The sequence below is a fragment of the Diplotaxodon limnothrissa genome, linkage group LG3 (genome assembly GCF_057381915.1).
Source record: "Diplotaxodon limnothrissa isolate DT_005_m linkage group LG3, D_limnothrissa_male_GT1.1, whole genome shotgun sequence".
Lineage (NCBI taxonomy): Eukaryota > Metazoa > Chordata > Actinopteri > Cichliformes > Cichlidae > Diplotaxodon > Diplotaxodon limnothrissa.
This window is the reverse complement of record NC_140598.1, coordinates 25,165,845-25,237,933: the sequence shown is the minus strand read 5'-3', so window position 1 is coordinate 25,237,933 and position 72,089 is coordinate 25,165,845. Positions and strand designations below refer to the sequence as shown.

Sequence of the window (72,089 nt, the reverse complement as noted above, 5' to 3'; positions counted from 1 at the left end):
ACTGTAAATAAACTGTTTCACTGTTACCAATGTGCAAAAACCTTCACTTCATTATCTGCTCTGTGCAAACATCAGCCTGATCATGCAGGACTGAAATCACTGGATCACAATGAATCTGAAGAGAGAGAAAGATCCTCTTCTGGTTTCAGGGTCAGACTTAAAAACTTTGAGATCAGGCTCCACAGAGTTCAGATGGAATCTCCTGTAAAGAGTGTCAGCTGATGTCACACTTGGATCTGATGAGGTAGCTCTGATTTCTGGACCTGCAGTGAATAATCCTGAATTATACATTTAGGAAGCTGCATGTATAGATATGTGTGGCAGGATGAATGTTATCCCTCGGTCCAACCCACTTTCAGCCTGGCACATTAGGGGGCGCTGGTATAAATAGTGGCCATTTGAGTGTCCCTGCGTCGCTTGCCTGTGATCTCCTTTTTGGTCACCTGACTTCCCTTTGGTGTGGTAGAGATCATTTGCGGGTTATTCTTCTGAAGCCTCCATCGCGGCTGGTCGTAGCTATAGAAGCCTCCTCTGAGCTATTCTGCTTACGTTCTTTGACACGGCTTACTTGGTACGTAATCAACTTTTGTTACGCTCTGTGCCTTCTATTGTTCTTTTATAGTAATTATTTATTATGCTTCGCAGGAAGTGTGGGCCTTAGTTTTGCGCCAAGCTACGCGAACTGAAGTGCTGCTGCTTTGCCTTGCTGTACTTTTACCGTCTGTTCCCGTTGCGAGATTTCTTTCCCTGCTGCTGTCAGCTTTTACAGTGGATGTCGGCGTGGACAACGGCCATATGCATGCCGGTTATCGGAGTCAGCTGCCGTGCATATTGATTGACTGTTAACTTTTCGTCGTGTGGACGGCAAATTGGAGCAGTACGGCGATTCCGTTTGCTCCAGATTTTAGAGTTTTATCCAGATTGTATGTTGTTTTATTGTTTTTGATTTGTAGTTTGGATTTTTGTTACACCACTGGTGGGAGGCCCTTTTTCTAGCTGTAGATCACCAGTGTGGTCCTGCAGTTGGGTTATCCCCCGGCGCTACACATTAGTTTGTTGTAATATATTAAAATTTTCTTTGTTTCTTTTATTCAGATGCGGAGTGCCGACGTGGAGGAGACTAGGGTGCCTTGGTGGTGGGATCCCTTGAGTGCACACACCTGCCTTGTTTAGTTTATTAGTGTGAGTGTGTGATCGTGTGCTGCACTTGTTTTTTGGGTGTGTTTTCTTTCTTTAGTTTGTGTGTGGCATCCCTGCCCCTCCACTGGTAAGCCTCAGCTCTGAATACCTTTTTAAGCATATTTGTACTTGAATATTTATGATTGTGCTTTTATATGGTGTTTTAAATAATTATTAATAAATTGTCAATTTGTTTCTCATTGAACCTCGTCTCTGGACTGAGTATAGCGAACCTAAGTGCCTTCCTGGTGATTTAGTGTTACTTTCAGTATTCTCTGGGTGAAATTCCCAGGGTGGCGTTGTCTTTTTAAAACTGCAAAGAGTATTTTCTTTATTTCTACCTCGTCCTGCCACATATGCATATGCAATTTCAATCCTTCATTCATATTTAATCTTTTGCTGTGGTAAAATCTTCTCTTAAATCATTTTCTCCCAAAACTACAAATATTTTCACAGCAGTTGCTCTTAAAGCCTCCAAAATGAACTAAATCTGTCCACCAGCTTTGAAAAAACACCTGCCGTGACGTTATGTCCAGAAAAAAAGAAACTCAAGCTAAACTGGTTTTGGGCTGTACTTCCATGTAATACCAGTTTGTACCAGAAGATGAACCAGTGAGGCTGTGTAACCTTTATTCAATTAGGCAAAGAACACAATCTTATTCACAGTGGCAGCAAAGAAATGTTGAAAGTTAAAAACAGCAGCACACATCAGAACCATTTTAAAGATCACAGGTGACTACTTTTACTTAATTCAAATTCTGTTAAACCTCTATTTTTTGCTCCTCCTTTCACTTTAGTGTATTTAGTCCTTGAAGTCCACATGTTGTTTTTTTAATGAATTTTGATCCACATGTTCTGCAGCTGTTTTCTTGTTGATTTGAAGTTTGTATTATGAAATCCTGATAATGTTAAAGTGTTAGTTATATTTGATGAAGTCTGTGTAGAGTTTATCTTATTAAACAGTTTGGTGTGAAAAATAAAGAAATGGTCTCAGAACAAGTAGTTTGACCCATTATTTCCGATTCAAACTAATTTAACTGTTTTCAGTGGTACATGTGGAGGTTTATCACAGGAGGCGACTTGGCTGTTCTCCACTCACACTGAAGAAGGATCCTGCAGCTAATTAAAAACTCTAAAATGATCTTGAAGGAAAATTTGTTTGATTTTTCTTAAAAACATGCTGTTGGCATGAAGCTTTGAGACAGTGTTTTTAAGAGTCATTGTGGTTAACATCTCACACATTCCAATAAAGCAGATGTTCCTGCATTGCAACAGCGGTTTGCAGTTGCAATGCAGGATCGTGCTGCGTCTCGTCTACAGGACTCTCATGGAGCACCACTTTGAAACTTTATGACTCTCTCTGCAAAATACAATATATAAAGACCAATGCTGGGCAATTAATTATATAGTTACTTCTTCAAAAAAGTTACTGAGTATTGCAAACAACAAAGATTTTTGCAGCTGTTTACCTAAAAATGCTGCTAAGGGATTTTTCTTAAACATTTCAAACTATTTACAGAACAATCAGGTGTTCTGCATCAAATCTGATGCCACACAAATTATTTGTGCCTCTCCAAAAAATAATTTCTGTCCACTATGAGATAAAGGAGAACATCAAAAGCCTGATACCTGCAGGCCTGACAACAGGAGATGTATCACTCCTGTAACATTTAGCAGCCGCCTCATTGTTCTGACACACACAACAAAACTATTGACTACACTACACACTAACTACACAAGATTTGCGCTAAACGTTGCAAATCTCTCACATCTCAAAACACTGCCGTCACGCCTAAATTTTCCTCTTCTTAACAACTTCTGTTTCTTAACAACCAAATGCCATGTTTTGATTGGTCGGCATGGTACATTTTTTGACCAATGGGAAAGGGTGGGGTGTTTTGGTTTTGTCTTTGCTCACAGGCGGAGAGTGTTTTATAACGTTTTCTTTATAAAATGCCGTTTTTACCATTTCTTCCCCCAGTAAATATAAACAACAATATTCTGGAAGAAAACCAAACACTGGAGGTTTTTTTTTAAACACAACTCTGTTTTTTATGTGGCCTATCAACACAATTTGAAAACTGGTATAAAGTCCACTCTTTTTACGTCACTTGTTCCATCTGTCCTGCTCACGTCTCCAATGGTTGTACATGTGTTCATTAACGTGGCTTCACTCCACATTAGCCACGCCACTTTGCTAGCTAAAACACCGGTGTCGGCACATAAGGACGCTGTCATAGCCTGTCAACGACGTTAATTAGCTGCGCATATACGAATTTGAATCACGTGATTGGCTGGACTATGGGATGAGGTGCCATTGTTCTAATCCCATACTGGAGCAGCCAGTCACTTACTGACTAACACTGCAAAACAGAATTGTTAACGTATTTACTTTAATTTCAATTCCGGTTAGAATTTAATTTTATGTGCAACACAGATTTTTTCTGCACAGACACCGTGCCAGCAGTGTGCAATTGAGCAGACGCGCAGTTTAGAGGGAACATTGGTGATGATTATCAGAAAGTGAACAAGGTCTCATGGTTTGATGCTTGTCCAATGCCTGAGTTGACCTGGACTGGTTAAGCACTGCTTGTCTTATTTTATGATGCTGGATTTAACCAACGCTTACTGGCAGATTCCCTTGTCTGCAGAGTCCAAAGACAAAAACGGCCTTCTCCACTCTGTATGGTTCGTACCAATTCGTCACACTTCCGTTTGGCTTATTTGAAGCCTCGGCCATTTTTCAGCACCTCATGGAGCGGTAGCTGCTTCCTCAAATTGCATATGCTGTTTTCTACCTGGATGATGTTGTTGTGGTACCCCTGTGAGGTACCACACAGTTAAACGGTTAAAGGAAACCTCAGAAGAACGGCAGCTAATTCCCTTTTTGCAGCATGCAGCCAACGAGGTATTTATTGATTTATCGTTGATGAGAGATTTTTTAGTTTTGTGATTATGCTTAGTTGTAGCTTCATTTAAAGGAAGAAGAGCTTGTGAATTGGAACCAACACAGGAAGAGAGATTGAAGCCATATGTGTAGAGGAATGCGGTGACATACGATACCATACCTCCTGTTTTAACAGACAAGCTGGCTCTCTCTCTCTCTCTCTCTCTCTCTCTCTCTCCTTTTATGGGAATGTCTGAATTTCTATACATACAAAGTTACCTCCTTTTTCAGCAGATAAGCGAAAGGTTTTGTCCTTTTAAGGAAAAATTATCAGTTCCATACATGCCACTCCTACTGCTGTGGAAACTTGCTTTAAGTTTAAAGGATGTTCTGAATGCCCTGGGCGGTTTTTCTGTGTCACATCGGTTGAGCAGTGACCGCCCATGTGCATGTAAAAAATAGATATCTGAGTTGTAAGTTTCTTTGCCTTCTAACAACTTTCTCCTCACAATCGTGTTTGTTGTACAGTGTTATTTTTAGTGCTGTGTCTTACGCCGAGTTTTATTTTGTTAATGCTGTATAGTTTTCACGGTAGCTTTGGAGAGAAGTCTTCAAATAAACCAGTGACAGAAAATCACTTGCGTCTGCCTGTGCTTCGAGGGAATTATACTCATGTAGCTATGATGATGTTTGCTAGTTCACCTTACATGCATTAATGTAATAACATGGTTAGCGTACTCAACGTGAATTACACACGAACAACATTAAGCTACTCACGCAGAGAAGAACGGCTGCTGCTGCCATCTTCGTCCGTCATCATTTCTGCTACAATGGCAGGGCTAGGGGCCAGGACTCTACTCTTCGTGTTTTTGGGGGATGTTGCTAATTCTGGGACCGATAACAGGCACCACACCTGCAGTAGATGTACACGGTGTGAGGTCTCAGCAAGCTATCAAATACGGCGCATTTCTCGGCTTTTAAAAAAACGCTATGAGGTGTTACCTCCTTTGACAGTATTGCAGTATCTGATTAAAGCACTTGTAGCAGGCTGCTGAGTTTGCATCTTTTGCTGTGAAGTATATAGCCGCTAAGACTGGTAGACCTAAATCTTCACCACCACGTCTTTATACATACAAGCGCAAAGGGGAGTGAGCGGGTCAGCGCTCAGGGCACAGAAACTAAGCTGGCCTCAAACACACCATTTATTTTCAGGATAAAACACAGTCAGAACCCCAAATACAAGCCAAAATCCCCGTATACAATAAAAGTAGTGTTGCAACCCGCTAAAAACCCTGCCGGCAGAAATAACTATACACCATTAAAACAAGGCTAAAACATGTTTTCCACATACTAAAACCACTCTCCCACAGTCCCATAATCCCACAGTCCAGCCACACATGGGCGAATGGTCCTTATATGAAAGAGACAGGAGAGGAACTTCTCTTCCAGTATGGTAAAACTCGTCAGCAACAGACCAGGGAGGGGGCTCCTATCGCAGACCTGTCTCCTCCTGACAGCGCGTCGCCGCACAGTCCCGTCCCACTCCACACCTGAACACGGCCTCCCTCGTCTCACCGTCAGATGCAGGCGGAGGGGCATCCCTGCCCTGTCGTGCATTGCAGCCATCGCCACCCACTGTTGCCGTTCCTGCCGTTAGGACTGGATCGCCGAACAACTCGCGGCGCCCCACAGTCAGGCAGCAGTTCGTTCCACACACGTGCGGGGTTGCACGCGTTCCTTTTTCGCCTCCTCACCCTTCGTGCGTCACTCCTCTCTCCTTTTGTCTCTGCGCTCACCATCCCCTTTAACAGGTCAACCTGGCGGCTGATAGGCCACCTTGGGGAACGCCCCCACCTCACAGGTGCCTACAATTATCTGTTTAGTCCACAGTGGGTTAAAGGAACATGGTACAACATTAACACAAATATAAATATGAGGATAAAACCATGCAGTATAAATATCAATAAACAAACATGCAATATAAATATCCCAATAAAATCATGCAAATAAAATCAACACTATGTACCAATAAACAGATTGATAAAACATAAAAACACAAATTTCCGCTGTGTGACAAGTACAGCCAGACTTTTGACCGCTTCGCCTTGGGCATTTTTAATCTGTAGCTCTGATCTAAAAGAACGTACGTACCTGGACCCGCCTACTATCCTCGGAAACGTAAAATGATTGGCTGGAATCTAAAGTGCATCACAGCTCAGGAAAAAAAAGCACCGAAATGTGCGCTGCTTTTCTGTCTGGTTACTACCGTTTATGTCAGAACCGGTGCCATCATGGCACCGGATACCGGTATCCATCCCTAGTCATATATTTACTGTTTTGCTGTTTCTAATGGCGACCAGGGGTTCCATTATCTGGTTGGTATTGTTAGTGATTAATTGTTGGATTGGGAATTTAAAATAGTGTAATAAAGAAAAAACACTTTAGTTCTTATGGAGTCTTTTATTGGGTTTATGTGACATACAACTAAAATGACAGCTTGTAAAGGTGAAGAGACAGTGGGACTGGCCATCCTACCTGTGTCACAGAAGAGCCAAGGTTAAAGCTGTCTACAGTTAATCATTTGTGAGTAACCTAAATAAGGTACTCACCTGTCCTGGTTGCTTCTTGCAGGATGTGGAGCATAAGAGTGAAAGCAGCTTAATCACCTGTTTAAGGGCTCTTGGAGCAGACCAGTGTGCCAGGTTAGGGAGTATGGATAAAGAGGGTTTTAATATATATAGTAATGGGTGAAGCTTATGTTATTGGTTTGTTTATAGTACGTGTTGGAAATATGTATATGTTTGTGATGTGCTTTAATGTTATTGCATGTTTGTGTGTGTGGAGGGTTATGTTTTCATTTTGATTAGTTAACCCCCATACTTGGGCTATTCCGGAAGAGTATAAAAGTGGTAAATGGCCTGCATTTGTATAGCGCTTTTCTAGTCCATAGGACCCCAAAGCGCTTTACACTACATTCAGTCATTCACCCATTCACACACTGGCGATGGCAAGCTACATTGTAGCCACAGCTGCCCTGGGGCGCACTGACAGAGGCGAGGCTGCCAGACACAGGCGCCACCGGGCCCTCTGACCACCACCAGTAGGCAAACATGGGGTTAGTATCTTGCCCAAGGATATTTGGCATGCAGCCAGGAGGCAGCCTGGGATCGAACCACCGACCTTCTGATTAGTGGCTGACCTGCTCTGCCACCTGAGCTACAGCCACCCCAAAAGGAAGCTATAGTTAGTGTTCTTGTGCTCCTATCATGTTCCTTCATTAATAAAGTGCCAATCCATGGATGTCTTTTACTCCAGTCTTGCGTCATACTATTGGACAGAACCTATGACCGTCGGCCACAACTGACACTGTTATTGAACTGTTTAGCCAGAAAGACACTGTAGAAGACAATGTGATGTGTTTATTGATATGAGTAAGGAAAGTAATTGTTATGAAAGAAGATGTTAGTTAGAGAAAATGAACCAGTAAAGAGAGTATATTTCACTGAGGATGTGAAATAAGTAAATGTAATTGATGTGAATGAGGAACCTGCTGAATTATATATTGAAAGCTCATGGTAGTGTTTATATAGCATTTGTTTGTGTGAAATAAATCAGACTCAGACACAATCTGGAGGAATACAGAGACACATGGTGTCTTCCTTACTCCGCTCTTCACCTGCTTTTACAGGTAACATATTTGTCATCATGGTCTTCATCATTGGGACCCGTAACAAATCTTGGGGGCTCGTTCAGGATTGTCGACACCTTGCAGTTGATACTGATCCAAAAATGACATCTGGGACCAGGACGGGAGCTGATGCGAGCTGAAAGTTGGAGCCGAGACTGATCCATGGTTGCTAAGACGGTGGGTCCAGTGGGCCTGGGTCAGCAAGAGGTCGACGCAGAGAAGGCTTCCCTGATGCAGAGAGAGTTCGTGGAGTGCTCAGGATATTAAGGCCTGGAACTTTTAAAGATATGTTAATCAATAAAGACGATTTGACTGTACTTGAACTGAAGGGGTTTCTCCATGCCCACCTGAGAGAGAAAAATAGTACAGAACTCTTTCAAGAATTAATGAGTGCCAGAAAAGATGAAAGTGAGACACCACAGCAGTTTCTCTACCGGGTGAAAGGGTTGAAGCAGTGGGTCCTCTTCATATGGGACCCAACCTAACCTTAACAGTAGCAAACCAAGTCTCCCCTCGCCAATCACATCAGAAGTAGTTAACCAGCAGCAGGGTGAGGCACTCGCTACGTCTGGTGTTATGGCACCCCACACTAAGTGTGGGGCAGTTGCTAAGCTAATCAGTAAGAAAGCTCTCATACATTGCAGTTTGAATGGCTTAGCAGTGAAAGCAGTACTTGACACATGTGCTCAAGTTTGCATCATAAGTAAACATTGGAAAGACTGATACTTGCCTGACTTAGTCATGCAACCTCTGTCTGAAATCATCAAGGAAATTGATGAGTTGAAAGTTTGCGCAGTCAACGGGGAAACCATATAATTTGATGGCTGGGTACCCATCATGATCAACTTACCGGGGGGTGAAGACCCCAGCCTCTCCGTCAGTATTCCGGTCCTCGTTAGTACCTTGCCTGTGGACAAACCATTGATCGGTTTCAATGTCTTGGAACAGATCATTGAGGAGCAACTAGAGCAGTTGATACCTACTCTTGTTACCTTGCTGTGTAATGCCATCTGTCTTCCCCCTGAGAATGGTGAGGTGGTCAGAAGCTTCATTCAGACAGTAGAGCCAAGCATTACACAAGGGTACTTGAGAACAGTTGAAAGGGATGTGATTATCCCTCCTGAACAGGTCACCTGGTTAAAGTGCCCCGTTCCATCAACCATGAATCCGCTTGATTGTTTTTAGTGCTGTTTGAGGATGATGAGGGCAACCAGGCCCTAAAGCGGTTCTATGTCTTGACAGGGTTAGTTGAAATACAGAATCCAGCTAACCCATACATCACCATTGCTCTAAGTAATGACACCAAACATGATATGACCTTGACAAGCAAGATGGCCCTGGGCACCTTACAGCCAGTTGAACGTATTGTGGAGGTTGAGGCCTCAAACGAGTGCCCACCTGCAATAACAGTTCGCAAGATAATGGTGGAGTCAGCTGGACCTCTCCCAATGTCGTGGTATCCGCCAGTGAATCTTGATCATTTGGAAGAGGAACAAAAAGAGATTGTCCAGAGAATGTTGTTTGATGAGTGCAGGGTCTTTGAGTGGGATGGGAACAATATTGGTTGTAATCCTGATCTGAAAATGGTGATAAACCTAAAGGATGACAAACCAGTGCAGAGAGCATATACCTCCTTTGCGCGGTCTTGTAGACGGGGATACAACATCCTCCCACGGATTCCTATCCTATTCCTGTCTAAACGGCCCATCTGTGTCTCCTAAAGGATGACATACCAGTGCAGAGAGCATATACCTCCTTTGTGCGGTCTTGTAGATGGGGATACAACTTCCTCCCATGGATTCCTATCCTATTCCTGTCTAAACGGCCCATCTGTGTCTCCTAAAGGATGACATACCAGTGCAGAGAGCATATACCTCCTTTGCGTGGTCTTGTAGATGGGGATACAACTTCCTCCCACGGATTCCTATCCTATTCCTGTCTAAACGGCCCATCTGTGTCTCTGTTCCTGTCCGTGATGTGGCCTCCCATGATTTACGCACCGTCTGTGTGGGCCTGGATCCTTGTGTCATCGATTCACAGAGAGTTGGGGAATGGCTTTCAACTCTCTGTGAATGGTACTCATGGCCATTGATCAGTGTGCTTTGGTCAGTGGGCGTTCTCAATGGTCATGAGAATTTGTATATTAATGATCAAGGAACTGACCTCCCAGATCATTGTTACTTCAGTGGGCTGTTTTCAGTCATTATGCAAATGTACTGTTTATAAGATTGGGGAATCCTGCAGTCAACTGAGACTGAAGAAGTCACATGGATGAGTGACAAAACGTTTCTCCCACTGAAAACGTTACATCCAGATGAACAGAATCAGCTTTTGGAGATTTACTTAACTGCTTGATTGAGCATGTATTAAGACACTTTAAAATTTAGTTTTTACTATTACTATTACTAGGATATTACCAGGATAAGCTCACAAAGCTTTCTGCTATACTTCAGTTTCTCATTAAAATAAATAAATAAAACTTTCAGATCTTGGTACATCACAAAAACAGACATAAAAAAGGCCATTCATTTGGTTTACATGTAAATATTTATTTAGCCGCAGCTATTTTATTTATCTGGAGATGCCCGGGGAAGAGGTTCATCACGTTTGTGGGAAAGTGGCTTTGTGGTTTCCCCTTGGGTATTACACATTTCTTAATTAACTCCACCTCCTCCCTCCAATCAAGGCTGCTCACCGGCCCTGACAGCCGGTAAATTCACAGCCTGGTACGCCGGTCCCGTCGTCTACACCACCATTACCATCTGTTCAATCGTCTGCAGCTGCAATGACGCCGGAGGGACCCGCTCTGCCCGAGCAGGAAGAATGCTTTATTGGCCATATGCAGGTTGCCCCGCAGAGGAATAGGACCCCCCCCGACTTACACACACAACAAAGACATCACATGGGAATACAGTCGGAGATCGGCAGCGTTACAGAGAAAACACTGAAAAAATTACACAACAATGGGTAAAGTACAAGAGGAAAAAAAGAGACCTCTTCTCACGCTGGGCACCTATGGGAGGACAGCATGAGAACAGGAATAAAAAAAAAAAAACTCCTCTGCACAGAGAGCACATTAATGTCCACATCACAACATTAGAGCACGTGACAAGCCACAGGGGTTGGATAGAGGGGTGGGGGGTAATCTGAAGGAACACAGCAGTCGTCCTACACAGCGCTACCATTTCAGCGCGGCACACAGACCCGCCGTCTTCCCCCACAGGAAACAAGCATCGAAGGCGTTTGGAAAGGGAGGGGGATGAGTGTGTGCTTATAAGTGTAAGTGTATGTGTGTGCGTGTCCAGAGTCCAGCTGAGACAGTGTCCTTCGCTCTATCAGGCTAAGTAAACAGTCTGCCAGCCAACCCAGGTGGCCTTGCGTGGGATGGGAAGAATAGTCATCACACAGTCGTTATCAGGGAGCTGTTTTGGTGGGCTCCAGCCTTGGGCCTGAGCAGCTGGCGCCGTGGTGTCCATATGTTGAATATTGTTGATTTCTCCTTTATGTGAGCAGCTCCGAATTTAGCACTCTGACACTGGTCTCTCGATCTCGCGTTGGAGAGCCGCGAGCCCCCCCATGATGGTATCAAACTTCTGTTCCGTGGTGTTGTCATTCTTTTGATTCTGAGACCCCACGACTGCAGCGATCCGTTCTGCGATGTGATCCAACTTTCGCTCAAGGGTGTCATTGTGAGCAGGCCCCTCTCTGATGTATCCCATCATACGCTCAATGGTGTTAGTTTGAGTCTTCACAGCAGCTGTAAGCATCTCCAAGGTGTTAACCATGCTGCGTTCGGTGTGAGAGGTCGCGCCTCGTCCCATCGCTTCAATTCCAGCGGTCAGCCTTGGGGGGGTTTGACCAGCTGGTTTCGCTCTCTTATTTCTCCGATAAGTCAGGGCCAAGCCAGCTCCGATCAGCAAGAACCCTGTTATCATGGTTCCGAATAGGTACAGTGGGGCAAAAAAGTATTTAGTCAGCCACCGATTGTGCAAGTTCCCCCACTTAAAATGATGACAGAGGTCAGTAATTTGCACCAGAGGTACACTTCAACTGTGAGAGACAGAATGTGAAAAAAAAATCCATGAATTCACATGGTAGGATTTGTAAAGAATTTATACGTAAATCAGGGTGGAAAATAAGTATTTGGTCACCTCAAACAAGGAAAATCTCTGGCTCTCACAGACCTGTAACGTCTTCTGTAAGAAGCTTTTCTGTCCCCCACTCGTTACCTGTATGAATGGCACCTGTTTGAACTCATCATCTGTATAAAAGACACCTGTCCACAGCCTCAAACAGTCAGACTCCAAACTCCGCCATGGCCAAGACCAAAGAGCTTTCGAAGGACACCAGGAAAAGTATTGTAGACCTGCACCAGACTGGGAAGAGTGAATCTACAATAGGCAAGCAGCTTGGTGTGAAAAAATCAACTGTGGGAGCAATCATCAGAAAATGGAAGACATACAAGACCACTGATAATCTCCCTCGATCTGGGGCTCCACGCAAGATCTCATCCCGTGGGGTCAAAATGATCATGAGAACGGTGAGCAAAGATCCCGGAACCACACGGGGGGACCTGGTGAATGACCTGCAGAGAGCTGGGACCAAAGTAACAAAGGTCACCATCAGTAACACACTACAACGGCAGGGAATCAAATCCCGCAGTGCCAGACATGTTCCACTGCTGAAGCCAGTGCATGTCCAGGCCCGTCTGAAGTTTGCCAGAGAGCACATGGATGATACAGCAGAGGATTGGGAGAATGTCATGTGGTCAGATGAAACCAAAGTAGAACTTTTTGGTATAAACTCAACTCGTCGTGTTTGGAGGAAGAAGAATACTGAGTTGCATCCCAAGAACACCATACCTACTGTGAAGCATGGGGGTGGAAACATCATGCTATGGGGCTGTTTTTGTGCCAAGGGGACGGGACGACTGATCCGTATTAAGGACAGAATGAATGGGGCCATGTATCGTGAGATTTTGAGCCAAAACCTCCTTCCATTAGTGAGAACGAGGCTGGGTCTTCCAACATGACAATGATCCAAAACACACCGCCCGGGCAACAAAGGAGTGGCTCCGTAAGAAGCATTTGAAAGTCCTGGAGTGGCCTAGCCAGTCTCCAGACCTCAACCCCATAGAAAATCTGTGGCGGGAGTTGAAAGTCCGTGTTGCTCGGCGACAGCCCCAAAACATCACTGCTCTCGAGAAGATCTGAATGGAGGAATGGGCCAAAATACCAGCTACTGTGTGTGCAAACCTGGTAAAGACCTATAGTAAACGTTTGACCTCTGTTATTACCAACAAAGGTTATGTTACAAAGTATTGAGTTGTATTTTTGTTATTGACCAAATACTTATTTTCCACCCTGGTTTACCAATAAATTCTTTACAAATCCTACCATGTGGATTCATGGATTTTTTTTTTCACATTCTGTCTCTCACATGAAGTGTACCTCTGGTGCAAATTATTGACCTCTGTCATCATTTTAGGTGGGGGAACTTGCACAATCGGTGGCTGACTAAATACTTTTTTGCCCCACTGTAGATATCTTCAGCGTCCTCGATCGACAGTCCCGCCAGGCACAAGATCCTCCAGGTCTGCCACCCATCCATCGTGTATTCGGCAGGGAATGTCCCTCCAGGGCATTCGGGCTCTCCCGAGCCCAGACATCTCGTTGAGAAAACGGTGTCAATAGCATTCAGAGACCAGTTGATCAAATCCATAATTCTCTTTTAGGTTTTAGAGAACGACAGTGAGAGACTGTTCGAGGGAAAAGTAATGCACACGAGACAAGACAAGGACACAAGAGGCTAAGCAGGGAAGATAAGGGGAAGGAGGAGAGGAGAAAAAGTGCGACCGCCTTCACCGAGAGCCAAGAGAAGTTGTTATATTCACTTATATGTGTGAATTCACAGGTGGAATAGGGGTTAAAGGTATCATCAGACTTGGGAAGTTGCTGCTTTCTACAAACAGGAAGTGAAATAGCACAACCAACAACTGTAATACTTGCATTAACAACAATAATAACAAAACAAACTACTACGACAATCAGTCAGACATATCCCTCCAGCAGATCCATCCATTTGGTTCCTCCTGGCTGACCTGAAGGTAAGAAACATATGTAGGGTGTCAGCTGTCAAGTAGGTGATGAGTGAAGTAAATAAGTAACTAAAACTTATTAATATAGCACTTTTTTTAGACAAGAATCTATTACAAAGTGCTTAACTTATTATTAAAAATACAGCACATAGAAACAACATAATACACAGGAACATCATCAAAAATATTTTTATAGTTGATCAGAAATTTACTGTAACTGTTTTGTCTGGGAGTGTTATCTACTGAAACTGAATTGTAACTGAATCTTGGCTCCATCCAAACATCCCCAATGCCTAGGTGGAGTTACCAAGCTGGACATTACACCATCAGGATCACACCAAATACTCCTGTAAGGAAAGGTGCGACCAGAGCAGAAAGCAACCAGGGTGTCCATATCATTGTTGGGGACTTTAATAAGGCATGTGTGAAAATTGTACTCCCCAATTTCCACCAATATGTTACATGTCCTACCAGAGGGGTAAGGACACTGAACCATGTGAAGATATCAAGCAGGCCTACAGACTGACACCCCTCCATGACCTAGGACAATCTGACAGAATCTCTCTGCTCCTCATCCCTGCCTACATCCCCCTCAGGAAAAAAAAAAAAGCCCCTCCAAGCACCCTGGTCATGGCTACAGACCTATAGCCGTCACAGGAAAAGATACGCGAGGATGGTCTTCATGGACTACATCTCAGCGTTCAACACCATAATCCCAGACATTTTTACCACCAAACTGGACCACCTTAAACCTGATCCTGATTTAAATATTTCCTCATCAACTGGCCCCAAACAGTCCATGAGTCCAGCAGCCACATCTCTGTCAATCTCACCTGGGCCCACAACACCAACATGTTGGTAAAGAAGGCCCAGCAGCAACTGCATTTCCTCCTTGTCCTGAGAAAGAATAACCCAGACCGGAAGCTGCTGCGAGTCTTTTACTGTGCTTCAGTGGAGAGCGTACTCTCCTACTCTATTAGGTACGCAGGGGCCACAACTGAGAACAGAAAGGCTGCACAGAGGGTAATTAACCCCACAAAAGAAAAACATTGGCTGCCCTCTGCCACCCATGGAGGCCATTGCCATGTCCTCCATTCTCAGGAAAACCACTGTCATCATGGATGACCCCTTGCACCCCACCCACCACCTGTGTGACCCGTGCCCTCTGGTCGGTACCTAAGGTCAGTCACTTTCCACACCTCCAGAGTCCGAAACATTTTCTTCTGATTCAGACTCTAAACAAGTACTGTCCCTGCTGGTGACTTCTTGTGACAATTGGATAAACCTAGAATCTCAGCTCACAATGACTTGATGTCATCTTCTGTAGGCCTTCATTTTAATGTAGCTAATCACATGCAAAGATAGGGTCTAGGACTATGATCACAACATTGTGTGAAAGAAAGACGGAGGGCGGAAACTGTGAAGACAGCAACTGTGGTGGTACAGGCCAGGTACACGGAGCGACACAGAGACAATGATCTGGAATTAATTGCAGGTACATTGGGAAAAGTGATAGAAAAGATCAAAAATGGATCAGGAAATTGAATTTCTAAAATGTTAATATTTGTCAGAGCAAAATCAAAAAATTCATCTAAGTGCTGCTCATATCTACCTGTAGCTGGAGGAGAGGTGACATTCACTGGCCCTGAAAGAGTGTCCTGTTTTGAGTCAGGTATCTCTGCTGCACCATCCACTGTGTTAAATAAACAATGGCCTGCTGCAAATCATATCAAAAGAACAACAATTATTACAAAACAAATGTCCCCTGACAAACAAAAAAGTGTTGATGAGGAGGATTTTTTTTGTCTAGGCTTTAAACCACATGTCTGTTCTTCTGAGCACTAATATACACACAAGAAATAGGCTTTTATGAAAACACTAAATCAAACACTGCTAACAGTGGGAATAAAGGAATTATTTTACTGCATTAATAATATAACTTTATCATTAAATTGCATTAAACTGTTTATCACAGCTACTGGCATCAGATTAACATTTTTATTGCATGTGCAGCCATAATCATTGTATACACACATTTGCATATTGTGCTTAGTGATCGGCAGATGAAGCTTCATGAAGCACTGAAGCGTTTCATCCAATTGGTTCATCCCAGCGCAAAGCTTCTTAAAGCTTCATTTGCTCTAGTAGGACATCTACTGGACATAAAAATATTAGTTGGCACGAATTTGAAGAATGTGGCCTTTTGCACACAGCCTGTAAATCTCAACAACAAAAGGAGTGTGTAAAACATCTATATTGTAGTGATGGCAGTACACTGTATATTTATACTGGCAGTATGGAAAATGATTTTTTGGAAATGCTTAAAATGGAAATGATCATTTACTGTGAGGTGAGGTGTGGTTGGGGTGTGGACAGTAGTTGTGCTTTTGTAACGTTGAGGTATGGACAGCTACACACTGAGGCTTTGAGCCTCAGTCCTGCCTGTTCACATTTTATTCTGTAAAAACTAAATTTTCACTGCTTTTATAACCTTTAGTGGGGAGATCGTAGCTAGGATTTAATGATTTAACAAATCTTTTGAATCCTTTGTCCTCCACAATGCTAAATGGCTGGGAGTCCTCAATCACCATGCTAACCAGGTCTTCATCTATTTGAGATTGTTCTCCTGAGGAAAGACAATAAAGATAAAGCACAAATATAAATATCACACACGTAACTTATAACAGCTGTATAATATTGTTATATCATTTAGTAACATTACTGCATGCTATATTATCATGGCATTTGATGGCTCACCTGGTCTTGCTCCACAATCGGTGTTCCCCTTATTCTCATGCAAAGCTCTGTAGTGCCTAAACATGGATGAGGTGTTGTTGTTATATCCCAGCTCCCTGGCACATAGCAAACACTTCACCTTGTACAAAAGTACAGACAGCTTAACATAAATTGTATTGCACCATCAGTATTATGAAAATACATCTTCTGTAGAAATTTACATACCTTGTTGGGAGGAATAAGATCAAAATGTTCCCACACAGGGGAGGACATCCTCCTCTTCTTAGCTGGCTCCATTCTCTCCTGACTTTCTCTCCTCACTCTCATAAACCTCCAAACTGTCTCCAAACTCTCACTAACCGCAACTCTCCATCAAACACCTACATTTTGAATGAAGTCTGAGGGGTTTATATCGCTGTCATATCTCGCGGCAAAGTTCGAACCACTTCATGAACCAGTCACGTGGTACAGCCGGGCAGCGAGGCTTTGGACGTCATCATTTTCAGCTCCTCCCATTAATGAAGCAAGCCTCGATACGCGCATCGCGGAAACGCCCCCTCCATTACTCGACACAAGCTTCGAAGCCTCGATACAGAACGTCACATCAGTAGTTGTGCTCATAAGAGTTGATTCTCAGTCTATTGAAGGTTTCAAGCTTTGTGAAGCGCGATGTCTTCACAATCTATTGTGTAAGGTGATTTGGAGCAATGGAAGGTTAAAACAGCATTCACGCTTACAATTGAGTTGAATTGAGTTGTTTGGAGAAGATCTATGCTGATAAGTTGCATTGTACATCTTCCCACACGTGTACTCAATAAATCATCATTTGACTGAACTCTTCTGGGCCAGTGTTGGTTTGTTCCTTGCCTCAATATTTCGAATCGGGACACTACCAATACAGATCATTCACAGCTAGGCTAAAATAGAAGGATCTCAGTGATCGTGAAAACAGAGCTATTTAGGAGCAATAAGGCAGCGCAGCTAAAAGAGCCGAAGATCTCAAACACACTGAACACTCCTCACTCACTTGGAGAACCAACTTTCAGATTGATGAGCTTCAAAGGTTTTCCAGCTCTCTTGATGACATGACACTCGTATGTTCCAGCATCATCTTGTCTCACATTCTTCAGAATCAAAGACACGTCTCCATCAACTATCTGTCTGTCCTTCAGATCCACCTGGTTCTCAAAAGATGGATGCTGGTAATCTGGAACAAGTCATCCATGCTGATATAAAAGGACAAGTTCTTCATCTTCCAGGTCAGTTCTGCTCCACTCTACAACTATGACGATGTGGGCTTGAGCTTGACATGTCAGAGTGACGTCCTGTCCAGACTCAGCTGTGATGATTTTGTGATCTGAAAAAGAGGAAACAACACAGCGCAGCGAGGTTAAAGGTCAAAGTAACACTGTTCACTTCTACAGCAGTCAATCAGAGTGATGATGAGACAGCACTAAACTGTACTTACACACAGAGAATTTTCAATAATATCACTTATCACAAAATTAATGTGTGCAGGCTCATGTTGCCTGCACACACACAGACAAACGGAATGAATATGAAATAATCCTACTCAATTTCTTTGTCTTTATCTATCATTGAAATGGCATTTATCTCCTGACAGGTAAAACTCACCTGCAGAGGTAAACATGCAGAGGCTGAATAACAACAAAGCTAAGCAGAGTGATGCAGTCACAGCAGACATTTCCTCTAGCACAGATGGTCTTAGTTTGTTCTAAATGTCTGTATTTTCAGTGAATAACAGAACGTGAGTTTAAACCTGATTGCATCAGATTAAATTTAACGTTTACATAAAATTCAGTTTCCATAGAAATGATTCCAGGTTCAGATACTAATGCTGGATAATAATCACTAAGGCTTTTGAAATCTGTGAGTGAACTGGGTCCTCAGCAGTTCTGTGTGATTAGTAAGTATGTGTCTCTCAGCTTTCTAGTCCAACTGGTCCTGTAATGATTTTTGCTGCGTGCGCATGTGTGTGTGTGTGTGTGTTTGTCTGAAACCATTTTTTTTCCTCTCTCTGTTCTTGTTTTTGCATGATCTGTTTGGTTGAGAAGTGATTTCAAAGTTTCATGTGAGAGATAAAATAGCTGCGGTTAAATTAAGCTGTCTAAAACTGTCAAGGTTCAGCCCAGAGAGAAGAGCAGTTTTATTTAAAACAAGTTCCTCACACCAAGGGGTTTCAGAGGGGAATATTTCTGAAGCTGACACTGGACTCAGCGCTCACAGAGAGAGAGGAGAAAATAATTAGGCTACGTTCACACTGCAGGTCTTAATGCTTAATTCTGATTTTTTGATCAAATCTGATTTTTTTGTCTGCTTGTTCACACTATAAATAAAATGCGACAGCAAACGCGCTCTAGTGTGAACCCTCAAAGCGGCCCGCATGCGCAAAAGAAGACGTCACACACAACACACTCTGTTTAGACCCAGAGCAAACAATATTTTGTCTTGATGCATTCTCAATCATCCAGCAAAGTAAATCTCCAAAAGTTGAATCTGTTCATCTGGACGTAGCGTTTTGTGGGAGAAACGTTTCGTCACTCATCCAAGTGACTTCTTCAGTCTCAGCTGACTGCAGGTTTCCCCAAATCTTATAAACAGTACATTTGCATAATGACTGAAACCAGCCCACTGAATCAACAATGGGCTGGGAGGTCAGTTCCTTGATCATAATTATGCAAAGCTCTCATGACCATTGATCAACAACCACTAACCAAAACCCACTGATCGAAGACCACCATCATTTCCATCAGTAATGGGGAACATCTAAAAGCTGACGTGTACCGTAAACCTACGCATACGGATCAGTATCTAAGGTTTGACTCTCATCATCCACTGGAGCACAAACTGGATGTCATCAGGATCAGGACGCTACAATACAGAGCGAAAACCATCCCCACTGACACAGCGGCCAGGGAGGCAGAAGAACAGCACATCAAGAAGGCCCTGAGTTGGCTCAGGGCCAACAGGAGATGTTGGCTGTCCGATTGGCCTCCCTGCTGCTGCGGAGCCTGGGACGGTCTGCTTGCCTCCACCCCGGGGGGAAGTGTAACATCTCTTGGGTCTGGGTTCTGTTTCCCCCTCTGGGGGCGAGGGTACCTGGACCCGGGGTGTAGAGTATGTTTGGGGAGTGTGATTGTGTGTACATGTCCATTTATGTCAGTCCTTACGTTGGGTGAGTGCTGAGTGTTTATATATGTGTGCATGAGGGTGGGAACGCATGTTTGTGTCTATGTGTGCCTGTTTGTCTGTGTCTATATGTCAGGTTAGACTCCACCTCTCTGGGAACTCCCAGGCCCTCCAAGGTCTATCTCCCCTCACCACACTCCCTGCCGGTGACTGGTCGGTGCATTGGTGGTTCTTGGTGTTCGGGGCTGGGCGCTCAGGTATGTACCGGCTCACTCCCGGTGGCTACCTGGCGGGGCCTGGCACCTGTTGCTCGGTCAGGCCTCCTCCGGGGTGCGGGGGGCCCTCGGGCCTCCGGCCTCTGGGCCTGCGGCTCAGTTCACTCTGGCACAGCTGGCTGCTGGCAGAGCCGGCGGGCACGCCGGTGCAGCCACCTCTAGCTTCTGCTCGGTGGCTACTGGGTAACGCCTCGTCTGGGGATCCTCAGCCCTTCCCATGAGGGTGGCACGGATGCCCCTCCGGTGGTCCTCCTTGGGCTCTCGTGCTCTGGGGCCTCTGGATGTCTGGGGCCTGGATCTCCTCCATGCCTGCTTCATGCCCTGGCGGACGGGGCTATGGTTCGCTACATCCTCTTGCAGACTGTTATAACCTCAGGATAAAAATGCTCGGAAACTCAAGTGCCAGTTTTAGGACGTTTACTGACCACTTTTAGAAACAACCACAGCTAGTCGCACACATACAGGAAACTGTCCCACACATAACATTCCGGCAGGGAGAACCCTGAAAAACCTCTGAAGGTTCCGGGGTGCAACGCCCCCAAACATACATTAACAACAACACTGTCTATAACACTCCCCCCCCCCCCCCCCCCCCTCCCTTAAGCAAAAATCCACAACATAGCAATTATGCATAAGTACGAAAAGAGAGGGAGAATTCAACACCACATTATTTTAACAATTCAGTCTATCAGGGGGCTTGTGCTGCCTCTTTGACCTTCTCAGTCCTTCTGCTGGGTTCTCCAGGCTAGGAGCCTGCTGAGCTCCTGTGGCCGGGTTCGGCTCAGGTGACTTAGATTGCTCCACCAGCCCTTCTGGTGATACTGAAGAACCAATCCCGATCTCAGGGGCTGCTGACACGACTTCCCCTTCAGGTGAACCACTCTGAGGCCCCACAATGTCCACAGCCCTGTCTCCACCATGTGCGTGCAAACCACTCTGAGCCCTCTTCTCAGCTCCATCCGTGCGGGCTCTCACATGATCCTTGTGCCTGCGAACTTGTCTGCCATCCAACAACTCCACCACAAAAGATACTGGCCCTGAACTGTGGTGAATGACACCAGGCAGCCACCGTGAGCCACCCGTGAAGTTTTTGATATACACACAGTCTCCCTGCTTAAAAACACAGCCTCTGGCATGTAGATCATGTCTCACCTTCTGCCCACCTTGTGACTGGGTGACTCTGGCTCCCACATCTGGGCGAAGAAGGTCCAGATGAGATCTGGGCTTCCTCCCCATCAGCAACTCCGCTGGGGACAAGCTTGTGGTTGTATGAGGCGTGATGCGATACTGAAACAGGAAACGGCAGAGCCTCTTTTCTATGGAAAGACCTGGCATTTTTTTTAGACCGTCTTTCCGTGTCTCCACGGCGCGCTCCGCTAAGCCATTAGAGGCAGGGTGGTAGGGTGCTGTGCGGATATGTCGGATCCCATTTCTCTCCATAAATTCTTGGAAGAGCCCACTTGTGAATGTGGGCCCATTGTCCGTGACCACTGCCTCAGGTAATCCATGTGTTGCAAAGATTCTCCGGAGTGTGTCTGTGACGACTGGGGCTGTGATGGTCGGCATTATGTGGGCATCCAGCCATTTTCAATGCGCATCCACCAACACCAGGAACATGTGGCCCAAAAAGGGGCCGGCAAAATCTAGATGAAGCCTGGACCATGGATGGCCAGGCCACTCCCATGGGTGGAGTGGGGCAGGTGGCGGCATTTTTTGGTTTGACTGACATTGAGAACAGGCTTTTACCTTGTCTTCCAAGGCACTGTCCATTCCACCACACGAATGACCTTGCCAGACTTTTCATTCGAGAAATCCCTGGATGAGCCTCATGCAACACTTCAATGATCTGTGACCGACCTGGAGGCGGAACAATGACTCGGGAACCCCACAGGATGCAGCCATCTTGAACACTGAGCTCCTGCTGACGCTTGGCATACGGTTTGAGCTGATCCTGCTCCACTGTTGCTGGCCAGCCCTGCAACAGCCACTGTTTAACCTGAGATAACTCTGGATCCCGTTCAGTCCATGCTTTGATGTTTTTAGCACAGACCGGAGAGTTCGCCAACCTGTCCAGCAAAAACACAATTTCTGGGGGCAAGTTCGACTGGTCGGGGACCTCCGGGAGGGGGAGGCGGCTGAAAGCATCTGCATTCGCATTTTCAGGTCCCGCCTTATAAACAATGCGATACTGGTATGCCGACAGTGTTAATGCCCAGCGCTGAACCCGGGCTGAAGCCATCGGTGGGATGCCTTTTGTTTCACTAAAGAGACTCAGGAGGGGCTTATGGTCTGTAACAACAGTAAATGGGCGGCCATACAGGTACTGATGAAATCGTTTCACAGCAAAAACTATTGCTAAGCCTTCCTTCTCAAGCTGTGAATAGCCCTTTTCTGCTGCTGTGAGCGTGCGTGACGCATATCCGACCGGTTTCTCTTCCCCCTCTTCCATGCGATGGGAAAGAACAGCTCCTATGCCATACGGGGAGGCATCACAGGACAGGACCACCTCCTTCTCCGGATCAAAATGCACCAGGAGCGATGCCGATTGTAACAGTTATTTTACCCGTCTGAAGGCCTTCTCCTGTGCTTGGGACCACCTCCACTGACTGTCTTTGTGCAGTAGCCCATACAGGGGAGCAAGCATGCTGGAGAGGTCAGGCAAAAACTTCCCATAATAGTTCACTAAGCCCAAGAATGATCTTAGTTCAGCTACATTCTTTGGACTCGGGGCTTCTTTTACTGCCCTCACTTTCTCTTCCAGTGGGGACAGGCCCTGTGCAGAGATGCGATGACCCAGGTATGTCACGCTAGGGGCTTCGAAAACACACTTACTGCGCTTCAAACGCAACCCAGCTTCTGAGAGCTTCTTCAACACCTGCTCAAGGTTACGCAGATGCTCCTCTTCTGTTTTACCTGTAACTAAAATGTCATCCAAGTAAACAGCAACACCAGGAATGTTTTGCAGAAGATTGTCCATGGTGCGCTGAAAGATAGCTGGACTGGATGCAACGCCAAACACCAGGCGGTTGTACTTGAACAGCCCCTTGTGTGTGTTTATTGTCACATAATTTTTTGATTCCTCATCCAGCAGCAACTGCTGGTAAGCATGACTCATATCCAACTTTGTGAATGTCCGACCACCCGCCAGTGTGGCAAACAGGTCATCCGCTCGAGGCAGAGGGTAGGCGTCGAGCTGAGAGGCTTGGTTCACTGTCAGTTTGTAATCACCGCATATACGCACCCCTCTGTCCTCTTTCAACACTGGTACAATCGGGGCTGCCCAGTCCGAGAACTCTATTGGCTCAATGACCCCTATCTGTTGTAGTCTCTCCAACTCTGCTTCCACCTTGGCCTTCATGGCGTATGGTACAGTGCATGGTTTGAAAAAGCGTGGCCGGGCAAAAGGATCCACACACAGCTTCACAGTGGTGCCCCGGAGAGTGCCCAATTCATTCTTGAACACATCTGCATACTTTCCCAGTAACTCTACTATTACCTTTACATACCTGATTTCCCACCAGTTCAGGCGGATTTTCTGCAGAAGGTCACGACCCAGCAGACTAGGCCCCTCCCCTTTCATCACCAGTAGTGTTGCTGCCGCTTCTTGACCCTGATATGCTGCATGCACCTCTATAGCACCAAGCAGGGGAATGCATTCACCCGTGTACTGTCTCAGGCTTATCTCAGTCGCTTGGAGAGCTGGTGCCCCGCCCGAGTGCCACAAGCTGTGGTAGGTGGCTTGGCTGATCACCGAAGCTGAAGCCCCTGTGTCCACCTCCATTTGTAGCTCCTTCCCATTCCCATTTACAGTTTGTGTTTTGTCTTCCATTCCTTCTTTGATTTCTCCTTAGTGCCCCTGCATTTCTTGGCTAAGTGCCCCTTTTTCTTGCAGTTATGGCAGGTACTGTCTTTGAAAACACAGTCCTTGGCAAAGTGTGCTCCCCCACACTGGTAACACTCCAAAAGCTCCCTCGGTTTGCCCCTCACACTCCGAGATACATGATGCACCTCGGTTGAGTGCATATTGTTGTTAGCTTTCCGAATGTCTTTAGTGTTATTAGCTGCCGTTTCTATTGCCTGAGCAATTTCCAAAGCTTTCTTAAAGTCCAGTGTGGGCTCCCCCAACAACCGACGCTGCATGCCATCATCATTTATACCACACACCAACCTGTCGCGGAGCATGTCATCCAGCACGCTTCCAAACTCACAGTGCTCTGATAGCTGTCTCAGCTCCGTCACATACGCCGCCACCGAAACTCCCGGCTTGCGTGAATGAGTGTGGAGTTTGAACCGCTGAACAATCACGGAGGGTTTTGGGCAGTGATGATTTTGCACCAACGTCACCAGTTCTTTGAAACTGAAGTCCCCGGGTTTCCGAGGCGTCGTCAGGTTACGTATCAACTTGTAGGTCCTCGCTCCACACGCACTGAGAAGAACTGACCTTTTTTTTTCCTTCGTCCGAAATGTCGTTTGCCAAGAAAAAGTGTTCCAGCCTCTCGACATATTCAATCCAGTCGCCGTCTCCCTCGGCGAACTCCGTGAGCGATCCGATCGTCGCCATAGTTGTGAAGCGGTAGTCCGACTGCAAAATCCGTAGCAAAAACTCAAAACTGTCCACGTTCGGCTTTTATCCTCGTCGCCAAAAAGGTGTTATAACCTCAGGATAAAAATGCTCGGAAACTCAAGTGCCAGTTTTAGGACGTTTACTGCCCACTTTTAGAAACAACCACAGCTAGTCGCACACATACAGGAAACTGTCCCACACATAACATTCTGGCAGCGAGAACCCTGAAAAACCTCTGAAGGTTCCGGGGTGCAACGCCCCAAACATACATTAACAACAACACTGTCTATAACACAGACCATTACATGTGGAAACCATTTGAATACAAGCGCGCTGATCCACACAGGTATGCACACGGATGTTCACTGCTCGTAGACTTAAATTACACCTTTCTTGGCTGCTACTTCAAAGCACATTGTGCGCTGCCTGTCTTGCGTGCTGCACAACAACATTGAATATTTAGTATTTACTGCTGTTTACACTTAGCTAGATTAATGCGATGGTGTTGTGTTTAGTATGTTGCTTTGGGTTTTTTTGCTTGTTTTCTATTCTTTCTCTCTCAACAGGTGATCCAGGAGATTTTATTTTATTTATTTATTTTTTTTCCCCTTTCTCACTGTCCCTCTCCCTTTCTGTTTTTCTTTTCCTTCCTCTTTCTTTCTCCCTTTCCTATCCCTCACTCATGTCTGTCCCATCTGTAACAACTGAAAATAAAATAAAATAAATAATAAAAACAAAGGGCGATCAAATGGATCAATACGGCAATGCCACGATGATCCATTTGGCAAAATAAATCCATTGGGTATCCTTGTTGGTCTTCAGACAACAATTCTGATGGCTAAAGAACCAAATGGGACAGGCAAAAAAAAAAAAAAAAGAAGGCCCTGAGTAAATGTGGTTATCCCAGCTGGACTTTTGTCAAACCTGGGAATGCACCTAGAGAAAGCCCCAGCCGATCCAGGAGAGAAGGACAACCGTTGCCCAAACGAAAACCTGTAGTGATGCCATATGTGTCAGGAGTATCGGAGCAGTTACATGCACGTAAAAATACATGCACGTAAAAATGCTGTACCCATTAAAGAAGCAATTGTGTGTCAAACAAAGCCCATGAAAAGGGTTTAAATTGGATGTTTAAATTTAAGTGCATCATAGTTTAAAAATGTATTTAACACTGAAAAATAAGAAAAAACGTTTTATGTTATGGTCATAACTGTAATATAAACAAATGAATAACAATTTTATTGTCTGTTTGTTTCTTAAAGTAATCAAACCCATATCACAAAGCAGCCACTAGAGGGAGCTCTAGGGCAGTTTACAAGCATAATAACCAGTTTAACTTCTAAAAGGCAGAACAAAATGAATAACAATTTTATTGTTTGTCATTGAAACCACATTGTGTTTTATTTTACTTTGTACAGTAAAACAGTTCTATTAAGCATAAAACTCAACAAAGAACTCAGATAAAGCACCCTTTATCACTATTTATACATTTTAATACTGTCATGGTCCCTGTGCCTCACCAGCTGATCCTGTATTAGACAACATGTGTTTTGTTGTTTTTTGCTCTCTCCTCTCTCTCTCTCACCTGCCGCTCCCGCCCCTGGCCCATTTGTGTTTTGTCTATAATTTTCTATAATTTTCATCCATTCGTAGTGTGATGGTGGGTCTATTTGTACCATTTTCTTGTATTTGCTTTTTTACAGTCTGCTAGCATAATTTTCAATATGTATTTATCTTCTTTCAACAGGTTTCACATAATGATACCAAGATATAATAGTGTACAAGACTTGGATACATAACACAGAATTTTACCTATAACTAAGTGAACATCTTCCCCAAATTTTGCAGTCTTAGGACAGAACCAGAACATATGTGAATGATTCACATTTACATCTCCACAGCTTCTCCAACATGGCTGTGTTAATGAAGTGTGTTTGTTCCTAATTTTGGGTGTTAAAAAAGTCTAATTACATTTTTCCAACAATGTAGTCTCCAGCCACATGATGACGTCGTTGACTGATGTGTTTTCCAGATTTGTGACCATTCCTCATCAGATAAATTCACTCCTAACTCTCTCTGACTGCCACTTCAGTTTTACATACGCTGTTGTAATCCCTCTTACCTTCATTATATGCCTGTAAATTGTAGCGATTATTCTGAATTTTTTGTGTTGTAGGTTTCAGTTATGGTTTTAATTATTGAATTTTTGTTTAGATTTACACTATGTTTTATTTCTTTATTGAAAAAATCCCTAATCTGCAAATATCTATGGTGATCTTGATTACTTAGTGTTAAGAAATATACTCTAAAACACTTCTTCAGTAAAGACTCAGAGAAGAGAAACACACAGAACTTCTTGCTAGCAAGGGAAGTCTCCGGACTGAGAGACTCGCGCCTGAAAAACTGCCCCGGTCTTTATTTATATGCTTCAGTGAACGTTTGTTCCTTGCATTGGAATGTGGAGGTGTGTGTGTGTGTGTGTGTGTGTGTGTGTGTGTGTGTGTGTGTGTGTGTGTGTGTGTGTGTGTGTGGGGTCAGAGTGTGGCCCCATAAACGACTTTCCTTAACCTGCTGGTCTGGAAAATCCAACAGTTCATTTATATGTAAAAAAGCACTTAGACTAAAACTGACATAGCTACGTTAATCCTACCGTAAAACAATAAAACAAGGTACGACCTCTTCCCAGGCTCCCAGGATGTAGGTGGTGTGGATGTGGGGGTGAACGCTAGGACACCTTGAAATGTTACAGAGTAGTTCACGAGGTGCCAAAGAAACACAAAAGCAGTATATCAGAATGAATATATCATTTGAATTTATACAGTTTAATTCATTCTGGTGTTAGCAATTAAATTTTATGTGTCTAGCACTAAATCACAAAAGCAGTCGCCTCAAGACACTTTATGTTGTTGGGTAAAATTCCAACAATAATGCAAAGAAACCCAACAATTTATTAATGACCCCATATGAGGAAGCATTTAGTCAAAGTCAGAAGCAAAAACTCCATTTGGAAAGGTAGAAACCTCCGGCAGAACCAGGCTCAGGGAGGGACAGCCATCTACTGTGACTGGTTGAGGTTGATGGGAAGGAGGCAGGACAACACACACTGTGGAAGAGAGCAAGAGATACATACTAACTAATGATTAAATGCAGAGAGGTGTATAAACACAGAGCGAGTGAATAAGAAAAACTACATATATCGTGGGAGATCGTCCCTCTTCTGTGGAACCAGCTTCCAGTTTGGATTCAGGACACAGACACGATCTCTACTTTCAAGATTAGGCTTAAAACTTTTCTATTTGAATATACCAGGCACTGCATCTACAAGGACAACACTCCCTTCCACTCTTTACTTGAAGCAGCTAAAGGTGAGTTATTTTTTTCTCATTTAGTCCAAAGTTCAAGAAGGCAGATCTGTAGTAAGTCATCTGCCTCTTTTCACAGGTGTTTGGTTTCTTTCTGTTCTTTACATCACTACCACTTTCCCATGCTGTCACTCTCAATACTTTTGTAGTTACTCTAGTTCAGTCATCTTCTTGCCTGCCCTTCAAACTTCATGCAACCCACATCCTCCCCATCTAACACGGTTTATTTTGAGGAGATAAACAGTCTGTGTGTAACTCTCCAATTGTTTAGTTTGTCTAATAGTAAAACCATAAACACTGTAGAATCACTGGTGGCTGGTCTTACATGCACACAGAAATGAAAATGAAATGAAACATGTTGCAAATTTTTCTTTTATTTCTGAGATCTGACACACACACAAATTTACCACGTATGAGACAAACAAAGACCAACAACAAGGAAAAATGATCCTTTAATACAGAACATGAGCAGGGACCAGGACAAACCACAAATAAACCAATCACTGCTTTAAGACTGAGCCAGAAGCTCCTCTGAGATTTTAAGGGCGGTTCACCTCACAAACTTTATAGTGTAAGACATCACTGTGTTCACTTTGGTTATTAACCAGTTTGTGGCCTGAAACTGAAAATAAACACCAATCCACTTGATTTTATTTCAATTGGGAAATACATTTGTAGAATGCATGCTAATGTTCAAAATAAAATAAACACAAAGATTAGAAGAAAACATTGATTATAATTACAGAGCTTCTGTTAAAAAAAAATCAATATCATGGTCCACACTGAGATTTCTCAGTCCATCTGACTTAAATACTCTATACGTGGACTTAACTGAACTCACTGCTCTCAACTATTAATTTAAATTTGTAATCTGACGAGACACAGTCTGTGAACATGGATTCAAAAATTCATGTTAAACTATATTTTGTCAAATTTGTCAAAATTTTAAAGTAATTTCACATTCAAATACATCATCTCCAACAAAATGTCGACTGTGACAGACAATCAGAAAAATCAGAATATCAGACAGCTATACCCTCAGCATCCACACAGTCAGACCATGAAACCTATAAATCGTGTCTTTAGCTCATTAATCCACTATGTCCACTGACTGCCATCTTTGTCCTTTTCCCGACTGATTAGAAATCATGGGACTCATAAAAATGACCAATAGTATGTATTACACGAAAAGCAAGCTAACAGCTAACTGAGTTCAGTTTTGGTACAAACGTATGTTTGGTATCTATTGTGATAATAAAAAAGTCAAATAGTGTCATTTAGCTGGTTCAGGTATGAAGCCTGGAGTTTGTCTCATCCCCAAATCATTAAATATGGTAAATGGACTTTAATTGCTTTTCTACTCGAGCATAAAGCGCTGATATTACACAGATATTTATTCAAGGCTGCATAGAAAGACTTTTATTAACATCAGGTGTAGCCTCTGCACAAGGTTGGAGCCTAATTACTGCCTTTAACTCTGATAAAACCGAATCTGATGTTCCAACAGTGTTCAGGCAGAGAATTATTACCTGCAATGCTCCAGTTTGACCTCATGGTGGCAGTGCTGTCTCACTGTTATAATGGCTACACTCAGACTACAGGAGATAACAAGAGGGCTCTACTACTGATGTTTCATGATGTCTTTATGGCATCATGCTGACGTCAGCCTCATGACATCATCAGGTTTTATAGATCATGTGCTGATGTCAGCAGTGTTAATATGTAAATCTAGTGCAATATATTCATCTTTATGTCTGTGAAGGTTCTCAGTCATCCAGGTCATCGTAGTCAAAGGAGCTTGCAAAGAAAAGTGTCTGGACTTCTTTAAGTTACTTGAAGACGTTTCACCTCTCATCCGAGAAGCTTCTTCAGTTCTAAGGTCAAATGGTGGAGAGTCCCAGATATCCTAAATGGGTGTTCTTAAAGTCAGCAAAGAGGCACAGAAAAGAAGACCAGACACCAGCGAGGGAGGATAAGAAGGACAGACGCAACAACATTGTCATCCCCTATGTAGCCGGTGTATCAGAAAAACTCAGGAGAATTTTCTCCAAGCATGACATCCCGGTGCATTTCAGACCCAGCAACACGCTCAGACAAAAACTGGTTCACCCGAAAGATAAAACGCCAAAACACAGACTTAACAATGTGGTGTATGCTGTACAGTGCAGCGAGGAATGCCCAGACCTCTACATTGGAGAGACCAAACAGCCACTTCACAAGCGCATGGCACAACACAGAAGAGCCACCTCCACAGGACAAGACTCAGCAGTCCATCTGCATCTTAAGGATAAAGGACACTCTTTCGAGGATGCCCATGTTCACATTTTGGACAGAGAGGACAGATGGTTTGAAAGAGGAGTGAAAGAAGCCATCTACGTCCACTGTGAGCGACCATCTTTGAACAGAGGCGGGGGTTTACGACACCAACTCTCTGCCATCTATAATCCAGTTTTGAGATCCCTTCCCAGACGCCTTAACGCCCACTCACATCCTGGGCCATCTGATCTCAGGAATTCGCATGATAAGGTGGGGCCAGGTTTCACAATGAACTCACCCGAAACTCTGGCTGATTGGGACCCACACCCAATTTCACACCTTGTCTCAGGCGATTAGAGGATCATCAGGGGGTCCTTTTGTCCCTCTGTGTTCACTCCCACTAGGCTTATATCTGGGACTCTCCACCATTTGACCTTAGAACTGAAGAAGCTTCTCGGATGAGAGGTGAAACGTCTTCAAGTAACTTAAAGAAGTCCAGACGCTTTTCTTTGCAAGCTCCTTTGACTATATTCATCTTTGTGTCAGTGTGAAGTCACATAATGTTGCACTGAAAAAATAATATTTTAAAAAGCTCAAACAAAGAGTGTTCATGTCCTCCAATGACTAATATATTGTTTTAATGTTTGGAGATGCAAACTAAAGCTTTGTCCTCACGTGACCCTGACCTTTGTCCTTTGTATTTATTATCTTTACCCACATGATTGGAGCAGAACTGGAAATCTTTGGCTTTTATAACCTGTAAAACTTCAGATTTTAAGATGTTTTCATGCAGTGTGTGATTTTGTGACACTTTATGGCATCATTGTGACGTCGTATTGAAAAAATAAACTGTGTTGTTCCGCTCTCTTCATGTCCTTTAAATCAGACAACATGACAGTGGTTGTGTGTTTGTTGTCACGGCAGCAGCAGCCATCTGTGACACCAGCACACAAAAGCAACACAACAGCAGGTTCAAACACTCAAAGAGCTGCGTTACATTTGAATGTGTGACTAGTTGCTGAGCTGTTTGATGTTATGTGTCAGAGTTCAGCTTCACATGTTTGAAATAATAACACATATCTGGGAGCAATAATGACAGAATAAGGAAACAGGACAGACGATGACGACCTTCTTCTGTTGGACATGTGCACATCACTTATATGCATTGATCCAGTGCTGCTTCACAAGTACACACACACAACAACCAGTGCAAGAGCACAACTACATGAACTAGTTATGATCTATGTAGAAAAGTATAAAGCAGATAAAGTACATAATATATGACACAGTGATGCTATCAAACAACAACACACAAACAACAACACAAAGAGTCCAGATGAGCAAAGTCACTGCTCAGTGTGACCAGGATCGTCTGAGCTCCGTCCTAAACCTGAACAGCTGTTCACCAGAATCCTGCTGATTGCTGCTCAAAGCTGCTTTCAGAGAAAGTGGAGCTGTGATCAGTGTCAGTGTGTTACTTTATTACAAAACACTAAAATGTTACTTTGTGTCTCTGAGGGTTTCTGTCACATGTGTGTTCTCACAGCAGATTATTGAGTCGGCCTCAGATCTTCTTGAATCTGTAAAAACTGGAATCACAGAGCAGCTGACTGGTGTCCTCTAAATGTTTCACCTACAGCATTCAGTTAAAGAGGAAAAACTCTGATCTGTGCTGACATCACTTCCTGGTTCAGACTGAAGGAGAGGATGAGGAGTTCACTCTAACACTTAAACACTGAGATGGTGTCACATGTTCGTATGGTGCACACAGCAGTGGGACAGCACTTTGTAACATGTGATGTGACTTTGATAAAGATGAAACATTCTTATTATTATTGTGACTTTGAGACATTGATGTCACATGTTTTACTCTCTCCACACTCAAAGACCTTCAGAGTGTCTGATTTAAACATCTTCAGGCTCTGACCTCAGAGGAGGGACCAGAAGGAAACTGTCAGATCATCAGTGTGATCATTATTGTCTAAACTTCATTAAGCAAACCTGAATAAACATGTGTGTGTTCATAAAAGCCTTAAAATGTGTTCCACACAGACCTCAGAGCCATGTGTGAACAATCCTCAATGTCTGTGAGTTTGTGGTTTGGAATTTCCTTCTCGCTACTTTCAGCCACATTTACAAAAACAGTCCTCCTGTTCTGACTGTTAATAATCAGAGAGAAAGTGCTGAACTCCTGCTGACAGACTTTATCTGACACGATATAAAGGAGATGGAGAAAAAAAAATCAAAATTAAGTCATGAACCCCAAAAACACATAGAAACTTAAAGAACTTAGGAGCAACTAAAGGCATAAAATACCAGGAATGTGCATCAGGAATAAGAAAATAAAGACCCATAAACACTAAGAAATAACAGAAAGCAAAATATGAATAAAGAATTAAAAAACTAAAAATAATCCAATCTACAAAGGCAGGAGTTTCCTGGAACACTTAGTGTAAGTATCAGTTCTGAGGAAGGGAAATGCTGCTGGAATGTTCTATGATGTTTATCTGCGGATGGGTGGAACCTTAATTAAGGTCTTTAGGTAAATTTAGGGGATTTTCTTTTTCTAGCTGTTGTGGTGACTGATAGACAGCTGTGATGATTTGGAAGTTTTTGTTTTGCAGTTTGACCACAGAGTACTGTGCAAAAGACTTGAACCACCCCTAACTTCTTTGTCTCCTTAGAATGGAAACAAAGACTTTTTTCACATATGAAATCTTAAGAAACAGGAGCAGCTTTCTGAAGCTTCTCTTTGGACACTGGCTGATTTTTCACTCATTTTCAGTCTTTGTAGCTCACAGACTATTTTGTTTATGTAAGACTAATAATGACTCTTTCAAGCAAAAAATCATTTCTAAAAAATGTCAAAGATAACAAAACTTGAAAGACAGAATAGATTTTTACTGAAATGATTCCTAAACAGCTTTCAGCTGAAAACAAAAACAATCAAGACGTCTATTAAGTTGCTTAAAGGCATTTCAGAAACAGTTTTGTCTGTAAAAGAGAGCATTCAACAGGTATATATGTAACTCTTTATTAACACTTACATAATGATAATATAATTGTCTTTAAAAATATATTTTTTTATTAAAAATATTTATATATATAAAAAAATCTTTTTTAAAGTGTTTATAAAGGCACAGTGGACACATGAACCAAGCAAAAAAACCCAAAAACAAACCCAGTGTTTAACCCTTGGATGCACAACCTACCAGTACCTACACTCTTCCACGAGTGGGGTCAAAAATGACCGCAAATAGAAACAATGCATTTTGCTATAAACTCGGTTGTTATTCTTCAAAATCTTTAAAACGAAGAGTTGTAATATTTTCATATTTGAGGTATTCCTCATAAAACATGTTTGTGACATGAGGCCCGTTTCATTTTTATTTATTTTTTCATTAATTTTAAGAAATTGGAGTTTTTGTATCACTTGTATCACTTTTGTATGCTTGCTCGGCCTATACTGCAGAAGGTGGGTTTTCCTTCTGAAAGGCACAAGTTATTCATCCACTGTAACACAATCACTGAGGATGAATTTCTGCCTGTAGTTGACCAGGAACAGGCCCCATATGTAGCAGAAAGCTGCCATGTGGTTTGTTTTCAGTCGGTAGGCTCTGGTCCTCTTGTCATCAAAGTGCAAGAAACGGTCAGTATCTTTAAATCTTTGAATTGACATAGTGGCCTTTAACAATGCGTTATGCAGAGGACTCCCCAAAAACACACCGACTGGTACATCCCAGTTCTTCTCAGTTCCTGCAAGAATGGTCAATCAAATGAACGCCAGGAGCTTATGTTTGATTATATTTTTCCACTCTTTTCCCCTGGCTGTGGCTACTCTTTGTGCCTCCATGTTTGTGCATGTCAGCACCTCTTCTGTTTTATTAGAATTATATTCTATCATTTGTATTGCCCTACAAATGATCCAGGATGGATGGGCTCTTCATCCCATCCGTCCTGGATCATTTGTAGGGCAAGGTCCACAGGGATCCTAGCTGGCCTCATAGCAGCCATGTTACTTTAGATATAAAAAAATATATATATCAGAAAGGACAATGTCTGAAATGCACAGGAAACTATAAACAGGGCTGCACATAAATGGTCCGCAGGTGCACAATAAAAATAAAAGACGCGTACCAGATAAGAAGTTGGAATGCTCGTTTGCGTACATTAGACGTTCTGGAGGAGGACAGACATTTGTTCAGAACTCTTAAAGATGTTGAAGAAGCAAGCTGTGTAAGCAATTACTTTGGTGTTCCTCCACCGCAAAAGAAGCACATATTCTCTGAATTTCTGGGAATACTTTTATTTGACAGTGAATGTGCACCTGCAGTCTACTTATGTGCAGCCCTGACTATAAATCATGTATGTTACTGTGTAAAAATTAATTCTTGATCCATCAGAAGTGTAAGTGGGTCAGTCAGAGTTGCTAAGAATGAAAGTTTCATAGAAGATTCCACAGGAATTGCTTGGTGTCATTTTTGACCCCAGTTGTGGAAGAGTGGGGTAGTGATACAAAACCTGTATTTTTTTTAAATTAATGAAAAAATAAATAAAAATAGAAATTGCCTCATGTTACAAACATATTTTATGAGGAATACCTGGAATATGAATATATTACAACTTTGCATTTTAAAGATTTGAAGAAAAACAACCCGTGGGGTAATCTAAGGGTTAAAGAAGGCCACAGGGTGAAGACGCCAAAGTTGAGTAGCAACGTCTTCCAACATTTTGGAGGTAAAGTTCGGTTTTTAAGGCACAAACCCTCTTACTTTGGTACAAAATCAAAATCAGGAGTGGAGCACTTCATTAATATAGGTGGGGGCCTCACTCCAAAAGGCCACAGTAACAAGAACAACAACTTTAAACACGGTCACAGCAGAAGCTTTAATGGTGAACATGATGATACTCAGAGACGTTTGACCTCTATAGCAGTCTGCTGGATGTTCAGGAGAGTTCATCTATGTCCTCACATCATCTAACTCACAGTTTAGTTGTGGAGATTGAAGATGAAGCTCAACATCATCACTTTCTTTCTCTCTTTGATCGTCTGTCTTCTTTATCGATAACAATGACTCATTCAAACAGCAGCAGGAATGATAATAGCTTCTTTGTTTTTTAGTTGTTTTTTATGTATATACAACAAGCAATAAGAAGCACAAGAATAATAACCAAAACAACTAACAGAACTATCCAGGCAGGATGTCCTCCTGATGGACCTGCAGGTGAGAAACAGGTATCAGCTGTCAGGTAGGTGATGAGTGAAGAACAGAACAGAATCCATTTCCTCTTTTAGTTAAATAGATCAGGTTATTAAAAATACGTTCTATTATTTATAAAGTAAGAAAATGTTCATATAGGTGGATTTTTGTGTGCTTTTTCATTCAAGAACAGGAAACATGTGGTCTGACCAAAATAGCAGCCAACATCTTGTTTTTGAAAATGGCTGCCACGAAAAATAGAAAAACAATCATAAAACTAGAAAACACAATTTAACATGCCTGTGAGAGGTTATTCAGGGTCAGATGTCATGTTGGTGCTTTGTTTGTATTGTTGTGCAGCCCAAATGAAAAGCTTGATTTTATTATTATTCTACAGTCTCTGTATACTGAATTTGGATCCACACTCTCACCCCTTCACGCCGTATAACATCAAAAACGTTACAGAAATGATTTGTGCACAACAACAACAATGGGACCTCTCTCTCTCATGTGGACATTTTTCTGACACACTTTGAAGCTGATGGACGTTTTGTGTCTGCACTCAGTACGTTTTCACCAGCTATGGCACCGGCAGGATTCACTTTCACAGACTCACAACCACCAGCTTCACCCCTCCCCTTCCCCTCCAGCAGTTACACATGTTATATTAAGATTTATATCTAGTTGGTATTGGTATGGCGAGTAACCTTCAGTGAACGTCATAAATCACACAGCAATAGTACATTCATGTAATTGTAAAAAGCATAATGATATATTAAGTAATCTAAAGTATTCAGAAGACGCTACTCTGAGTAACGTTACGGAATACATTACAAAATACATTTTGGGGCATGTATTCTGTAATCTGTAGTGAAATACATTTTAAAAGTAACCTTCCAAACACTGGTCATACAACAAACAAACATCAACAACCAGGATGCAGCTTCACCTCTGATCACATACACACTCAGCTCTACTCACTCACATGAAGTACCAACACGAAGGTAGGTGATGCTGATGGACTTCCACGAGTCTGTTTCTTCCATTAAGACACGACACTCGTATGTTCCAGTGTCATTATTCGTCACATCCTTCAGAATCAAAGACACGTCTCCATCCTTCATCTGTCTGTCCTGCAGATCCACCCGGTTCTTAAAAGATGGATGCTGGTACTCTGGATCAAACTGACCATTGTGGTACATAAGCACATATTTATCTTCCAGGTCAGCTCTGCTCCAGTGTACAGATGTGATGTTGTTGTTTGGAGCTCGACATGTCAGAGTGACGCTCTTCTGTACAGACTCAGCTGGGATGATTTTCCTGTCTGAAAGAGAAACAACACAGAGCAGAGAGGTTAAAGGTCAAAGTACAATTATGATCAGAATGACTGACTTTAAATATTTTTGTTTATTTCCTTTGACATTTGAGTATTTAGTCATGTTGGATTTAATGAACCTCTGAACATCCAGCATCTATTTAAATGTTTTAAAGTGATTGAACATGTTCTGTTGTCTCTTTCTCTTTAATATCTCTCACACTCCTGTCACACTGGTGTGTGTGACTGCAGCAGCATCTGCACATGTGCAGCTTTCGGCTGCTCCTCCTACACTCAGCTTCAGTCCAACCTGATGTGACTCTAACTCTATTCCAGCCATGTGATTGGTTCAGATGCTATTTTCATTGTTATTGAACTTTCATGTTACCTGTCAAAACAAGGAGGTATTAAATTTTTGAGTACATTTTACTTTGAGTCACTACATTTTTTAACAAATATGTGTACTTTCTACTTCTTTACATTTTCAGACAGACTGGTTACTTTGTCTTTGTCTATAGTTCATACTGTGAGATTAATGTGGGCCGGAAACCATGCACCACTTTCTGTATGTTCAGCATCTTGCTAGCACTACAGAAAATAAGGAATCATGAAGGCAGTGAGGTTATTTTAAGTAGCAGGTAATTCAAAATGAAAAGTTTCTATCAGCTCAACAAACATCATCAGTTTGTCTCACAATTGTGTTGCTAGCTAAAGGCCCAGCTGCTGTATTTCATAGGGAGTAAAAAGAAAGAGAGCTAACTTCTCTCAGCAATAGAGAAAGATAAGAAAGAAAGGAGAGGAGAGGAAAAAGAGAGCTTAGATTTAAAGATAATGACTCCTTAGTGGAATCTGATAAACTGCAAATATAAACATTGCATGTAAGGTCCCAAAAGATTGATTCTGTTCATCTGGATGTAAATTTTTCAGTAGGAGAAACATTTCATCACTCAACCAAGTGACTGCAGGTTTCCCCAACCTTATAAAGAGAACATTTGCACAATAACTGAATCTAGCCCACTGAATGAACAATAGGCTGTGAGGTCAATTCCTTGATCATTAATTAAGGACATTGCCAAGACAAAAACCCACTGATAAATGACCATGCGTATCATTCACAGAGAGTTGGGGGATGGCTACAATCACAGTCCCTCTCCTCGATTCAGAGATGGTCTTTCCCTTTTCACGTAAATGGCCTCCTTGACTTCCTGCTCAAACCAGCGTTCCTCCCTGTCCAGGATGTGTACATCCTCATCATTGAAAGAGTGTCCACTGGCCTGTAGGTGTAAATAGACTGCAGAGTCCTGGCCTGATGAGGTAGCTCTTGTGTGTTGTGGCATCTGCTTTGCCAGAGGTTGTTTGGTTTCCCCGATGTATAAATCCGGGCAATCATCCTGGCACTTAAGAGCATACGTACACTACGTTACTCTGTTTGGTTCAGAGGACCCGATCCTTGGGGAAGACAAATTTTTTATGTAGCGTGATTTGGGGTTTAAAAGCCACAGAGACCCGTTGTTTGGAAAAAAATGTGTGTCAACTGTTCTGATACTCTTGACACGTTTGGGATCACTACAGGTTTTCGCTACAGGTTTTAGTCAGCAGTTGTCCTTCTCCCCTGGAGCTTTCTTTAGGTGCCTTCCCAGTTTTGACAAATGTCGAGCTTGGATAACAACATTTACTGAGCGCTTACAGTAGATTTATGGTACACATGAGCTTTTAGATGTCCTCCATTACTCACAGTCTTAGAAGGCTAACCTGCCACTATTCTCATATCCTCCCAGCTGAATTTGATGTGTCGGCCCACCAAGTTAATGTGATCCGTGAATTGTTTTCAAGTAAAGTCAAGTCATCTTTACTTATATAGCACATTTAAAGGACATCAAGTGTCGTTGAAAGTGCTGAACAGAGACATAATAGTGGTTGTTATGTCCCTACGATGAAGATCTAGGGGTGTGTGTGGGGACTGGTAACAAATGGGTCCAGAACAGAATGAAAGGAGAACAGCCAGAGGTGTTTAGTAAATAAAATCGTTTTAATAATCGTTTTTATTATAGAGAACCTTGCATACTTCCTACAACTAAGAAGCACATGCTCAACCGTCTCCATAGCATTGCACCACCACACAACCCATAAAGACTACCATTTAAAAAGCAGTGGCCTGTTCGTATTCTACTGATAATAACCAGAAGTTCTTACTTTCTGTCCAAACTATACTTTTCCTTTGACAGTGGTATCTGTACATCTATATCGACTTGCTTCCTTCCTGACTCTTGGTGGCACTTGGTGTTCACTCGCTCTGTGGTAGAGTATCACTTCCTGTTTCTGCTCAAACACAGTGGTGTTTCTGAGTAGCTTATCTGCTTAGCAGATACTATTACTTTTCTTTTTTTTTTTTTTTATTTATTTATTTATTTTTTTTACTTTTATTTTTTCATAGTATAATCTTCACGTGCTTCATCCGAAGCACACTTTCTGTGTACTCACTAACTAATTTATAGCCAAAGTATTCACCCACTGTCTCTGTACTGTTTCGCTAGCTTAGCTTAGCTCGTAGCCGACTCGTTAGCACCATGGCTACTTCACCTGTCCCTACTGCACTTTCCTGCTCATTGTGTCAGATGTTTAGCTACTCCTCGGCCTCCTTTAGTAGTAATGGTATCCGTAACAAATGTAGCATATTTGTAGCTCTGGAGGCCAGGATTACTAAATTGGAGACTCGGCTTCGGACCCTTCATTCACCTGTAGCTAGCCAGGCCCCTGTAGCTGGTGCAGCCGAAGATAGCATAGGCCCCGCTAGCTTTTCCCCGGCAGACCCCAAGCAGCTGGGGAAAGAGGGCGGCTGGGTGACGGTGAGGAGGAAGCATAGTCCTAAACAGAAGCCCCAGGTACACCACCAACCTGTTCATGTGTCTAACTGTTTTTCCCCACTCGGCAACACACCCGCCGGGGGTCAAACTCTGGTAATTGGTGATTCTGTTCTGAGACATGTGAAGCTAGAGACAATGGCAATCATAGTCAATTGTCTTCCAGGGGCCAGAGCAGCCGACATTGAGGGAAATTTAAAACTGCTGGCTAAGGGTAAACGTAAATTCAGTAAAACCATAATTCACGTTGGCAATCCAATGGTTACGCCAATCAGAGGTCACTAAAATCAATATTGAATCGGTGTGCAACTTTGCCAAAACAATGTCGGACTCTGTAGTTTTCTCTGGTCCCCTCCCCAATCAGACCAGGAGTGACATGTTTAACCGCATGTTCTCCTTAAATTGCTGGCTGTCTGAGTGGTGTCCCAGAAACGATGTGGGCTTCATAGATAATTGGCGAACCTTCTGGAGGAAACCTGGTCTTGTTAGGAGAGACGGCATCCATCCCACTTTGGATGGAGCAGCTCTCATTTCTAGAAATATGGACAAATTTATTAAACCCCCCAAAATATGACTATCCAGAGTTGGGACCAGGAAGCAGAGTTGCAGTCTTACACGCCTCTCTGCAGCTTCTCTCCTTCTGCTACCCCCCAAAAAAACCCATCTCCATTGAGACTGTGTCAGCTCCCTAACAGACAAAAAACAAACTAAAAACCAGCAATAAACAACTTAAACATAAACAATTACAAAGAAATGTAATGGGGAAGGCTTTAGGACCCAGGGGACCCAATGGAGGGTATAAAAGAGGAAGTAGCAGCAGGTGCTCTTTATTTCCACTGACGAGCGGCTGTGAACAATGTTTGTGTGAGTAGGTGAAGAGCCTGAGAAGTTTTAATTGTCTGCTACACAAACAGTTGTTTTAAACCTCTACATCAGAGGTTCGAGGTACAGGCTGTCTCTCTTTTAGTGCTTTTTTAAATGTCAAATATATTAAGTTAACATACCTCCAGCAGACAGCTGTGTTTGCTGCACACCTGGCTTGTCTTGGCTAATCTTTTAAAATCACTACTAAAAGCATAAAATGCAATAAACATCAAATACATTTCAACAAATTTAAAAATTTTTGTCTGGGTTGGGTTTTGAAATGGGACGGTCTAGCCTTCGTCGCGCTGCTCAGGTTGCCTAGCACTCATGATACGTTTCATACAACACTGTTTGACAGAAATGAAAAAAATGTTTTTTGGTCATTAATTTTTGTTATGACATCACTTTGATTAGTTGAGTATCTGAGGCTGAGACCACGGGACTGTAAAACATGGTAGTTGGGCTTCTTTTCTATACTGAACAGTCATGTCAAGATTAGTTAGTAAATAACAATTAGCTAATGTTGTTCATGAGAATAAAATCATCTTACTCTGGTAATGTAAATATAATATGGCCAACATTATAGTTATTGTCAGATTATTATGATATATTACAGCAGTGAGCTTGAACTCTGTGTCAAAGATTCAAGTTACAGTCATTTATAGTTCCTATCACATTGAATCTTCACTGAAAGACAAGTATCTTTGACAGTGTATATATAGATGTATTATATATAAGAGACAAATATTGTTCTTTCAGTATGTTAGCATAACATTACATTTGGCTCAAAGATTAGATATGTATAAAACAAAATGTACGAGCTGTGATAACTGTTTCTGATAAAATGAAGAGTAGACTGATATATTAAATATTCCTTTATTGGGTGAGAAAATCAGACCATGTCATAACTGCTTTAAGTCATACAGAATAGATATCAGAGCCTTAATCAGGCGGACTTCTGCTAAATGGGTCAAACTGGGCAGAAAGTATACAAACACATAACATCCTTATAGAATATGATGTAACGCTATAGATCAACTTACCTCAGAATATATAAAGCATAAAAACAATTACAGCAATATGATGCAACAAACACAGCAGTACTACTAATCCAAAATACTCAAAGCTTCATAGAACTGAAACAAACATTTATTTTTAGCTCCATTCTGCTGCTGATACATACTTTAGGTTTCTGAATATTAAACTTGTTGCTGCCTTTCACACCCTAGGCCATGTGACCTCAGGAAATCACATGATAGGGTGGGGCTAGGTTTCACAATGAGTTCACCCGAAACCCTGGCTGATTGTGACCCACACCCGTTTTCACACCTTGGCTCATGTGATTAGGTAGAGTTTCATTAGGGGGTACTTTTGTCCCTCTCAGGGGGACACTCCCACAGGGCTTAAATGTGGGAATCTCCACCATTTGACCTTAGAACTGAAGAAGCTTCTCGGATGAGAGGTGAAATGTCGTCAAGCAAGTTAAAGAAGTCCAGACGCTTTTCTTTACAAGCTCCTTAGACTACGATGACCTGGATGACTGAGAACCTTCACAGACCTACTCTGTATGTTCGTATGGGTCTAACCCTTTAAGTCCTTTGATTTTTTCCTCGTACTTTATTTTGCCTTTTCATTAACTCTGTCTTTGTACGGACGTGCCGAGTTCTCCGTCGTTTTGTACATAACTGTTTTTGGGGCAAATAAAATGCAAGTAGGGATTCAAAACGCAGAATTAATGATTAGCAGTGCTGGAAATGCTAGTGCTTCATGCAGTGTTTTGATTTTGTTGCCACTTGTACCCACAATGCAATGCACGAAAGTCACGTGGTCTGTCAATCTCTATATGGTGGACTGTTAAAGAAGAAGCCATATACAGGGGTGAGGGGAGGTGACCCTTTTGTGATCACCAGGAAGCCATACACACACATACACACACACGTGCTCGCACATGCATGCACACACACATACACTGTTTTTAACTTTTATGACACCATAGGGGTTTTTCAATGGGAGGTTGTGTCATTTCAATAAAAGGACTGCAAGCAAGGGCTGAAGTTGGAGTTTGCAATGGGTGATCGTGGCTCACGAGTTGGCAGTTCATCTATAATCAGAAGGTTGCCGGTTTAAGCCCCGGCTTGGACAGTCTCGGTCGTTGTTTCCTTGGGCAAGACACTTCACCCGTTGCCTACTGGTGGTGGTCAGAGGGCCTGGTGGCGCCAGTGTCCGACAGCCTCGCCTCTGTCAGTGTGCCCCAGGGCAGCTGTGGCTACAATGTAGCTGCCATCACCATTGTGTGAATGGGTTAATTAATGTAGTGTAAACCAATTTCGAGTCATTAAGGACTAAGTAAAGCGCTTTACAAATACAGGCCATTTACCATTTGCTCCTCGGGTGAGGAGCCTCCAGGACCCTGGTCCAGCGGTCTTCCCTTGCAAGTGAAAAACCAATTGATCTCTCTTTGTCGTTCTTTGTTAACGGTGATAAGTCTCCGAACCAGCAAGGCCTGTGAGCGCAGATGTAACAACACCAATGTTTCTGCTTGTAGTACTGTAAAATAGGTGGAATGAAGACACAGTTCCAAAAGCAAACACATTTGGTTGGTGCTGAGAGTGGTCCTGTTGCTAGGGTTGGGGTCATCCTGTAATTTCTTACGAACTACCTTGAATGCAGTAACTGGGATGCAAGTGAAGAGAGATGTAACATCAAATGAGACCATTGTTTCATCTGCCTCTGACAGTTGTGCAGTTGCACATCTGGCTACAACTAACAACTTAAATTCAGTTGACCAATTCAACAAAGAGCAGCAGGTCAGATGCTCACACAGTAATCTAAGAAAATGCACTGAAGCTCATATTAGAAATTATTGTGAGTTGTGATTCTTTTCCCTGTGCTGAGACATAACACAGATCTCAGGGCACCAGCAGGATTCACTTTCACAGACTCACAACCACCAGCTTCACCCCTCCCCTCCCCCTCCAGCTGTAGGCTTTAACATTGAGTTTCCCCACACATGTTTACAGACGAGTTAGAGAGCAAGAGAAGAAGAGACGGATTCATAAATGTCTTTGTTTCTGCTCTAACCAAACAATGCTGCTCTACAACTCTAGACTACCAGCCACAAAGACAACAGCTGGAGAAACATCTGTCTACTTCTGACATCCACCAGCTCATCCATACAACAAACAAACATCAACAACCAGGGGCCCGTTCTTCGTACGTCGCTTACTACATCCAAGATCAAATGACACATCCAAGATCAAATCATCGCGCTAACCGTGAGCTCGCTAATCCGGTTCCCCGAACACACCTGCTGTTGACGATTACTACAGCTGGACGCAGTAATGTGACATCACTGGGTGTAGTAAAAGGGGCTACGCATCGATAGTAGAAACATTGATCGGCAACCCTCTGATTGGTCGGCGAAAATGTCGAAGGAGTGCGCTCGGCTCGGTATTTTTCGGCAGCAGAGCAAGAACTCCTGAGTGAGGGATTTCAGGAGTTTCAGAGTTTAATCAGAACGCAAGGGAACACTGCAAAGGCTGCAAAAGCAAGGAGCGAGGGCTGGCAGAAAGTTGCTGACAAATCAAACTCGTAAGTAATTTAATAATAATAATAATAATATATTGGATTTATATAGCGCTTTTCAAGGCACCCAAAGCGCTTTACAATGCCACTATTCATTCACTCTCACATTCACACACTGGTGGAGGCAGCTACGGTTGTAGCCACAGCTGCCCTGGGGCAGACTGACAGAAGCGAGGCTGCCATATCGCGCCATCGGCCCCTCTGGCCAACACCAGTAGGCGGTAGGGTAGATTTATTATATTACACTATATTATCCAATATTATATTACATTACATTATATTATAATATGTTATATTTTATCCTCTTTCACATTAGAGCCACGACAGGACCCACTAGAACATGGGAACAGGTAAAAGTGAAATATAAGAATATCCTACAGAATGGTAATATTTATCACTTATATTGCTTTTAGTCTCTTGGAAAGAGACCCTGGAATAATCTGTTTGTTTATAACAGCAACCAAGAAAAGGGCAGAGGAAAAAAAGACAGGTGGTGGTCCTGCACCCCCTCGTCAACAAGTTGGTTAAGTGAATAATACCCTCACGGGAAAATCGATATCTCTCTATGAGCACACTGTCGCGCTGAGCTAAAGGATCCTGTCTGTCCCGCAATATACGCTGAATTCTGAGGACTCTCCTTATCAATCTTGCACCTTCCGCAATGGGTGGCTCGCGTATACGGACAGGACATGGCTGCGACAGGCTTCCCAAATCCACCTTCGCTTTTATAGCCGTGGTCTCTCATCTTGATTACACGAAGTAATTTACAATTGCTACTCTGAAATATGAATTAAATCTGTAATAATCACATACATGTAATAGAATGTTAATAGTACATTTCCCTTTTTTAGGAAATGACCTGTGTGAAATCAATAAATGGATCAGGTGCTGCATTGTCTTTAGTTACATTGATGTTATTTATTTATGGTGAAACAGTGGTGGAATATCGCTGTTGCTTTCGTATAAATGAAGCGGACATACCTGCGTGGCCGCGATCTAATCCTGTTTACATAAAGTAAACCTGCTCCCGAGCAGGTTTACGCTTACGGCTCTGTTGCTATGACAGCAAGTCCCGGATGAGCTTCGGGGAACCGACTGATCCAGGATCACGCGAAATCGTCAACAATCTAATCCGGCTAACCTACTTAGCGAGGTACGAAGAACGGGCCCCAGGAAGCAGCTTCACCTCTGATCACACACACACTCAACTCTACTCACTCACCTGGACAAACAACAACAGTAAGGGTGGTGTTGCTGATGATCTCCCATGAGTGTCTTTCTGTCACGTAAACACGACACTCGTATGTTCCAATATCAGCAATCGACACATTTCTTAGAATCAAAGACGCGTCTCCGTCCTTCATCTGTCTGTCCTGCAGATCCACCCGGTTCTTAAAAGATGGATGCTGGTCATCTGGAACAAACTGTCCACCCTGGTACAAAAGCACATATTTATCTCCCAGGCCAGCTCTGCTCCAGTGTGCAGATCTGATGTTGTTGTTGTTGTCGTTGTTTGGAGCTCGACATGTCAGAGTGACGTCCTGTCCAGGCACAGCTGTGATGATTTTCTGGGCTGAAAGAGCAAACAACGCAGAGCAGAGAGGTTAAAGGTCAAAGTACAATTATGTTCAGAATGATTGACTTTAAATATTTTGTTTATTTCGTTTTACATTTGAGATTTTAGTGTGACTCAATGAGGGAGAATTTTAGCCTCATGTTAAACATGCAAAGTGTCAGAAACTACAAGATGTTAGCTTCCACAGCAACAACAACATGTGAACATAATGTGTGAGAGAAAGCAGCCCTCTCAATATAAGACACAGTAAGTTTCTTAAGGGCATATTTATAGAAATTTTCTTAAAAAACACATATGCAGGTGTTGCATGTAGATAAAATGTTTCAAAATCAGTATACACATATTTCACATAAATATAATCTATAACATTTTTTTTCTGTTGCCCACATAATTCACCCCCACCACCGTTAGTGTTTAGTGTTCCCGGTCAATATTGACCGGTCAGTTTTAACAGCTCTTCAATTAACATAACAAACATTTTTCACCACCAAATTCATCTTGATGCATGCTCAATCATCCAGGTAAGTAAATCTCCAAAAGTCAATTCTGTTCATCTGGATGTAACATTTTCTGTGGGAGAAATGTTTCATCACTCATCCAAGTGACTTCTTTAGTCTCAGCTGACTGCAGGTTTCCCCAATCTTATAAACAGTACATTTGCATGATGACTGAAACCAGCCCACTGAAGGAACAATGGGCTGGGAGGTCAGTTCCTTAATCATAATTATGCAAATTCTCATGACCATTGATCAACAACCACTGACCAAAACCCACTGATCAATGGCCATGAGTCCCATTCACAGAGAGTTGGTGAATGGCTGCAATCACAGCATTGTAAGATGGCGAAAGATGTATCCTTAGTCCTCCTCCTCGATTCAGAGATGGTCTTTCCCTTTTCATGTAAACGGCCTCCTTGACTCCGCTCTCAAACCAGCGTTCCTCCCTGTCCAGGATGTGTACATCCTCATCATTGAAAGAGTGTCCACTGGCCTGTAGGTGTAAATAGACTGCAGAGTCCTGGCCTGATGAGGTAGCTCTTCTGCGTTGTGCCATCTGCTTTGCCAGAGGTTGTTTCGTTTCCCCGATGTATAAATCCTGGCACTTAACAGCGTAAATGCATGTGGTTTCAGGATGTGGTGTTCAGAGCTGCCCACCAGTGGCTTGAGGATCGAAGCCAGAAACTTGGAGATGTTATAGGTGACAGAGTTGATCACACAGACAATTGGCCTTAAAGGTATCTTCGGTAAACCATACAGACTTGGTGTATAGCCTGTGGTTTGAGGTCCGGTCGATAGTCTTGTCTTGTTCTAACTGCTTCAGACAGTCTATCACCTTCTTCCTGTAGCCACTTCCTGGGTTTCGTTTCAGTGATTCTAACAGTGACTCGATGAGAATACCTCTATTCCAGCCATGTGATTGATTCAGTGTAGGGATGGGTATCGTTTAGGTTTTATCCGATACCGGTGCCAAATCGGTACTTTTGAAACGGTGCCGGTGCTTAAACGGTGCTCGAACCGGTGCTTAAAGAATGGAGAACACAAACTTTGTCCATAAACCTCTCATGTTCAGCTGTTTGTTTTTTTTTTGTAAAAAGATAACAATGTTAGCCTTTTCTGCAGCTATGGGGCATATATGGTATCACTCTTGGCTGGAAGCAGTGCTTAAACAATGGAAAAAAAACACAAACTTTGTCCAAAAACCTCTCATGTTCAGCTGTTTCCCACTTTTTCTTTGGTCATTTTAGCCTTTTTGGCCAGGGTGAAGGGAGTATCTGCCATCAAACAAGAGGACAGCCGCATGTAGCTATGATGATGTTTGCTAGTTCACCTTACATGCATTAATGTAATAATGTGGTTAGCCTACTCAACGTAAATTACACTCGAACAACATTAAGCGACTCACGCAGAGAAGAACGGCTTCATCATCCTCATCATTTCTGCTACACTGGCAGGGCTAGGGGCCAGGACTCTATTCTTCGGGTTTTTGGGGGATGTTGCTCCGGGTCCGATAACTGGCAACCCACCCAACGTGCACAGTGTGAGGTCTCGCAGCAAGCTATCAAATACAGCGCATTTCTCGGCTTTTAAAAAAACCGCTATGCGTCGCCAGGTGTTTCATCGGATTCTTGGTGTTACCTCCTTTGACAGTATCACAGTATCAGCTTAAAGCACTTGTTGCAGGCTGCTGAGTTTGCATCTTTTGCTGTGAAGTACAGCCAGACTTTTGACCGCTTCGCCTTGGACATTTTTAATCTGTAGCTCTGCTCTAACTGAACGTACGTACCTGGCCCCGCCTACTATCCTGGGAAATGTAAAATGATTGGCTAGAAGTGTATCACAGCTCAGGAAAAAAAAGCACCGAAATAAAGCACCGAAATGTGCGCTGCTTTTCGGTCTGGTTACTACCGTTTATGTCAGAACCGGTGCCATCATGGCACCGGACACCGGTACCCATCCCTAGTTCAGTGTGATGCTATTTTCATTGTTACTGGACTCTCGTGATGTCAAAATATGGCTGGAATAAATTCTAGTTTTTGTTTGTTTTGTATGCAGTTTGCCTCACAGTGTGTTGCAGCTAAAGGCCCAGCTGCTGTATTTCACTGAGAGGGAAAAGAAAGAGAGCTAACTTCACTCAGCGATGGAGAAAGATCAGAAAGAAGAGAGGTTAAATTTAAAGGGAAGGACTGCTCTGTGGTGTTTGATAAACTGGAAATGTGAACATTACATGTAATCTCCTCATTTCAGTCACATGTTGGGTTTCCCTGGAAAACATCCTAAGATATTCTAACTATGAAAATACAGTTTAGTGGTTTTATGCAGAACACATCTGGTTGAATTCAGTTGTGTAAATCCATAAAGAAAAACAGGTCAGCTGATCACAGCTTGTACACTAAGAAAACCTACTGAAGCTCATAGTAGAAATTATTGTGGATTGTGATTTTTTTTTCCCTTTGCTGATCCACTACACAAATCTCAGGGTTCCCCATCTGATGAATCTCAGTGTAACCCCTGACTGAATCATTTTACTGTTCATGTGTGGAGGAAAAGTCACCCTCTACCCTTTAGACAACAAAAATAATCCTTCACTGGAGGTGTGCTAAATAACAGATTCAAGCTAAGTAAATTCATCACATTTCAGGAGCGGGACCTAACCTCATGCACGCCCCTTCTGGCCATCAGTGTGTAAATATGACTCCTTCACTAATAACCTCTGTTCCGATTTCCATGCACTCCTGCTTTATTTTTTTCTTCTACTTCACTTCTCACTACTTCATGGGGAACTGCCCGGCCCGGGAGCCGCTGCCAGTCCCCTCTGAGGCCTTCTCCAAACTGCAGCATCAGTTCACGGTTCTTAATCCATCATCATTCATCTTAACTAAGGATGTTGTCCCAGCTAGTGAACTAAAGCATGCAAGTGAGTTCCTGCAGGTTACACAAAACAACAACATGTGCTGATAATAAGTGAACATAATGTGTGAGAGAAAGCAGCCCTCTCATTATAAGACACTGTGAGTCTCTGCATGCTGCCTTTATGGAGCTACAGCTGTTTGTGTACAGTTCAAACTTCCAATGAGTCTGTTAAAGAAATCACAGTATAGTGACGTTTGGTAGGCTGGACTGTATGACAATAAGAAACACATTTGTTATGATAAGAGTTTAATAAAAAGAAGTTTAACAGGTTCAGTTCTTGAATGTTTATCATAAATAATATGAGAGATATTTTATTGAACAAAATATCAGAAATCTGCACTGTCATGAACAAATGTGAAAATGTAATTTTTCATGATTTATTGGGTTAACCCTCTGAGGTCTAAAATATAATTGGCCATTTTTGACGACACTTTTTTTTTTACATTTACATTCATTTTTTTTCTTGTCTTACATGTATCGTTCTTTTCAGCTCCAACCTCACATGTCTGAATGTGCAGTTGTTTTTTTTCATTGACATACTGTAGTAACACTGACTGATCTGAAATCACACAAAGAACAATAAAAATAAAATCCCAGTAGTAGTTTTTTTATCTGCTTTTTTTTTTTTAATTGTAAAATCCACACATATGTGGATTGTGTGGGCTCTCTCTTCTCTGATTTGATTGTTACATTTGTGATTGAAAGGACATTGACCAATCAGCTGAAAGGAAGAAAAATTGGCTGAAATTCATACTCGTAATTTGAAACTGACACACAAACAGGAAACTTGAGCGCAGAGTTTTACACATAGTCTTTTGCTTTGTATCTGTAACCAGACCTTAACAAAACAAAGTTTGTAACTTGTGTAAATATTTTTTAAAACACAAAAATTCTCATTTGTAGATGCACAAACATAATTTTTTTCAGATATTTTGGTTGACAAGGTTACAAAACTCTGCATTTGATTTACAAGTACAAACTATTCATGAGCACAGTTTAAGCCCATCCACACATTACATTTGAGCAGCTCGATTACAGATGTTAAATCCACATAGACTCTAACCTTATGTCACTTTCAAACACATTAATATTAACATGTATTGTTCAGTTTCTAACAGTAAATCTCACCTGCTGAGACAAACACAACGACGCTGAAAAACAGGAAATTGGAGCAGAGTGACGCAGTTCCAGCAGACATTTCTGTGTTTCTGTATTAAAATCAGAATCTGCGCTTCAGACGAGAAAACATGAGATGAAGTTTGAGGTTCAGATGAAGCTGAAAGTCCCTGAGTGAAAGAACAGCTCTGTAACTCCACACTTTTGAGTTAGAGAGAGAGGCTGGTGGGCTGGACTGGAGCCCTCCAATGGCTGCAAACCAAAGTTAAATAAATGAAAAAAACTGATGAAAAGCCAGCCTTTAAATAGTGACACCATAATATTTGTACCTGTCTTTGAAAAGTTTAGGACTCTTATTATACTGAATGATCGGAAGATGGCGCCGAGTATGGCAGCCTTGTCGCGAGCTCCCCCAAGCAACAACTGTTTTTTGTGTTTAATTTTACTTTTCCTTTATTTTTTCACGAGTAACACACGAGTAACACGACGCAGAGGGAGAAGATCTGGCGTTCTGATTCGACTGAGACGGCGCACTAATAGACTACCACTACCCAGTTTATTTAATGTGCAGTCTCTGGAGAACAAGCTGTGCGAGCTTCGGGCACAGATCTCATTCCAGTCTGTTCTCTGTGCACCGCGCGGACAGGTCACAGGATCTTACTGGGAAAAACAGAGGTGGTGGTGTGTGTTTCATGATCAACAACAGCTGTTGTGATTATGCGAATGTGCACCCGGTCAAATCCTTCTGCTCACCGGACCTGGAGTACCTGATGATTAAGTGCCGGCCATTCTGGCTACCAAGGGAATTTACAGCAGTGATTATTACGGCTGTTTACATTCCCCCACAAGCTGACACTGACCGCGCACTCAGGGAACTGTACAGCGTGATCAGCAGTGAGGAAACCGCACACCCAGAGGCGACGTTTATCACGACCGGGGACTTTAACAAAGGAAACCTGAAGAAAGTTTCACCAAAACTCCACCAACACATCCATTTCAACCCTCGTGGAGACCGGCTACTTGACCACTGCTACACCTCTTTCTAGGAGGATGATCTGATATCCTCATGTTGGTGTTGTCCCCAGATCATCATGAAAATGTTGTTCCAGGTTCAACATTGCAAGTGACCAATCACATTGTTGTGACGTTAATCTTTTGCGCGCCAAGCCATTCGTGCATTTATGAAATTCCAATGTTGCAAGGACAATATCAATTCTGCTTACTGTTTATTAAAGGGTTACGGTTAGGGTTAGGGTCAGGGTCCGTTGATCGGCGGACAGAGGCGGTTTCTCGCAGCTTAAGTACAGATCTTTGTTTGACGACGGTTTTTCCCGAAGTCGCAAAAGTATGACGTCACAACATTCTGATTGGTCACTTGCAATGTTGATCCTGGAACAACATTTAGTGTGATGATCTGGGAACAACACCAACACGAGGATATCAGATCGTGCCTTTCCGGGATGCATACAAAGCCCTCCCCCGCGCCCCATTCGGCCAATCAGATCACTGCTCCATCCTTCTCCTGCCCGCCTACAGGCAGAAGCTGAAACAGGATGCTCCAACCCTGAGGGCGGTGCACCGCTGGTCGGACCAATCGGAGTCTACGCTGCGGGACAGTTTTGATCACGTGGACTGGGAAATGTTTCACGTGGCTGCTGACAACATTGATGAGTACACAGACTCAGTCTGCGGATTTATCAGAAAATGCGTGGAAGATTTCGTCCCATCCAGAACAGTTAAATCCTTCCCAAATCAAAAACCCTGGATTAACAGAGATGTTCGCACGGCACTGGCGGCACGGAACACCGCCTTTGCCTCCGCGAACACATCGGACTACAAACATGCACATTACGAACTCCGGAAGACGATCAAAGCAGCCAAACGTGAGTACAGGGACAGGGTGGAGCGTCCTCGCCCTGTCCGGCCTGGACGTCCCCGCCCTGTCCGGCCACCTGCCAGGCCGTTGCCTAGACATCGTCGTTGTCGCGGCCGGCCTCCGGACCTGCCCCGCTGTTGCCATTGCCGTCTGCACGGTTGGCCCCCTGAACTGTCTGCCCATCGCCGCCGTTGCCGTCCGCACGGTCGGCCCCCTGAACTGTTTGGGTGTTGTTTTGGACTCGTGTTTTGTTTTTTGGCCCTCTTGGTGCTCTTGTTTTGGTTTGTGTCTGTAAGTTCAGTCTGTTATGTTTCCTGTTTTACTTTGAAAGTCCTTGTCTCATGTAAATGCATCTGGTTGTGCTTCCTTTGCCTCGTTAGGCCTGATTTGCCCCAGCTGTGTTTCCCTCCTGTTACCCATTCCCTGATTGCTCCCTTTGTGTATTTAAGCCCTGTGTTTCAGTTTGTCCGTGTCGCGATCTACCCTCATTTATGCTCTGTGTTCTGTCTGCCTGCTTATGTAAGTTTATTTGGATTTTTGTTACGTTTTGCCATCCAGCAATAAAAGCTGAGTTTTGAAGTACACTTTTGCCTGCTGTGAGTCTGCACTTTGGTTCCACCATTTCCGGCCTGCCCACAGCCATTTCATGACAGCTACTTGTCCGGACGAGATTCCCGGCCACATTCTCAAGTCATACGCGGCTCAGCTGGCTGGAGTGTTTACACACATCTTCAACCTTTCCCTCTCTCTGTCTGTAGTCCCAGCCTGCTTCAAAATGGCCACCATCTTCCCTGTACCCAAATCCTCCACTATCTCCTCATTGAACGACTGACAACCTGTAGCCCTGATCCCCATCGTAAGCAAATGCTTTGAGAAGCTGATCAGGGACTTCGTTTGCTCTGCACTACCGGACTCACTGGACCGTCTACAATTTGCATACCGCCACAACAGGTCCACTGATGATGCCATAGCCCTGACACTACATACTGCCCTGTCACACCTGGAGAAGAGAGACACGTATGTGAGAATGCTGTTTGTAGATTACAGCTCAGCATTCAATACCATCGTTCCCTTGAAGCTGGACAGGAAACTGCAGGATCTAGGACTGAGCAGCTCCCTCTGTAGCTGGATCCTTAACTTCCTGTCTGACAGAGGCCAAGTGGTCAAACTGGGCAGCATCCCCTCATCCCCCTTCACACTGAACACTGGTGCTCCACAGGGGTGTGTACTGAGCCCTCTTTCTGTACTCACTCTACACCTACGACTGCACGGCCACTAACAACTCCAACATCATTGTGAAGTTTGCGGATGACACTACAGTGGTGGGTCTTATCACCAAAGGTGATGAGACGGCCAACAGGGAGGAGGTCAGCGCCCTGACCCACTGGTGTCAAGACAACCATCTCACACTCAACGTCGCAAAGGCAAAGGAGTTGATAGTGGACTTCCGGAGGTGCAGAGAAGTACACACCCCCATCACCATCAACGGCGCTGCTGTGGAGAGAGTGAGCAGCTTCCGCTTCCTTGGTGTACATCTGGCTGAGGATCTTACGTGGTCAGTACACATAAACAAAACCGTGAAGAAGGCGCAACAGCGTCTCTTCTTTCTCAGGAGACTGAAAAGATTCGGCATGAGCCCCCGCATCCTCAGGACCTTCTATCGCTGTGCCATTGAGAGCATCCTCACTGGATACATCACCACCTTGTAAGGCAACAGCACCGCTTACAACCGCAAAGCTCTCCTGTCATGCGGCGGCTGTATGAAGGCAAGACAGGACCCAAATGCACACCTCTAGACACATGGGGATGAACTCAAAGGCAGGTTTTTATTAAGAGGAACACAAGAAGTCATACAAAACTATACTGTTTTGATGACTGTTTTGAGGCGCTGGGAAGACACGGGAAATGCACACAACCTAGAGGGACGACGCAACACAGAACAAAGGGACACTCTGACATAAATACACAGAAGGTAATGAGGGAAGTGGGAACACACGGGGAACACAGCTGAAGACTATTACTCATGACCGAGCAGGGAGGACACGAAACTGAAAATACTGACACCAAGATGTGGACCTTAAACACAACACAGTACACAGAGATGAGCACAGAGAGAGAGGCAGAGAGAGAGAGGCAGAGGACAAGGATGAATACGAGGGGATGAGGAGAACACAGAACACAAAGGACGGGAACACGGTACCACGGTACAGTACGGAACAAACACCACAATAAAAGCATGGACACAGGGGGAATCCAAATACCAAACCAAACAATCCAATGGACATAAGGAACAAAATACAAAACCACAGGAAAACTGAGAACACTGGGTCAAAATGACCCAGGACCATGACATCTCCAGAGAGTAGTGGATTTTATCGTGGCGATCGTGGCTCAAGAGTTTGGAGTTTGCCTTGTAGTCAGAAGGTTGCCGGTTCGAGCCCCGGCTCGGACAATCTCGGTCATTGTGTCCTTGGGCAAGACACTTCACCTACCGCTTACTGGTGTTGGCCGATATGGCAGCCTCGCTTCTGTCAGTCTGCCCCAGGGCAGCTGTGGCCACAACTGTACACAGCAAATTCAAAAGTCTTAAATGTTTTGGTGTTAATAGTCTTCTTGCAAAAGTAGAGTTAATTTTACTCTAAGCAGAGTCACATTCTTTTAATGTAACTCTGAGGTGTAAAATGATAGTAGTTAAAATCGAGTGTTAAAAATGAGTGTTTCTATTTCAAATCTGGAGGTGTTACAATGGAAACATTAACTCTTGACCTCTTAACTCTGAACTCCTACAGGGGCTATGACACCAATAGAGTAAATTCACAGACTCCGCCCCCAGCACGGCTCCAATCGAAGCTGAAGTGAAGCCGTTTCAGAACATTTTGCTCTACATATTTGAGTTGTTTGCCATGCTTGGTAAGTCATTTTTTCAAAGGTTGTTTCAATTATTATTATGAGCTTTTACTTCTGTGGCTCTTTGGAGTTGAGACAAAGCTGTGTGAAAGGCATTAGCCATGTTGCTCGGTGATAGCATAATATTCTGTTTTAGCTAGCTGAAAGGTAGGCTACTGTTTGCGGGCAAATACCACAGCCTTGAAAAAAAGCTTGCATGTGAATTTTCAGTCAAACCTTTGGTCAAATACACCTAAAACAATGTCTAGAATGTGAAATGTTGGTATAATGGTGCTACTGGAAGCCTGAAAACGATCGCCCATAAAAAAACAAGCAAACAGCAGTAGCAGGTGTCCTGACTGGATTCTACGTTAGCATTTAGATCCCTCCAGAGTTTTGTGCACACGGTTTAGGTAAAAATGAAAAAGGTTGAGGTTTTACATTTAGTTCAGTATTACCTGTTGCCTGTGTCTTTGTTTTTTGGGAAAATACTTTACTCAAGTAATGGCTCAAAGAGGATTTCTTTTTCTTTTTTTTTACTGTGCTGCAATTGTTTACTGGATTATTTGTGCCATTAATTAGTGTGAACTAATTTTTATTCAATCTCCGCACAGGATATGCTTGTGAAGATGGAATATGGGGGAGAGCAGAAGTGCGTTGAAGTTCCACAAAGTGATGAATGAAGGACATGCATATTGTATTGAAGAAATAAGTGATGAGATGCTGTTATTTGCATTTACCAGCTCACCTATGTCAGACCTTTTGATAAACAAAATTCTAATGAAAGTGAGAACATGTATACTGTTACATCTTTCGGAAAATGTTTTGAAATTGTGGTGCACAGTTCAGAATAAATGTTTTTCAAAAACCATTGCGTCTTTTTAGTAAATGTTTATTTCCAAGAGAAATTTCTAGAAGTTCAGAACAGTAAAATTCCCGCTTTTTAGAATTAATTAGAAGATAACTCTTACGTAGTTAAACTGAAATACTCTTTGAGAGTTAATATATAAACTCTTAACACCAAGTGTTAAATTATCAACTCCAGACAGATTTGGTGTTTAACACTAAATCAGAGTTAACGTACCAACTCTCCAAAAAGAGTTAAATTAACACTCTCTGGTGTGGACCCATATAGACACTTTAATAGTGTTGAAATCAAATCCGACAGTGTTAATTTGGACATGCTGGATTTGCTGTGTAGTTTGCCTCCACCAGTGTGTGAATGGGTGGATGACTGGGTGTGTAAAGCGCTTTGGGGTCCCTAGGGGGGCTACTAAAAAGCGTTATACAAATACAGGCCATTTACCATTTATGGCAGAAACATATTTAATAACAGTCATGACCAGAGATGGGCAGCAACGCGTTACAAGTAACGTGTTACTGTAATCCATTTACTTTTTTTCAAGTAATGAGTAAAGTAAGGGATTAATATAGCAAAAAGGGTAATTAGATTACTGTTACTGTCCCGTAAACACGCTGCGTTACCGCGTTAGTAAAACCGTGATTTTTTTTGTGAGAGTGTCTCATGACAGTGACGTAAGCGAGTGCGACGTTTGTGGCAACAACTGTGTGCAGATCAACAATGGATAATATATCGAGTGCAGGAGAGAGTATGAGCGTGCAGCATTTAAAGCGTGGAAGTACTGACCTTATTTTGAGGTTGTTTCCGTAAAAAGTGACAATTAGGGCTGGGTATCGTCACTGATTTCTAGAATCGATTCAATTCCGATTCACAAGGTCCCGAATCGATTCGATCCACGATTCGATTTAATTCGATTCGATTCGATTTAAATCTGGGAAATTTTGACAGTCAGAAATATTATAATTCAGATAAGTACATTTACATATTTTTGTATCAATAAAAAGGAAGCTGAGACATGCAAGACTTTATCAAAGGTGTGAGCATCACAGCAGATGCCTTTGTGTCAAAGTAGCTGAAGATAAAACACAGAAAAACATGTAGGTGATTTTCCTGGCCTGGGATTTTATAAAAATATTCTGCAGTACATCAAAAACGAAAGAAAACCATTAATTAATGAACATTACCTCTGACGTTACAGCGGTTTTATTAGAGACACAGCTAAGCATTTTGCATTTTGAATAATTTTAAAAAGTTTAAATTTGTTCAGTATTGAACAGCAGAAATGAGGTTTTCTTTTCGGAAGAATGTAAAAGGGAAAAAAACAGCGGCCGACAGCGCTGTAAACAACAGTAGACTTGTGCGTAACAAGCAAGCGAATAATGAAGAAAGGGAAACTGTTCGAGAGAGAGAGAGACAGAGAGGGGGGGGGGGGGGAGAGAGAGAGCTGCGCATTGCAATGGATGCAAAACAGTAAAAGAGTGAATTCATGACGATGTTTATGTGAAGCGTTTGGATCTTCTTTTGCTGCTGGTTCGGTCAATATTGTTTGGAGAGACATTAAACTAACAGCTTTAGAATCAGCGCATAAAGGGCGTGAACACAAAGCGCGGACCCGCCGACAGATCAGAATCAGCGAGCTGTCGGCTTTCAGCCCCGACTGTGAGAAAGGCGACATCTCACTGATTCTGATCCGCAAGTCGCGCTGTGTGTTTAAGTCTATGTGCAGAATCCCTGTACCTGCTCTCATTTACTGTTTGGTGGTTCTTGAAATTTTGTGAGATGTCACCAGAGATTCTGGCATTTCGGGCAAAATAAATTTATATTAAAAAATCGATTCAGGATTTTAATGAATCGATTTTACGTCATCCAAGCCAGAATCGATTTTAATCGATGAATCGATTATAAAAACCCACCCCTAGTGACAATAACATTAGTGGCCGGTGTTCACTGCGTGTAGGGTAAAAACATAGTAGCAGTAGTGTAAAGACGCAAAGTGCAAATTCAAATTCAAATTCCTTGGTAACAGTTTAATCAAAAGGCATTTCTGTAAGGTTTATAGTGTTGGATTGTCATTTATGCTTAGAAGTCTATAATTGTTTGTACACAGCAAAATCTCCAGTGTTAAATTAACAATAGAGAGTGTCTATATGGGTCCACACCTCTGAGTGTTAAATACAACACTGTTGAGTGTTAAATTAACACTTTTGACAGTGTTATATGCTTAAAAGTAACCTAGTCAGTTTTGAAGATTAACAAAGACTAACACTGAGCAGTGCTGATTTTCTAACACTGGAATATTTCTAACATTTTGAGTTATTTTCCAGTGTTAGAAAATCAGCTCACCCATATGTAGCCAGATGGGCTACTCGCCTCCCTTTTTTTTCTTCTCTCTCACTCTCTCTCCTGCGCTCGTTCTTTTCGCCACACAACTTGGTTAATTGGAAACCCACCTGCACATTGATTGCAGGGTGGCGCTAGCCCGTATAAAGCTAAGCCGGTGTTTTGTTGGATTATTTCCTCCCTTGCATTTAGCTCAAAACAGCAGTAAATGCTGGCATACTGCGACGGACTGATCAGCAAGAGCCGATTATATGACAGCTACAGCGCTGTCATGTTCATAACCCCGCCGACCACTTGGTCACACATACAACAAACATCAACAACCAGGAAGCAGCTTCACCTCTGATCACACACACACTCAACTCTACTCACTCACCTGGAGGAATAACACAAAGGTAGATGATGCTGATTGGTTCCGTGCTGATGTCTCTCCTCCTGCGCTTTGTTCCACTAACAAGACGACACTCGTATGTTCCACTATCAGCAGTCTTCACATCCTTCAGAATCAAAGACACGTCTCCATCCTTCATCTGCCTGTCCTGCAGATCCACCCGGTTCTTAAAAGATGGATGCTGGTACTCTGGAACAAACTGTGCTTTTTGGTAAAAAAGCACATATTCATCTTTCAGGTCTTCTCTGCTCCAAACTATAACTATGATCTTCTTGTTTGGAGCTCGACATGTCAGAGTGACGTCCTCTCCAGACTCAGCTGTGATGGTTTTGTCTGAAAGAGGAAACAACACAGAGCAGAGAGGTTAAAGGTCAAAGTACAATTATGATCAGAATGATTGGCTTTAAATATTTTGTTTATTTGCTTTGACATTTGAGTTTTTAGTCATGTTGGATTTAATTAATGAACTTCTGAACATCCAGCAGCTATTTAAATGTTTTAAAGTCGAGTTTTCATAGTTGAACATGTTCTGTTGTCCAGCTTTCTACAGCGTCTGCTGGATGTTCACCATCATTTATTTGTCTTTCTTTGTGTTTGTTCATCTGACTCACATTCATGCTGAAGATGCTCTGCTACATGTGGATCAGCAGGATTCAGATTACAGCCTCTGTAGATCAGGATACCAACAGCAAGAAGAACAAGAAGAAGAAGTACTGCAGAAACTGTCAGACCAACTATTAGTCCAACATATCCGTCCTCCTTCCCTCCATCCTCTGTGTCTCCTCCTGTGTGACCTGCAGGTGAGAAACAGGTGTGAGGTGTCAGCTGTCAGGTAGGTGATGAGTGAAGAACAGAACAGAATCCATTTGCTCTTCAAACTGCTGTCAGACATTATCTACTGCACTCTGATCACATCACTCAGACCAGCTGCTTTCTACAAAGTCTCATCAACAACATCTTTAGAAAAAAACATCAACAAGCAGGAAGCAGCTTCACCTCTGATCACACACACACTCAACTCTACTCACTCACCTGGAGGAACAACATGAAGGTAGATGATGCTGATGCGCTTCAAATACTTTGTTCCTATCTGGACGATACCACACTCGTATGTTCCAGCATCATTAATCGTCACATTGTTCAGAATCAAAGACACGTCTCCATCCTTCATCTGTCTGTCCTGCAGATCCACCCGGTTCTGAAAAGATGGATGCTGGCTTGTTTGATCAAACTGCTCATCTCGGTACAAAAGCACATATTTATCTCCCAGGTCAGCTCTGCTCCACTTCACAGCTCTGATGGGTTTGCCTTGTGGAGCTCGACATGTCAGAGTGACGTTCTGTCCAGACTCAGCTGTGATGTTTTTCTGGTCTGAAAGAGGAAACAACACAGAGCAGAGAGGTTAAAGGTCAAAGTACAACTGTTCATTTCTAAGGCAGCCAATCAGAGAGCATAGGAGAGACTAAACTACATTTATTTATCATGTAACTACTCAATCATTTGCTTCATTCACCCATGCACTTTTTTCTATGTCAGTCATAAGCCAACACAGGAGAATGAAAGTGCTCGTACATGTAAGGTTGCAGAAGAGTATGTCAATTTCTTCTCTTATCACTCCACCCCAAAAGCCATGACACTTCGCGAGATAAAAACAGAGACTCTGAAAGACCAGGTTCTGCAGAAAGTCATCGGTCACATCAGGAACAACACGTGGCATCTAACAGATAAATCCCAGCATGCTGACATTTTGAAATCATTCAAACATGTTCAAAGTGAACTAACAATAGCCGACTCATCTGACTTCATCCTCAGAGGCACGAGGATAGTCATTCCAACTGTCCTACAAGAAAGAGCAATACAACTGGCACACGAAGGGCACCAGGGTATCGTCAAGACCAAAGCGCTGCTACGTACCAAAGTATGGTTCCCAGAGATCGATCAGAAAGCAGAATCTGCAGTTCAAAACTGTCTGCCATGCCAAGCTAGCACACCTGTCACACACACTGACCCTCTGCAGATGTCACCATTACCCGAAACGCCCTGGCACAGTGTCAGTGCAGACTTTTATGGACCACTCCCTACAGGGGAATATCTGCTCGTCATCACAGACGAGTATTCTTGCTATCCAGTCGTTGAAAGTGTACGCTCAACATCAGCATCTTCTGTTATCCCAGTCATTGACAAAGTGTTCTCCATGTTTGGAATCCCAAGGACAGTAAAAACTGACAATGGTCCTCCTTTTAACAGTGAGGCTTTCTCACAGTTTGCAGACTACCTAGGATTTCATCATCGCAAAATCACACCTTGTTGGCCTCAGGCGAATGCCATTGCTGAGAGATTTATGAGAACCCTAGGCAAAGCACTGACAGATGCCGAGACGCAAGGCACACCATGGAAACAGCAACTAAACATCTTTCTTCGTGAGTACAGATCTACACCTCATAGCACAACAGCGAGCTCACCAGCTGAAATACTGTTTCAACGCCAGCTATACACCAAGCTCCCTTTCGTTAACACCACTCCACGCAAGTGTTCAGATGCTGAAGTGAGAGCAAGGGATGATAGTGCAAAGATCAAGATGAAGGTGATCGCAGATGCAACTTGTCGCGCCAGACCACACTCACTAAGTCTGGGTGACACAGTGCTGCATCACCACCCCAAGCACAACAAATTATCCACACCATACAATGCAAAACCCTACAAAGTGACTAAGGTTAAGGGTTCTGAAATTACAGCTACAAGGGATGGACACTCGATTGTCAGGAATGCCTCATTCTTCAAGAAAATCAGACATGGTCTTGAAGCTGCCCCACCTGGACGGCATGTCGACCCCGCCTTAACAGACAAGCCCAGATACCCCGTCAGATCAAACAGACGCGTACCTATGCATCTGTCTGATTACATCAGATCTAAGACTTGAATATCTGAGTGACCAGTTAAAGGTTATTCTGCGTGTAACATGTTTGTTGTTCCTGAATCTAACACTGTAACCAGTATTATAGTGTTGAATGTTGATAGTGTTTAGTCAGAGATCTGTGCAAATGCAGTGCTGTTTAAGTGATGTTTAGGTGTGGAGAAACTCAAGTAATAAGAATGTTCAGTAATTTTATTAGGTGTCGTTGTCATAGGTTCAGATTAATAATTCACCTCGCTGAATACCTAAGTTTGTTAAAAGAAAAAAAAGGAGGTGATTGTGATGTTTACAGAACTTTTATTTTGAAAGGTCGAATGTAAGGCGGAAGGAGGATATAAAAAAAGGAGACAACAGAAAACGGTAGATGAACAAGTTAGTGCTGCAGACTGTGCTGCCGCTGCAAGCCTGAGAATTAAAGAATGGAACTGAGAAATACGGAAGGTGTCATCATTGATGTTTGAGGCATGCAAACATCACAGTACTCAATTACTCTATGTTACCGTGTTTTACTTACACTTTTCAGTTGTAGCTGCTGACAATAAATAATATTGTTTGAATAATTAATGATTTTAGTACAAGATACTGGTCAGTATAGATACCTATTTCTCAAATATTTTAATTCAATTTTAAATAAAAATATTAAGTATATTTAAAGAAGGTATTCTGTGAACCACATACTGAATTTTTTGTCTGAGATAAATGTAAATAAATACCTTAATATAACACAAAAACATACGTTAATATTTTAGATATTTATTTCAACTTATCAAATTCAATAATTACTAAAATGATATTCATAGTTTTTATCATGCTTATCTAACTTATATTTATAGTGATATCTACTAAGCCTCTGAATTACTTTTTAGAGTGTAGCTACCAGCAATAAAGCTGAGTTTTTTCTGTTCATTTTTGCCTCCACGAGTCTGCATTTGGGGTCCTTTCTACCAGCTGCATACAGCAAACATGACGAAAGAACATGACCATAACGTGACACAGACTCTCCCTCCTTGGAGTACAACGCCATTGTTGCTGTTGTTTCTCTGCTGTGTCTTTCCCCCCCTTCTTTTCTTCTGTCCTTCCATTTTTCAACTTTCTCCCCAACGACTCTTTCTTTCTTCTTTTTCTGCTTCGTCCCCCCCGGTTATGCCCGTTGTGATTGTATTGACTCAAAATAAAAAATCCTAACACACACACATTACACTTCTTTGTCTCTGTCACAGCTGGATTAAAGTCCACACTGACTCATGCAGCCTGATGTCTCCTTTACACGCACACTGGACCAATATGAAAAGAGTTGTTTGGCTTTAAACATATAAACCAGCTGAATTTTATTCGCCTTTATCACAAAGACAAACTGTTTAAATCCAAGTTAAGCCTCACCTGCCAAAACAAACAGAGACACAGACAAGCATCAAAGTGCAGCAGGGTGACAGTTACAGCAGACATTTCCGTGTGCTGTAGTTCTGCTGATCTGGCTCTTAGTTTCTTCTAAATGCCTCAGTCTGTTGGTTTTGTGAAGTGTGGTTCACAGCACAGCGATCACGTGATCATGGAGTGCCGACAGATGGCCCACCTGCTGCTTCTGCAGGCAGGTGAACCGCGAGGATTCCCACCTGAATTAATCTTTTATTATCAAGGCTCCTATGACTCATTGGTCAGAGGGAGAGAGATCGGCACGCTGCAGACTAAATTCATTCAAGTTCAAGTTTTCCCAACATAAAACGTCCATGTCCTTAAGCACAAAAACAAAAACAGGCTGAAGAAGTAATAACTCTGATCTCATTTTTTTTATACTTTTGACATAAAATATTGTTAGTTGGTCTGTTTGACTCCATCCACACTCTGACCCGCACGCAGGCAGAAGCTGAAGGCCGTGGACTCAGGCTGATGTCCTCCACAGCAGAACAGAGAGTTTCTTCATCCTCTGAACCATTGCATGTCTGCTCCTGGTTTATGATATAAATTGGGTTAATTCTGCTTCATAAAAAAACAAACTTACAGAAAGTGCAGTTAAATGTATATCATCAGTTTCTGTGTGAAAGCAGCACAGCCCTTAAGACTCACAGGCTGAGTGTGAAGACTTCTCCCACCTTGGAACTGAGCCAGATGAGCTTTCTTATGAAAACCTGACAACTTTCCAGGTAACTTGTAAGGAATTTAGCATTCGGGAGTTATTAGTTCGCAGCCATTGGAGGACTCTGGTCAAGCCCACCAACCGTCTCTCTCTCTCTGACTGTTAAGTGTGGAGTTACAGACCTGCGCTCTCATTCGGGGACTTTCAGCTTCATCTGAAATTCAAAGCTCATCTCATATAGTCTCGTCTGAAGCTCCAATTTGATTTAATACAGAAGCACAGACATGTCTGCTGGACCTGGATCACTCTACTCCACCTTGCTGTTTTTCAGCATCCTTGTGTTTGTCTCTGCAGGTGAGATTTACTGTTAGAAACTGAAGATGAATGAAGAGTATCAGCCTGTTTACATGTTAATAATATTTCTATAAGAGTTATCTTCAGATTGATTCAGTTTGTCTGTGCGGACTGAACATCTGGGGCTGTGATCCAGATGTGACAGAGACAAAGGAGTATGTGTGTGTCCAGGGGTGCTGTCAGGGATTTCATTTTATCACTCTGGGCCTCATCACTTTAATATTACATGGATCCAGGTTTATTCAGATGTGGATCAATGTTCTGCTTCAAGAAATAGATTTTTTTTATTTCATGGAAGATTGCTACTGCTTCTACATATTTATTTAAAATATTAGTATTGGCAAGTTACAAAATCCTTTGGACATGCATTTTCAAACAGAGTATATTCTGTCTGTCCTGAGACTGAGTGGATCTCAAATTTCAATGTGCTTTAGCTCAATAAAAGCTCTCCTCATGTTTAGCATGAGGCTAAAATTCCCCCTCAGTGGGTCACTGGTGACCTGCTGGATGTTCAGAGGTTCATTAAATCCAACATGACTAAAAACTCAAATGTCAAAGGAAATAAACAAAAATATTTAAAGTCAATCATTCTGATCATAATTGTACTTTGACCTTTAACCTCTCTGCTCTTTATGATTGCTTCTTTCAGATCAAAAGACTGTCTTAGCTTTGCCTGGACAGGACGTCACTCTGACATGTCAAGCTCCAGATAACAAACCTGTTACAGGTGTAAAGTGGAGCAGAGAAGACATCAGAGATAAAAATGTCTTTTTGTACCACAAGGAGCGTTTTGATACCACCAATCAGCATCCATTTTTTAAGAACCGTGTGGATCTGAAGGACATACAGATGAAGAATGGAGACGTGTCTTTGATTCTGAAGAATGTGATAGATGCTTGTAACGGAAAATACGAGTGTCACGTCTTCATCGAAAAAACACACTCATGGAAATCCATTAGAACCATCAGACTGGGTGTTGTTCCTCCAGGTGAGTGAGTAGTGTTGAGTGTGTGTGTGATCAGAGGTGAGGCTGCTTCCTGGTTGTTGATGTTTGTTTGTTGTATGGATGAGCTGGTGGATGTCAGAGGCAGACAGATGTTTCTCCAGCTGTTGTCTTTGTGGCTGGTAGTCTAGAGTTTTAATTCAATTGAATTGAATTCAATTTTCTTTATATAGCACCAAATCACAACAACAGTCACCTCATGGCCCTTTATATTGTACAGTAGATCGTACAATAAGAGATACAGAGAAAAACCCAACAATCATATGGCTCCCTATGAGCAGCACTTTGGCGACAGTGGGAAGGAAAAACTCCCTTTTAACAGGAAGAAACCTCCGGCAGAACCAGGCTCAGGGAGGAGCAGATAGCTGCCCCTCCCTAAGCTCTAACCTTACCTAGCAACATTGTTTGGGTAAGGTTAGAGCAGAAACTAATTATTACAAATGTCACTAATATCAGAGATGAGTATAAAACATCTCTGCAGTTCCAGTCAGATCATGTTTCCTGCTTTTTAAGCGAACAAGAACAGAAAAATTCACCAGCATTCAAACTGCCACACGTTATTCCTACTTTTAACTTTTTCTGTTACACCTGTTTCTCTCCTGCAGGAAAACTGGGGAAAATTATCGGCGGAGTAGTTGGTTTGGTAGTTGCTATTGCGGTTGCTGGTTGTGGTTATCTGATGTGCAAAAAAGATAAAACACAAGAAACCCCGAATCCAGAGTAACCTCTTGCAGGCCAGCAGCAGACTGAAATGGCTCAGAGCTCCTGACAGCTCGACTCCAAGTCTCCTGCTGCTGCTCCATAATCCTGCGTTGATGCCAACCATGGAGAAAGACACGCTGATCATCATCTTTAGACTTCAGACCAACAGTGTGTGTCTGTGCTGTCTGTCAGTGACTCTGAGCCTGAGTCTGTCAATACACAAATCTTTACTTTAATTACTGTAATTAAACTGTAACAGCTGATCTCTACATGAGGACGTTTGTATGGTTCAAAAATTAAAAAAAAAACACACTCATAAGATCATGTTTATTTGTAACACAGTTTGACTTTATGTCAGATATCTCTCTGATGTGAACCGTGAAGCATGTTTCTCATTTATCAGACAGTTTCTGGCAGGTAATTCAAATAATGTAAAGTTCTTTATCATCGTCTCTATTAATAAAGATTTGCATTCATGAATTTTGACATTTTCAGTGTTTTTGTCGTGTACAGAGTGTTTGATTTATTTATTCATTTATTTTTTGTAACAAACTTGCTGTGATCGAACCATTTCTGCATCTGTACCTGTAATAACCAGTGCTAGCATTATTACACAACAAATGCAATGTGTTACACATTACTCGTTACTTTTCTTACAAGTGATGTGGTACCTTAGTTAATTAAATGCTGACGAAAGTAATTTGTTACAGTACATTACATTACTTTTTCATTAGTCTGTGAAAGAACCTGAAACACTACTAACAACACAAGCTTTAGGCTAATGCGCCACATAGGGTTGCCAACTCCCTGAAAAATAAATAAGGGACACCTCGTGGCCAGGGCCGGGCAACCCAGTTCACCCTTCCCAGTGTGGTGAATTTTGTAGCTCTTTTTTTGTGTGTGAAATTATTTTTTAACCATTTGACTTGAATTTGATTTAAGCAGATGCATATTCTTTGTGATATGACCATATGGGAAACAAATGATCATTTAGCCATTTATTTTTAGCTCAAAATGACAACATTAACACAGTAAAACAGGTCTCTTTCTTAAACAGAAGCCTGTCATGCTTAACTTTTGAGAATATAAGTAAATCTTTCTTTAAAAAGAACTCTGTCCTGCTTAACTTAAAATTATATAAATTAATAGAAAACAATAGAACGAAAAATATTCTTGTAACAGTGCACATATAGTGCATTTAGTACAACTGGCTTCAGTTGAGGTATTATTTCAGCTTTTCTAATGCTAATCAGCTGCTCCTGTTTGTAAACCCGCTTGTTCCCATGATTACACATCATAACTCATCATCATTATTCATCTATGTATTACTTTTATGTATTAGTGATCTATTTGTTGTAATCATCTATCCTTGCAGTTGTTTATTACACAAAATAAGTTATATTATCACACTTCTGGCCAGATAGCGCTGATATTCACCGCACATGCCCATATTAACCTTAACCAGAGGGTTTAAAAAAAACAAACCAGTGTTTACATACCATATCTGCTTCTGCCGGCCTGGTGGACAAAAAATTGGTTAAGGGTTCCCCGAGCTTTCACGCCCCTCATGTTCTTCATGTGCCCACCACTAGAAGCATGCCTATGGAAAAAGTGCGCCGGCACACAGTGCAGTGCGCGTTATAGGTGTTATCGTGCATTTTCCCAGCCAGGTGTTTCCCTTTTCCCATTCCTCCCTGTACTTTTGCAGCCTTTTTTTCTTTCTCTGAGCGAACAAACATTGCTGCTCTAATGCTGGGCTTACACTGTGCGATTTTTGGTCCATTTTGAGCCGATTTTTGAGTCGTGCGACCGATTTGGTGATTGGCCCGATTTTGGCCTTCATCGTGCATCGTGTAGTATACGTGGGGTAACGAGAAGCGATTAACACCTCACGACCAGCTCCCGGTCATCAATCGCTCGTGAGGGTCTCACCACAGCCGCTCACACTGCTCACGCGCAAACACGTAAACGTCGGTGAAAAAGATGGAGCAGCACGGCTGTGCAGCGTGTGATCTGGACACAAGCGATGGAGGCACAACTTGTAGAACTTTGGAAAGCTCATCCGAGCCTTTTCGATGTGGCATCACAAAATTATCACGACCACAACAACCGTGAAAATAGTTGGATCGACACTGCTGCTCAATCACAGCTGCCTGATCAATGTTTTTCATTAGCAATTTAGCAAAGTTGATGGTGGCGGTGTGTCTGTGTGAGTGAAAGACAGAGAGAGCGAGCGACAGATTTTCTGTTATAACCTTAATTTTATGGAGGCACAGTGGGAGCACTCAGGTCGCATCAGAGCATCGGGCGGTATAGTGTGAGACCCTGCATCGTGACCTACCAACTTCTAACCCCTGCGAGTCAATCGTGCAGTTTGAGCAGGAGCTGAATAACGTGACTGAAAAAATCGCACAGTGTCTGCCCAGCTTTAGGTGTACTGTCATCCGAGACTTGCACCGCAGTGTCGGCGTTTGTTTCCCTGTTGGCCATGCTTGTTGTTGTGGTCATCTGTTGTCTTCCGGTATTTTCTCCGTAAGCGACCTTTCCTCGACCAATGAGATGAGCGGTAATCTGAATTGTCATACTTGAATTGTCATAAGTGTGCTGTCAGCTCATTGGTCACAAAGCAGGAGAGGGGCTGGGAATTATGTTTTCAAACAAAGCGTTAATTCCATAAACATTTATAGACTACTTTTGATTCTCACTGTATTACGGGACAAAGTGCGTCCCTTATTAGCTCAATACGGGACGTGTACTTTTGTTTCTATATACGGGACGATTCCGTTTTTTAAGGGACGGTTGGCAACCCTAGCGCCACACACCAAAACAAATCAACACCAACAGACACGATCTCTCTTTTAGTGTTTAGGTATGAACACAAAGCCAATGGCACAAAGAAAAGATGAAAACTAGCACAGCGATTTCAAACTGATTGCTCATCACTGCTGTAGTCAGCTGTTAAATTTCCGACCTGGCTGCTGGTCGCATTCGCTCAGTTTTAACATAACTCTGGGTTCTTGGCTAGCTTAGCGTTAGCTGTCTGTGCCTGTGATTGCAAAGAGCCAAAGTTGCATTAGCAGCATAATCCAGCTGTTTCTGTCCTGGATGCAGTTTACACTTTACCGTTACACTCATTTTCGAGCGAAAGAAACCCCAAAACCAAGTAACTGATACTGCAATGCATTATATTAATGTGATTACTGTCAACTATGTGGCTGTCTGTAAAAAAAAATATTGCCCCTGTTGTTAAATCATGAGTCTTCCACCGTTAAACACATTTTTGGAAATTGTTTCAGTTTCACTCAGAAGTGTCGATTAAAGAAATCACTAAAATATAACCAGTTTGATGTAGTGCCAGGTAAGACTGAATCATCCCCCCCTCAAAGGAGCCCAGAGGGATTGATCAAATGTGATGGAAGAGGCTGTATCAAGACTAATGAGATCTATTAGATGGTTTTTAAATGGACTTTTATTGTCATGATCCTGGGTCCTTTTGACCCAGCGTTTTGTGTTTTCTCTTCGCGATTTTGGTTCTGTTCTTCCTCTGGTTAGTGTTTACTCTGTTCTGCCCGTGTGTTCCTGTATCTAGTCCGCGTTTCTTAGTTTGTGTCCTTTCATGTGTAAGTTCCTGTTTTATTGTGAAGGTCTGTGTCTTATGTGAGTGTTTTCAGTTTGCCTCCCTAGTCTCGTCATGTTAATTACTCCCAGCTGTGTCCCCACCTGTATGTAATCCCCCTGTGTTCTCTGAGTGTATTTAAGTTGTGTCTTCTGTCATAGTAGTTGCTGGTTCGTCTGTGTTGTTTCCCCTCGGTCTCCCTGTATGTATTTCCCCGGACCTCCCTGCACCGTCATTCTTGGTTTGTGTTGTTAGTTTACCCAGTTTAGGTTTCAGTTTCATGTTCCTAGCACCTTTGTTGTTTGCATTTTTGTTGTTAATAAACCCTCACCTGCACCAGAGCTGCCGCCTTTTGGTCCTATATATATTCCACACGGCTTGCCCCTGCAAACCGTGACAGAACGAACCAGCCACCATGGACCCAGCGGCTGTAAATCCGTCCGAGGAGCTCCAGGACGACATCACGTACAATGTGGAGATCCTTCTCAGCCTATGGCTGGAACATCCCCCGGAAGAGCTTCGCCGCGCAACAGAAGACCGGCTGCAACGGCTCTTTTCCGGCCTGCCATGGCTATTGAACTCGCTTCCTCCGACTATGCAGGCTTTTCTCCGGCTCACACCGCACCTTCTCTCGGCCACTCCTGCCTCGCTGCCCGACTCGCCGGATGTGATCTTGCCCGGCCCGTCGGAGCCGTCTGCGGGGAGGAGACGCCAATCGCGCCGCAAGCGCGCCACCCCACAGCTGGACGTTCGGACTTCTAATTCGCCGGCTGTGCCACTCTCAGCCACTCCTGCCTCGCTGCCCGACTCGCCGGATGTGATCTTGCCCGGCCCGTCGGAGCCGTCTGCGGGGAGGAGACGCCAATCGCGCCGCAAGCGCGCCACACCACAGCTGGACGTTTGGACTTCTAATTCGCCGGCTGTGGTGAGTGAGGACTGTTTTCCATTTGCGGACTGTATGACGGTTCATTCAGGGGCGGTGTTCTGTGCGGCAGATGACTTTGTGAACAGCATATCACCTCCCGCGCAGCCACTCTCAGCCCAGTTAGCTCCCCCGCAGCCTGTGCCACCCTCAGTTCAGTCTCCAGTGCCACCCTCAGTTCAGTCTCCAGTGCCACCCTCAGTTCAGTCTCCAGTGCCACCCTCAGTTCAGTCTCCAGTGCCACCCTCAGTTCAGTCTCCAGTGCCACCCTCAGTTCAGTCTCCAGTGCCACCCTCAGTTCAGTCTCCTGTGCCACCCTCAGTTCAGTCTCCTGTGCCACCCTCAGTTCAGTCTCCTGTGCCACCCTCAGTTCAGTCTCCTGTGCCACCCTCAGTTCAGTCTCCTGTGCCACCCTCAGTTCAGTCTCCTGTGCCACCCTCAGTTCAGTCTCCAGTAGCTCCAGTGCCGCCTGTAGCGCAGGCCCCAGTAGCTCCAGTGCCGCCTGTAGCGCAGGCCCCAGTAGCTCCAGTGCCGCCTGTAGCGCAGGCCCCAGTAGCTCCAGTGCCGCCTGTAGCGCAGGCCCCAGTAGCTCCAGTGCCGCCTGTAGCGCAGGCCCCAGTAGCTCCAGTGCCGCCTGTAGCGCAGGCCCCAGTAGCTCCAGTGCCGCCTGTAGCGCAGGCCCCAGTAGCTCTGGCTCCAGTATCATTGGCTTCACTCATTCACTCCGTGCAGGGAGAAAGTTTAATTTCACCTCAAGGTGCTTTTCCTGGTTCAGCCGCCATTGGCACTGTTTGCCGCTCCAGGGCTTCCCCAGAGGCTAGGTCCCAGTCCTCAGCTGATTCTGGACCCCTGGAGTTTAAGCAGCCACCTGGGAAGTGCCCCGTGTCAGTGCTGTCTGAGCAGGGCCAGTGCTCAGCACAGCACCCATTTCCTTCATGTCTGCCAGTGGACTCCATGCCTGCGGGCTTTGTGATGGCTTCTGCTGGAGGGTCCAAGGGGCCCGTCCAGCCTTCGTCTCGTGTCTCCGCTGGAGGGTCCGACGGACCGCTCCGGCCTTTGTTTCCTGTTTCCGCTGGAGGGTCCGAGGGACCGCTCCGGCCTTTGTCTCCTGTTTCAGCTGGGGGGCCCGAGGAGCCCGTCCAGCAGCCTTCCTCGTCAGCTGGTGGTTCCGGAGAACCACACCAGCCTCATGCCTCGTCGGCTGGAGGGTCCGAGGGGCCCGTTCAGCCTCCTGTCTCCGCTGGAGGGTCCGAGGGGCCCGTTCAGCAACCTTCCTCGTCAGCTGGGCACCAGCACCATGCTACATCAGCTGGGGGGCCCGAGGAGCCCGTCCAGCAGCCTTCCTCGTCAGCTGGTGGTTCCGGAGAACCACACCAGCCTCATGCCTCGTCGGCTGGAGGGTCCGAGGGGCCCGTTCAGCCTCCTGTCTCCGCTGGAGGGTCCGAGGGGCCCGTTCAGCAACCTTCCTCGTCAGCTGGGCACCAGCACCATGCTACATCAGCTGGGGGGCCCGAGGAGCCCGTCCAGCAGCCTTCCTCGTCAGCTGGTGGTTCCGGAGAACCACACCAGCCTCATGCCTCGTCGGCTGGAGGGTCCGAGGGGCCCGTTCAGCCTCCTGTCTCCGCTGGAGGGTCCGAGGGGCCCGTTCAGCAACCTTCCTCGTCAGCTGCAGCTCCAGCCTGTGCTTCGTCAGCTGCAGCTCCAGCCTGTGCTTCGTCAGCTGCAGCTCCAGCCTGTGCTTCGTCAGCTGCAGCTCCAGCCTGTGCTTCGTCAGCTGCGGCCTCATCAGAGTCTTCGTCCTCGTCTGGTCCGGCCTCATCAGAGTCTTCGTCCTCGTCTGGTCCGGCCTCATCAGAGTCTTCGTCCTCGTCTGGTCCGGCCTCATCAGAGTCTTCGTCCTCGTCTGGTCCGGCCTCATCAGAGTCTTCGTCCTCGTCTGGTCCAGCTGCCTGTGCTTCTGCTACGTCTGGTCCTGCGGCCGCCTGTGCTTCTGCTACGCCTGGTCCTGCGGCCGCCTGTGCTTCTGC

General features: G+C 43.4%; 1 protein-coding gene across 1 annotated transcript; it reads right to left on the bottom strand.

The window, feature by feature from the left end:
• Nucleotides 1-36,372: 36,372 nt before the first annotated feature.
• On the bottom strand, nt 36,373-59,861 carry LOC146635085 (butyrophilin-like protein 2; the record flags this gene model as incomplete). The annotated part of the gene is made up of 4 exons (XM_085350020.1): nt 36,373-36,719; nt 45,243-45,593; nt 58,463-58,810; nt 59,510-59,861. Coding segments are annotated over 4 exons (1,398 nt in total), but the record flags the coding sequence as incomplete, so codon positions are not given.
• Between the last annotated feature and the right edge of the window lie 12,228 nt (nt 59,862-72,089).